We start from the raw sequence: 72089 nt of genomic DNA, 5'->3' as shown, positions 1-72089 counted from the left end.
GAAGCTTGTTGACAATGACAACGGTTGTTGATAGTGAGTGCGCGCGCAGATCTATTGTAACAGTACAAAGTACATAGTGATATTGTGAAAACATAGTGATATTGTGAAAGCCGTGGCAAGAGACAAGCACCTTCTTTATTACTATACCTGTGTGCTGTCTATTACAACTTCTGCTTAAACAGGTGGTTCCTATCATTATCGGATTAATTGCACAGTTTAACCATCATAGAGTGAAAGTTTATCATTTGCATGCCAGTTTAACAAGGGCGCGCTTGACAGGGCATATGCGAGCAGAGAGAGAGAGAGCCCCGGCCGCGCGCGCGCGCTATTAATAATAATAATAATAATAATAATAATAATAGTTATTTGATGATAATAATTGAAGATATATTTGATGTTATCACATTATAAAGTACAGTACTCGCTCCAGCCCTGCTCACTCGCTCTGTTTGGTTTCATTACAGTGTGCTCCTAGCACTGGGAGCTCCCTCTGCTGTCCATAAGGTGCCTCTGCGCACCAGCCATTTCAAACCCAGCCTCCAGTATTTGGGCCATGCCTCCTTATTTGCATACACTCCTCAATCATCAATCCTCAAATGCCCAATCCTAAATCCCCAAATTCCCAATCCTAAATCCCCAAATTCCCAATCCTAAATGGCTAAGTGATTAAATGCCCAATCCTAAATACCAAATTCCCAATCCTAAATACCAAATTCCCAATCCTAAATCCCTATATGCCCAATCCTAAATCCTAAATGGCTAAATGACCAAATGCCCAATCCTAAATACAAAATGCCCTATCCTAAATACCAAATGCCCAATCCTAAATACCAAATTCCCAATCCTAAATCCCTAAATGCCCAATCCTAAATCCCTAAATGCCCAATCCTAAATCCTAAATGGCTAAATGACCAATTGCCCAATCCTAAATACAAAATGCCCTATCCTAAATACCAAATGCCCAATCCTAAATACCAAATTCATTTTCGACTTAGACTTTTAGTTTTCGACTTAGACTTTTAGTTTTCGACTTAGACTTTTAGTTTCAAATTTAGACTTTTAGTTTTCCTTTAAGACTTTTAGTTTTAGACATTTAGTTTTAAATCTGACCCAATAATCCCTCCATACATAACTGGCCAGAGTCGCAGCCAAATACTAATCTATAGCCCTGCACTGGGACTAAATGGGTTTTAGTGTTGGTACCGATTCTTAGCCTAAGTAAACCAGAAACCTCAAAACTGAGTCACATCTGAGCCTTATCTACACTGTAAAAAACAAGCAAAAAAAAAAAAAAAACATTGAATGACTGTCAGCTACTGCTACCAAACAAAAGCCATACAATGAAAGTAAAATATCCTAATTTAACCTAATTTAAGTGCAAAAAACATTTACAGAAAAACTTCCTGAATTATTACTTACAAACACATTCATTAGCCGCGTTTCCACTGTCGGGCCAGGGCCGGGCCAGGGCTTTAAACGGGCCGTGCCGGGCTAATAGCCTCGGGCCAATAGCACCGGGCATGCGTTTCCACTGTCGGGCCAGGAGCTCCCCAGCGCTTCACTAAAACACGCCCGTAACACGCCTCTCTGGGACAACGTCACACTAACCCATCATTTCACCAACAAATGGAAGTTTTATCAGAAAACTAATCAGAAATCACTGGAAACAGCGTTGAAAACAAACACGATAAAAGCGGCCGTTTGCTAGCTTTTTTGTTTGTTTGTTTAGCAGCTACTTGAATATTTAAAACCCAAGCATCGATGTTTTACCACAGGTTTACAATAAAAAGTGATACATTGATCATAATGAATTAATTTATGTAAAAATTATGTAAAGATTGCACATTAGTCACGCAGAAATAAATTACAGTTAGGTCTATTTCACAAAAGAAAGAGGACACACTTACTTTTTCAGTCGCGTCTGTTTCTTTATCTGGTAACTTAGTTACAGGACATATTTACATCACATTTAGAAAAAAATATAATTTCTACAAATATATGCCATACGACCTGAGGAACTTTAGCACTCTCTCGACTCCCATACAGATATTTTCAGTCAGAGAAACAGAGGAAGCTCCCGAAAAAAAAAGTTACTTTATTTTTTGATAGTCTGGTTTAAAGAGACGAGACGTAGGCTATGACAGATAAAATAAAAACATGACTGTGATAGCCTTTAAGATTGGTCTGATTTCTTCAAGCGTTCGCTATGTTTTTTTTTTTACTATGCGTATCTTCAAGCGTTTACTATGTTTACTATGGTAACGGCTAGCGCGCACAGTCTTTTGTATCACAAACAGAAGGCATTCAAACATGAACGCGATTTAAATTATTTTATTTATAAGTCTTTAATGCTGACAGAATCATCCGGCGCTGCCGTCTCCCAACGGTAAACTCCTCCTCTGTTGGTAACCACTCCTCTAGCCCGAGCTGGCCCGCTTTGGCCCAAGGTATTCGACGGGCCAGAAATCCTGGCCGTTGGCCCCGAGTAAGCCCCGATCAAGCCCCGGAAGTGACAGTGGAAACGCGACTGGCCCTGGCACGCACTAGCACGGCCCGGCCCTGGCCCGACAGTGGAAACGCGGCTATTGTAAAATGCAAATCTCTTGCAGTTAACTACATGCATGGATTAATGTGACCCCCAGCTGACAGAATTTTGTTCTACTAAGGTTGAATTGCTAGTATATGAATTCTCTCAGGTTGCGGTCAATAAATAGTGTCTAACGCTAGACATTTGGGACTCCATAATAACAGCACTTCCCTCTGTCATTGTTGAATGAATGTTTGTGTGTTTTCATTAAATTACAACCCCAAATCAGAAAAAGTTGGGACACTGTACAAATTGTGAGTAAAAAAGGAATGGAATAATTTACAAAACTCATAAACTTATATTTTATTCACAATAGAATATAGATAACATATCAAATGTTGAAAGTGAGACATTTTGAAATGTCATGCCAAATATTGGCTCATTTTGGATTTCATGAGAGCTACACATTCCAAAAAAGTTGGGACAGGTAGCAATAAGAGGCCGGAAAAGTTAAATGTACATATAAGGAACAGCTGGAGGACCAATTTGCAACTTATTAGGTCAATTGGGCTCAGAAGTCAAGATGGGCAGAGGATCACCAATTCCCCCAATGCTGTGGCGAAAAATAGTGGAGCAATATCAGAAAGGAGTTCCTCAGAGAAAAATTGCAAAGAGTTTGAAGTTATCATCATCTACAGTGCATAATATCATCCAAAGATTCAGAGAATCTGGAACAATCTCTGTGCGTAAGGGTCAAGGTCGGAAAACCATACTGGATGCCCGTGGTCTTCGGGCCCTTAGACGGCACTGCATCACATACAGGAATGCTACTGTAATGGAAATCACAACATGGGCTCAGGAATACTTGCAAAGTGGAAAACTGTTCTGTGGTCAGACGAATCAAAATTTGAAGTTCTTTTTGGAAAACTGGGACACCATGTCATCCAGACTAAAGAGGACAAGGACGACCCAAGTTGTTATCAGCGCTCAGTTCAGAATCCTGCATCTCTGATGGTATGGGGTTGCATGAGTGCATGTGGCATGGGCAGCTTACACATCTGGAAAGGCACCATCAATGCTGAAAGGTATATCCAAGTTATAGAACAACATATGCTCCCATCCAGACGTCGTCTCTTTCAGGGAAGACCTTGCATTTTCCAACATGACAATGCCAGATCATATACTGCATCAATTACAATATCATGGCTGCGTAGAAGAAGCATCCAGGTACTGAAATGGCCAGCCTGCAGTCCAGATCTTTCACCCTTAGAAAACATTTGGTGCATCATAAAGAAGAAGATGCAACAAACAAGACCTACGACAGTTGAGCAACTAGAAGCCTGTATTAGACAAGAATGGGACAACAATACTATTCCTAAACTTGAGCAACTTGTCTCCTCAGTCCCCAGATGTTTGCAGACTGTTATAAAAAGAAGAGGGGGTGCCACACAGTGGTAAACATGGCCTTGTCCCAACTTTTATGAGATGTGTAGATGCCATGAAATTTAAAATCAACTTATTTTTCCCTTAAAATAATACATTTTCTCAGTTTAAACATTTGATATGTCATCTATGTTGTATTCTGAATAAAATATTGAAATGTGAAACTTCCACATCATTGCTTTCTGTTTTATTCACAATTTGTTCAGTGTCCCAACTTTTTCTGATTTGGGTTGTAGTTTGTGTGTAATGGACCCCGTTCACACCGCAAGTCTTAATGCTCAATTCGGATTTTTTGCTCAGATCCGATTTTTTTGTTTGGCTGTTCACATTACCTTTTAAAATGTGGCCTGTATCAGATTCCAGTGTGAACTGTTTGCGGTTTCGAACTGACCCGCATGCGCAAAAGAACAATAACAATGACATCAGACGCAGTACGCTGTTGCACTAAAGTTGGAGAGGTTATGGAGGAGGTAAGCATTTTCGCTTTTATTTCAAAATGTTTGTGTAATGGCAGCTGTAACATTAATGTGCAGGTGCTGAGGAGGAGAAGAATGAAGAAAAAGAGAGCAAAATTGGCTATTTTGGCCTTTTGCGGGGTTATGGCTGCAAATTCCCTACAGAGGTCTGTGTGGATGCGGAGACAAAGCCAGGAGTGATGGGAATGTGATGTGATTAGCTTCACAGACGTAAAACTTTCTGGTGTTGAGGGCAACTTTTGATTATCTCTGTCAGCACCTCTTCTCAAGACTCCTACGGCAGGACACTCAATTTAGGCGACCCATCTCCGTGTGGAAACGTGTAGGTGTTGGACTGTATTGGCTGGCAACGGGGATCAGTTACCGCACAATGGGTAACCTGTTTGGCATTGCCAGGTCCTCTGTGTGCGCGATTGTGCACAAATTTTGCAAGGCCGTGCGTCAAGTCCTCATGCCTGAGTTCATAAAACTGCCCGAAGGAGATCCCCTCCGGGAGGTCCTACAAGGCTTCCAAATGAGGTGTGGTTTTCCACAGTGTGCTGGAGCAATTGATGGGAGTCATAACCCCATCATTGCCCCAGAAGAAATTCATGTTGACTACTTCAATCACAAAGGATGGCATTCTGTCCTTCTGCAGGGAGTTGTAGATCATCAGTTCTGGTAAGCCTGCTACAATTATGAAATAATCTCTCCTGTAATTTCTTTACTAGTGCTAGCCGTCATTGAGTGAAAAGTCTGATTTAGGTTTATAAAATAGTTAAAGAATGCTGCCTTGTGATACAATTATGTGGTATGGCTTGTCGGCAGGCCTACTGATATTAAAATATGATAGCCCCTCTTGTTTGCAGTATCCATCTGTTTGTTTTGTTTTGACAATCCCCTACTGATCATTTCAAAATTAGCCTATATTTAAATGTAGCACAGTGCAGTAATAACTGATTTGTGTTTCTTATCATAATTGTTTACATGGATAAAATTATAAAATAACACATCACATGTTCCCATAACAGTTTCACCAACATCCACACAGGATGGCCTGGAAGTGTCCATGATGCCAGGGTTCTTAGGAATTCCTGTGTCTTTGCAATGGCGGAGAGAGGGGAGCTTTTTCCACCAGTAAGTTGTTCTATCACTATCATGCACACATGTACACACACACAAAAATCTTATTTGGAAACAGTACCATCTTAGTATAAAGGAGATTGAAATGTTTAGAGAAACATATTATAACATCTAATAAATTCCATCGCCAAAGAACACAGTGGAGATCAACGGTGTCCAAGTACCGATTATGTTGCTTGGTGACCCGGCGTCCCCAATGCGGATCTGGCTGCTTAAAGGGTACACTGACACAGGGAACCTGACAGGGCAGCAAAGGTACTTTAACCAGCGACACAGCAAAGCCAAGGTGACGGTGGAATGTGCATTCGGCCGATTGAAGGGGCGGTGGATATGCCTGGGGAAACGGCTGGATGTGGACACCATCATAAGTGCATGCTGCACTCTCCACAATGTGTGTGAGAAGCATGGTGAGACCTATGAGGGACCTCCTATTCTTCAGGACCACAGGATAGCAGAAGGAGGGGCACAAGATGCTGCTGAGCCAACAAGAGTCAGAGAGGCACTGACAGAGTTTTTCTTACAGCCAACACTGATTCACAAAAGAAAACTTTAATTGACCATGTTTAAACATAATATTCTCAAAGTGTGGAGTAACAAAAAAAATGTTTTCAATACTAATGATGAAATGGTCAGCTTTGTTCTGAAAAAAAAAATTAAAATGAAATGCATCCCTGTAAAATTCTCAGTTGTGCAGGTTTATGTAAACAACTAATCCATATAAAAATCGTCATCAAATTTTCACACAAGGATTTTTCTTGGCCAAAAAAAAGGAAAACCTGCTCATTTCTATGTTCTAGTTTGAATAAATACTCTGAAAATATTCATGTTCAAAATAAAAATGATTCTGCTATAGTGCAAGTCTCTGTCGGTTTAATAACACTACATAACGTTTAAACTGTAACCTGAAATCAAACTGTCAAATATAATCTGAACTGTAATTAACCTTTATAATGATGGATACACTTTGCATAGATTGACCAACAATACTGAAAGCAATTCACAATTTCGTGATCTGATTTACTTTTCCTCATCATCTGGAGGTCGGTAGAATGGTGGATGTCCTAAGGCCTGGCTGAAGGGCTGAGGCAGATCTGGAGGATGTGCAGGGGAATGGTTGAAAGGTAGAGGTCGAGCCAGATCTTGCAGAAAAGATAGAGGCTGGTTGGTTGTCTCGTTACATGGTGGAGGCTGAGGTGAACCCATGCTAAATTTAGGGGGCTGAGTAAAGTTGTAAAAGGTAGGTTTAGGGCAGTAGTCTTGAGTTGTACTGTGAGGGCTGGACTGGTGCCTGGTAGAAAGGTGGACATGGGCAGGGGCGCAACTACCCCGTGTCAGATTGGTATGCAGCAACAATTTTGGCGCCCCCTTCAAATTCAAACCTTTTTTAGTAACAGTGTCTGTCTACATTACACTACTACATAATAATAGTTATTAGTCCCATGACAGTAATAGCCATATATTGTAATACAAATGCACTGAAAAATAAAGGAAACTTTCATAATTAGTTTTGTACACAGCCCAGTGTCAATCAAGAAAAGAACCAATGGGCAACTAGCCTACATGTTTAATGAAAAATGTCAAAAAAGAAACTTTTTTGACATTTTTATTGTCTTTTATTGTCTTATTGTCATTTTTATTGTCATTTAACAGCCCACATACGAGTTTTGTGGGCTGTTTAGACAAAGACAATAAAAATAGCCTATTAGATGTATCGGCCCAAAAAGCACGTCGGCCCACTGGGAAACTCCTAGCCTACATGCGTGGACGTCACACTTTAAATCCTACCTGTTGCCTTTGACCATCCACTTATTTCGCTGCTGGCACATCAATTGACATGCCATCTCCTTTTCCCTGTTTCAATTTTTCTATTTTTAGTCCCGACAGCTTTTTTGCTGTATCCATCTTTTTCGACTAGCCCCCGCCTGCTCGCAATATTATCCCCCCCTCTCAGTCTCTATGTCAAAATTCTATGATGGAATCTTATGAAAATCCTACTCTAGCCTGTTAGTCCTCTAAAAAGTTATATAACATTGAGGAAATGCAGAAATGATTTAGAAACGCACAACAGAAGCTACGTATAGATTTAAAAAAAATAATTAATTAAAAAAAAAAATTACCATCGCTTTGGCACCGCCCTGGTGCTGCGCCCCTATGCGCTGCATATAGCGCATACCCACTTTTTGCGCCACTGGACATGGGGAATTTGACCTTGCAAGAAACTGTGTGAACATTGAGAGTATTTTAAACTGATGTTTGTGCTGTGCTGCTTGTATTTTCAATTGAAGCTCAGCAGTGAAGCTCAGAATTTGACCTTGCAAGAAACTGTGTGAACATTGAGAGTATTTTAAACTGATGTTTGTGCTGTGCTGCTTGTATTTTCAATTGAAGCTCAGCAGTGAAGCTCAGAATTTGACCTTGCAAGAAACTGTGTGAACATTGAGAGTATTTTAAACTGATGTTTGTGCTGTGCTGCTTGTATTTTCAATTGAAGCTCAGCACTGCTGATCTTTTCAGTGAAGATTTCCAGTGTTGCTTCCATCTTGGTCTTCCTTTTCCTGCTCTTGGCAGATGTAGCTGTAAGAAAGAGGAGAAAGTGTTTGGCTATTGCATCACAATTACAAAAATAAATAGTTAGGCTTGGAGGGTAGACATGAGTATAGGGAAAAACTTAGCAGTAATACAGTACAGTAATAACAGAATACAAAATCCACTAATTAATAAGTAAAAATAAGTCATTCATTTGCATTTTATTGCATGACAGAAGTATTTGATACATCAGAAAAGCAAAACTTAATATTTGGTACAGAAACCTTTGTTTGCAATTACAGAGATCATACGTTTCCTGTAGTTCTTGACCAGGTTGGCACACACTGCAGCAGGGATTCTGGTCCACTCCTCCATACAGACCTTCTCCAGATCCTTCAGGTTTCGGGGCTGTCGCTGGGTAATACGGACTTTCAGCTCCCTCCAAAGATTTTCTATTGGGTTCAGGTCTGGAGACTGGCTAGGCCACTCCAGGACCTTGAGATGCTTCTTACGGAGCCGCTCCTTAGTTGCCCTGGCTGTGTGTTTCGGGTCGTTGTCATGCTGGAAGACCCAGCCACGACCCATCTTCAATGCTCTGACTGAGGGAAGGAGGTTGTTGGCCAAGATTTTGTGATAAATGGCCCCATCCATCCTCCCCTCAATACGGTGCAGTCGTCCTGTCCCCTTTGCAGAAAAGCATCCCCAAAGAATGATGTTTCCACCTCCATGCTTCACGGTTGGGATGGCGTTCTTGGGGTTGTACTCATCCTCCTTCTTCCTCCAAACAAGGCGAGTGGAGTTTAGACCAAAAAGCTCTATTTTTGTCTCATCAGACCACATGACCTTCTCCCATTCCTCCTCTGGTTCATCCTGATGGTCTCATTGGCAAACCTTAGACGGGCCTGGACACGCTGGCTTGAGCAGGGGGACCTTGCATGCGCTGCAGGATTTTAATCCATGACGGCATAGTGTTACTAATGGTTTTCTTTGGGACTGTGGTCCCAGCTCTCTTCAGGTCATTGACCAGGTCCTGCCGTGTAGTTCTGGGCTGATCCCTCACCTTCCTCATGATCATTGATGCCCCACGAGGTGAGATCTTGCATGGTGCCCCAGACCGAGGGAGATTGACCGTCATCTTGAACTTCTTCCATTTTCTAATAATTGCGCCAACAGTTGTTGCCTTCTCACCAAGCTGCTTGTCTATTTTCCTGTAGCCCATCCCAGCCTTGTGCAGGTCTACAATTTTATCCCTGATGTCCTTACACAGCTCTCTGGTCTTGGCCATTGTGGAGAGGTTGGAGTCTGTTTGATTGAGTGTGTGGACAGGTGTCTTTTATACAGGGAATGGATGAATGAATATTTCTGGATTTTTGTTTTAGATTCCGTCTCTCACATTTGAAGAGTACCTATGATAAAAATTACAGACCTCTACATGCTTTGTAAGTAGAAAAACCTGCAAAATCGGCAGTGTATCAAATACTTGTTCTCCCCACTGTAGATGCTGCAGAAGACACAGAAGATGCAGATGGGAGTGACTCTGTTCTTGTATCATATGGTACAAGCAAACATATCATGTTATGCTATAATGTGATGTATTCAATGCAAATATTAAGAGCTGGTTCACGTTACCACTTTACATAACACCCTCAACACACACACACACACGTTACCCTGAGAAGATGAGGATCACATGAAAGGATCTTATATGTTAAGTTATAATATGGGATTTGGTTCTGCAGAGCCAGGTCACCAGTGCACTGAATCAGTACTGTGTACATTTTTGAATGACAGACACGTACAGGGTAGTCTCTGCTTCTTTGATGGGTTTCCGAGCTCTGCAAAGAAAACTGGGAGAAGCTGACTGGCTCGTTTATTCTGTTAACATAATTTTCCTCTAATAAACACGCCAACTTTCTAGTTTCCAAATGTAAAACTTCTTTATTTAATATTAAAGTGTGTTTCCACTCAAGACTTTCTATATGCGCAGGCTAAGGCTATGTATGTCAAGACTGAAAACGTACCTGTCCTGCCATCTATATCCAGGCTGTCTGCCGAACTCCTCAGAGTTTCAGGCTCCTCTTCGCCTGCTTCGTAGCTATCCAGCAGCTCCAACGGCTGACAGCTGGGTTTATCGCCCATAACACGGCTAAGCTCGTTATAAAATGGGCAGGTGATGCGACCACGACCACTTCGGTTACTGGAATCGTTCGCTTCTTTAAATTTAGCTTTAAAGGAGAACTCCGGTCAATTTTAACATTGAGCTCATTTTTTTGTTGAAAAACGCGCATAGGTTTAGTTACCTATGATCAGGCGCGTGAACTCGGCAATCGATTACTTTGGACTTCAACCGAAAACAGGATGTAAACACAGGTATTTGCGCTGGCTTAAATAACAATATTTTTATACATATCTTTCACATCTACTGCAGTCAGATTCACTCGTGTTCACTCAGAAGGAATCACTCACATTTTCTGTGCACTTGTAATGACACATCAAGGCTGTCAAAGAGGCTAAAAGCAGGTTTAGTACTTGCCCCATTGAAGTCAACAGGGTGCAAATTTAGTCAGGGGGCCAAAACTGATATTAAAACTTTGTTGGACACTTTTTGGTACAAGTATACAACCTATCCAGTATTAATATTTAACCCCTCAACATGTGTTCTAGCCAGGTTGTCAGCTTAGAAAATGTTTTTTTGTCCATTTTAACACTATATTCTTAAAAGTGGTAAAAGCGGATTTTTTTCCCAAAGTGCTTCCATTTTCTTCCATGTTACCTATTGTAATTTTGGGCAAATGTGCAATATAATCCAACTTATGTGCAAGCATGATCATTAAAAAATAATAATCAATAAATACCACAAGAGTATCACACCACAAGGGTCACTGTTGTGTCAGCACAGCTGTGATTTGGCAGCAGATCCAGAGAAGATGATCACAGCAGGTGTCAACAGTACAGTGTGAACAAAACTTTATAAAGGAGTGAATCACACAATCACACAACAGATTAACTTGATCTATTGAGCATAACTCGGTTGTAACGAGTGGTTATTTCAGTCAAAGTTGCTCTTCTATCAGCTTGAATCAGTCGGCCCATTCTCCTCTGACCTCTAGCATCAACAAGGCATTTTCGCCCACAGGACTGCCGCATACTGGATGTTTTTCCCTTTTCACACCATTCTTTGTAAACCCTAGAAATGGTTGTGTGTGAAAATCCCAGTAACTGAGCAGACTGTGAAATACTCAGACCGGCCCGTCTGGCACCAACAACCATGCCACGCTCAAAATTGCTTAAATCACCTTTCTTTCCCATTCTGACATTCAGTTTGGAGTTCAGGAGATTGTCTTGACCAGGACCACACCCCTAAATGCATTGAAGCAACTGCCATGTGATTGGTTGATTAGATAATTGCATTAATTAGAAATTGAACAGGTGTTCCTAATAATCCTTTAGGTGAGTGTATAGCTAGGCTAATTTACTTTCATAATTACTAGCTTACTTACTAATAGGTAAATTAAGTTTTGTGCAGATGTGTAATGGAAATATTATGTTTTTAATTTATTTGCTAATTTATAGCCTATTTTACAGTCTGCTATAGCTAAAAGTGTTAATAAGTTTGTTAGATAGCAAAGCCCTCAGCTTATGTCAGAGGACATTGTAGTGATTCACTCAGAAACCAATCAGACTAGTGTAGTGAAAAATGTATTTGCCTTCAGATGAGATAACATGGATCCAGAGGGAGCTGTAAGCCTAGCATCCAAAGAAAAACAAATAGGAAGAGATAATGATTGGGAAAAATGTCAAGTCAAGTCAAGTCATCTTCATTTATATAGCGCTTTTAACAATGTAGATTGTTTCAAAGCAGCTTTACAGAGATAAACGTATAATTTAAGGTAAAATTGTTTTGGCTTTATAGATGTTCTTTAATAAAGTTATTTTCCAGCTAAAGTTAGTTTTGATTGATTCGCTTCCGTCGCAACGATCATTTGTTATTAAATAAGGGGCCACCAAGACGACACCATTCTCTCTACACAGACTTTAAACGCGATCCTGTGAGAAAAGCTGATGGCATTCACATGCGCATCAAGAATTGGTTCTATAGTTATGTGCGTTTGAATATATGTGTGCAGGTTTGTAATTCCCTACAAACCAAGCCTAAACAAATTACTGGTGTTTCCTTATAGTTTTGATTAAGAATTTTATTTTATTTTATCAATTCGGGGTAGATACGCATATTGAGTTTTCCCGACGACACTTTATCTGTAGGTTGGTAAAGGGATCCTCCATAGGGAGAGACTAGTTGGCACTTCAGCACTGCGTTGTCATCGGGTCCAGGCAAAGGTCCTTCGTCAGATCTGGATACGGCCTGGATCCGGCAGGCTGCGGGAGGAAGACACTAAAATTAGCGTGGATGCCATTCTTCTCATGATGTAACAAGTACATCAGGATTTATGGGAAGTGTTCCCGGTTCCAGCTGACCTAATCTATGCAGCCTAACACTGAATTATAGAAGTCTGTAATGTATTATGTGAATGCTATGTCAAAGAGATGTGTCTTTAATCTAGCTTTGAACTGACAGAGTGTGTCTGCTTCCCGGACAATGTTAGGAAGATTGTTCCAAAGTTTTGGTGCTAAATAGGAAAAGGATCTACCGCCAGCAGTCGATTTTGATATTCTAGGTATTATAAACTGGGCGGAATTTTGAGATCGCAATAGACGTGAAGGACTATAATGCGTTAAGAGTTCGCTCAAGTACTGCGGAGCTAAACCATTTAGTGCTTTGTAATTAATCAGCAATATTTTAAAATTGATGCGATGATTAATAGGGAGCCAATGCAGTTTTGACAGAACCGGGCTAATATGCTCATACTTCCTGGTTCTGGTAAGAACTCGAGCTGCTGCGTTTTGAACCAGCTGTAGTTTGTTTATTAAGTGTGCAGGGCAACCACCCAGTAGAGCATTACAATAATCTAGCCTTGATGTCATGAACGCATGAACTAATTGTTCCGCATTTGTCAATGAGAGCATATGACGTAATTTATATATATTTTTAAGATGGAAAAATGCGGTTTTACAGATACTAGACACGTGACTTTCAAATGAAAGATTGGTATCAAAGAGCACACCCAGGTTCCTAACCGACGACGAAGACTTAACAGAGCAGCCATCAAGTGTTAGACAGTATTCTAGGTTATTACGTGAGGAAGTTTTTTTGTCCAATAATTAGAATCTCTGTTTTTTCAGAATTTAGAAGTAGGAAATTATGAGTCATCCAATTTTTTATATCAGCTATGCATTCTGTAATGTTTCATTTGTCAAGACAAATATGGAAAATACAGCCAAGATAAAGCCCTTTGATTGAAGTGATTTTTCAGGAAGTGGTGTCTTTGTGCTCTTTCTGGAGATTATTGTAGTATAATACTGTGCAATATTTTTGCAATATAATAGACACACACCATTATTTGCATTGCGCTTAGCTTGACCTTGCTTATTCAATCCATTCAGTCTCAAAGGCATGAGACTGACAACCTGAGAGCCACTGCTTTGATGGGGAAAAACATACCTTTGCCATACGACTATTACATAGTTATTACTACTAACTAGTTACTAACCCCTAACCCCTAAAGAAGTGAGAGAGCAGTTTTGTTTGGATGGAATTAATAACTATAGTGATAATTAAATATAATTTGTGTTACAACCTGGTACACTAATTAAGTCAAATAGCACCATAGACCATCATCTACAGTTCTAAATTTCCGCCTTGACATTAAAGTATTATAACTTGTGCAGCATTGCACTGTCTCTCCCTACAAGCTTTAAACTTGGCTTGACTCATTCCCATAGATATGGGTACTGATTGATAGAGGTTTTGGGATACTAGGTTATGTTTCCAAGCTGATATTCACTTTGAAAACTGGTTCTCTTTAGGCGGAGATAGTTTTTTTCATGTTCTAGTTCTGTTGTCTCTTACACTGTACAATAAATGTTCATTCTGACACTTCAGCAGACATCCCATGAGTGTTGGCTTTCATTTGATACCATTTTTATGAATATGGTCCTTGTGGTTGTGGAGATATTCAACATTTACTGTTGGCATGTCGTGTTGAGCAGGAAACCAAAAAATTGGCCTGAAATTGCTTGTACAAGTCACCAAAAAAAAAATTCAGCTTGACAACCACCCTAATATCTTACCTATGGGTGTCTTCTAACTAAAAAAATAGGGTGACAGCTTGTACCAAAACATGTCCGCAAAAGTCTTAACGGAAGCCCTTTTCAGAATTGGCCCCCTGACTAATTTTAAAAATAGAATAACTCGGTGTAGGCAACACCGATTTTTGTCGTTGTTCTCTGTATTGACAGCACTCCAAATGTACAAAAAAATGAGTTAAATGTTAAAATTGACCGGAGTTCTCCTTTAAGGCTCTTCACCTTCCTTTGGCACTGCAGCCATGATCTCCTGTGTCCCAGTTATTCCATTTCGCTTGCTATTTTTTCAAAAACGGAGCGGTTACAGTATGATCCTTCTAGTTTTGCTTGAATTGAAGTATCTCCCCATATACTAATTAGGTCTAACACCTCACTCTCCCTCCATTGACTTGCTCCATCACTGTTCTCTATTTTGTATGCCTAGTCAAGTTTTTAATTTTACTGTCTGTGTCTAGGGCTAACTCGCTGGCGCATAATTGTGACAAATGTCGATGTAGATTGACGTAAAAGTCGCATCAAATCTGCCTTGGTTGTTCACACTGCGGCCGCATTGAAAAAACTCAGACCTTGGTCTGATTCAGGACCACAAATGGAAGTGGTCTAAATCTGATTTGAAAAAATTAGATCTGGGCAAGATTTGAGTGTCCACACTACTTCTGAAGAAGTCTGACCTGGTCACTTGACACCAAAAAAAACCCCGGATTTGGGCCACTTGGGCCTGCAGTCTGAACGGGGTCTAAAAGTCCTCCTCAGTATTTTGTTCCAATCACCTGGATTTGCTAATTCAGCCAGGAGATATAACTAATTAGTGAAATAAGCTGGCTGAGTTCATGGGTGGAATAAACATATGGTAGGCCTTCTACTTTCTGACCCCTGGACTATACACCTCTGACTAGATCACATCTCAAGATTTATCACTGAATGACATGTGATAAAAAACATTTGTTAAATATTGTATTATAAAAAGTGTTTAACTATATCAAGAGATCAAACGTAGTGGTAATCAGATACTTTTAAAGGCCTTCTGAAGTGAAGCGATGTGTTAGAAAAATATCCATATTTAAAACTTTATCGACTAAAATAACTAGCTAACAGAACTAACAGAAATGGCCATTCATTTCCATTATAAAGCTTGGAAGAGCCTTTTTAACATAACTCTGATTGTATTTGTCTGAAAGAAGCATGTCATATGCACCTAGTATGGCTTGAGGGTGAGTAAATCATGGGAGAATTTTCAGTTTTGGGTGAACTATCTCTTTAACAGCAGGTGTTCATCACTAATGCACAATCATCACTTAATTATCTCATTAACATTAACTCTGTGGGCCTGTTTACACGACACTGTTTTCAACAAAAAACTGTAAAAATTAAGCGTTTTGGCCGTTCGTTTACACGACAACGGCGTTTTGGGGCCTGAACACGCAAACTTTTGAAAACAGGTTTCAAAGTGCAAGTTTCTGAAAACGGTCTCCATGTAAACAACAAAAACGTGAATCTCTGAAGACGATGACGTCATGCACATGCGTATTACAGGGCTTAAAGTAAAAAAAAAAAAATACTGAGCCTGAACTTTCTGTGGCTCAACCAGGACTTTTACCAAGCCCGTTTCAGGCATGAAAACGGGTCAGGGGTGAAAAAGGTGAGAAGGATTTTACCCCTTTAGGGGGGTCCGGGGGCATGATCCCCGGGAAGAACATTTTGAAAAATCCATATTTTAAAGCATCAATCTGATGCATTTTGAGATGCAACCTTGGGAGAGCTGGAGAAACTTAACTTCAGCCATGAGTCAAAAATATTATGGCCTCCTTACTTAGTATTATGCAAGCCATTTCATGCCAGCCTGTCACTGGGTCCAACATTTACAGTATGAGGCACAATGTGGTAAGGGCACCACAAATGGCTTAATGCAAAACCCCAACAAGATATGGTGGACATGCTGTAACTCGTCTACTCTCCCATCGTGATTGACAGCCAATACAATGTTATGTAATTCAGATTTGAAAACATTTTATTGGCAAAGATAACCTAAAACACACAATACAGTGTTCTCCAGCACAGTGGCGGAGCCAGACATTTTTTAAAGGGGTGGCAACTTGAGGCGGCAGGGGGTGAGGTTGGTTCTTGACCACTTTTAATAAGCCAAACCAAATTTTTAAATAACTGTCAACTACATGTTTTGGGCTTGGTCCACTGTTTTGGAAGCACAGCTCTATAAAATCTTATATAGTCCTGGCCTACATCTCTACACTGCAAGTCTGAAGGGAATCTAAACTGTTCATATTGATACAATAATACATAATATGACCTACTTCTCATGTAGTCTCATTAGCATATTGTAACTGTACTGGACAACAACAAATTGCAGCTACATTATCCTCTATTGACGAGGTTTGCCAAATCGGGTTACACAAAGAGCAAGTCGAAGAGCCCATATACTGTAGAAGAGCAAGTTTTTCACAGTCTATAGGACTGTCACTACAGTTCAACCCCAAACTAAGTAATATGATACTGTCACTGTTAGGGATGGGTATCGTTAAGTATTTATTGATTCTACTCCTCTTATCGATACTCCTTATCGATCCGGTACTTTAACAGTACTTTAAAAGAAAAAAACAACAACTGCGTGTCTTTCCCGTGAACACCTGTCTCACCGCGCGCACGGCTGCAGAAGGGAGGCACGTAGCGGAGCGGGGATGGTCCGAACCCGTGCTCTCGTGCGGGGTAATACCGGGGATGGACAGATCCGATGCAGCGAATGAATTCATGACAGCGACAGAGCCTTTTAGTGCTTATTTTAGCGCTGGTGATAAGCGCGGCAAAGCAGCGACCCCGTTTATATTAGCATATAAACTCGACACTCACTGTGGATCAGTCGTAGAACTTGCTGCTCTTCGCCTCTTTATCTGATGACTTGTCTGGTCGATCATTAGCGTCCATTTTGCAAAACTTCTTTTGCATAATCCACAACAACAGGCCTGTCTTCCACCTGCCCTGCGCCCATCGTCGCTTCTTTTAGATGTTTAAAGTTGTAAATAAGCCATTAACACTAGCTACAGCGTCCGCTTAGTCATTGTTTTGGTTTCTGAGAGAAGCACGTTAGAGCGAGGCTGCGTGTGAGATGCATTCAGGGACCGTAAGAAGTGCGGGAAAGGCGAGTTTTTTTTTTTTTTTTTTTTACAAATGCACGGAAAATCGGGACAAACATATAACAGTCGAGTTCTCCAGCGGGTGGCAATAGTGGTGACAGGTAGGTTGAAGGGGACCGGTGTGTTATTCAAGTCAGATTAAAGTGCCTCTGACTGTAATTTGCAGCCTAATAAATAAATTTTGCCTGCGCAGGACCTGCCCTCAAGCTGGAAATCCGGCACCCCGCCGGAATACTTTAAGCCCTGGTATTACGTGTTCAGTCCACAGTGTTTCATCGCCATCTAATGGCCTGGCAGCAGAATACAGTGTTTTTAGCCATTTTCGCAGATCCGTGTGAACGGGGATCGTTTTGACAAAGTCTGTACACGGAAAACTCAAAGGAAAAACTTCTCCATTTTAAGCATATCGTTGTCATGTAAACACCCTGATTCAGAGTTACTTTAACACTAATTTAACTGGGGATTTTGCTAAAGACAGCAGACATATGAAAAAAATTAATCCATTTGACAAGTGCGGTTTGGCAAACTTTTATTAAATATATTGTGCACCATTCATTCTGCTGTTTGTAACCAAAATAATATGGCAATAAATACATTATACAGTTTATTCAATTCTGTACAATCCAAGGCAAGTGAAGCTGTTAGTTGACGTTTCCGTCCACGTATCGTAATAATGTCCCTGATGTTGTCTGTATGCTACAAACACACACAAAACAATAATCAGTCATCAGATTATAACTCAAATCTATTGTTTTATACAGCGGTCTTACCATTCTACCAACTCTGCTCCCACTATATCATGAATGTGATACTTCATCTGGAATTTAACCTGTGAAGTTGTGCGGCGTCCCTCAAGTTCAGTCTTCAGGATTTCACCGTATCTGGATTTCTTCACCATGCCCAGAACAGTTTTCCGCCCTGTTATAAAATCGGATATAATCCAAATCCAGTAGTACTAGTTAAAGCGCTGATCGTGAGTCTTGTGGTAAACACACACACCTACCCTTAATGAAGTACTTGATGAATTTGCCAGAGTTTGGGATTGAAAGCCACCAGCTGCCCGCGTCCCTCACCGTGAGGACGCCCGACTTCACCAGCTGCCTGCGAGACAGAAACCATCTTTAGATAAAGTGCCTGAGACGATAAATGACACTTGTGTGCTATTGTTAACTAGCTTGAAAATAAGAAACTATAGCTGCGTTTCCACTGTCAGGCCTTGGGATCTCTTTCGCAATTCCAAGCTCAAAACTCACGTTTCCACTGTCACTTCCGGGGCGTGATCGGGCATCGTCAGGGCTCCTCGGGCCAACGGCCAGGGTTTTTTGGCCCGCCGAACACCTTGGTCCAAAGCGGGCCAACTCGGGCTTGAGTTTACATGAGTCTGGAGATGGCAGCGCCGGATGATTCCACATACCAGCTAACATCAGCTTTAAAGACTTTCAAAATCATTTTAGCTCAAAACTCACTTTCATGTTTGAATACCTTCTGTCTGTGATCCGAAGTGGATTCTGATCAGCGCAGAAATATTAGACAAAAGACTATGTGAAATAACCATTACCATAGTAAACATGGTAAATATGACCACGTGAAGAAATCAGACAAATCATCTAGGGCTATCACAATCGTCAATTTATTTTATCTATCGTCTCTTTACACCGGACTGTCCGATATCCATATTTAGCTCCACATATGTCATAAAATAAACAAACTCTGGTTTTTCGAGAGCTTCCTCTGTTTCTCTGATTGAAAATATAACTTTATTGGGAGAGAGAGCTAAAAGCTCCTCAGGTCGTATTTTTGGGGAATCATTTTGTAGAAATGATCATTCTTTCTAAATGTGATATAAATACACTGTCCTGTGACTAAATAAACAGAAACGACTGAATAAGAAGCTACGCGTGTCCTCTTTATTTTGTGAAATAAAGGTAAACCACTTTATTTCAATTATGTGACTTGTGTGCAGTCTTGACACAAATTAATTATGCTCAATGTATCACTTTTTATTGTAAACCTGTGTTTGGGTTTTTAAATTTTTAAAGGGGACCTATTATGCAAAATATACTTTTGCATGCTGTTTGGACATAAATGTGTGTTGGCAGTGTGTGTACACAACCACCGTATAGTGATAAAAATCCACTCACTCCTTTTTTACTAATCCCCATAAATCATCAGCAGTGTCTCCCAACGACCTGTTCTCAGAATGCGGCTTTAGTGACGTCGCTACAGCACAGGCCCCGCCCACGAGTGTTGACAGACACTGCCGTTTTAACAGACCCGCCCTGATCGAGTTCATAGCGAGTTGTACACATCCGCCATGGACTGACGAGAATGTCTCCCAAGTGTTGTTGGTGTTGTGTGGCTGGATGTATTAATCCACATAGCTCTCTCTATTTACTCCCGAAATCTGAGGCAGCCGCTGAAGACGAGGTGGAATTATTTTGTTTTTAAAGAAAATGCTCCCTCAACTCTACCGAAATTCGTTTATGTACTTACGCACTTCTTATACTGTTTACTCAGCTCTTACGGTGATTTTCTGGAGTAAAACTGACGCTTCATCTTTTATGTGATGTAAAATAAACTTTATTAAACTCATCAGTATATGTTTGATCATCATTCGGACCTGGTCTGAAACAGCAGACTTGTAGGCTATTAATACTGGATACATACAAAAAGATGACAAATACGTAATAACCGTAATTAAACTAAGCTATACCTGTTCCATCTCCATACAGCACTCGCACTCTGTAGGCATTATTGTCCGACTCCGGGTCGAAATGAACACCGTTACTGAGAGTTTCTGATATTATCATCATTCCGTGAGGTGATATTGTCCTGAGAGACTGAGCGCGAGCTCATGAAGCTCCGCCCCCTGTGCCGTGCAGCAGCAGCTAATTTGCATTTAAAGGGCACACACTAAAACAGCGCGTTTTTCTGAGCACCAAAAAGTGACAACTTTAACATGCTATATACAAATATCTGTTGGGTATTTTGATCTAAACCTTCACATACACACACATCAGAGACTAATTTTACATCTTGTGAAAAGGGGCATAATAGGTCCCCTTAAAGTAAACCAAATGCCAACAAACGTTCGCTTTTATCATGATTCATTTGCGATCTCGTTAGTTTCCAGTGATTTCTTTCTGATTAGTGTTCTGATATAACTTCCATTTGTTGCTGAAATGAAGGGTTTGTGTGTCGTTGTTCCAGAGAGGCGTGTTACGAATGGGTCTTAGTAAAGCACTGAGGAACTTCAGGCCCAACCGTGGAGACGCAGTGTGTTTTGGGATTGTTGCTCCAGGTCCGAGGCCCATTTAAAGCCCCGGCTCGCACTGGCCCAACAGTGGAAACACGGCTAATGAACAACATACCAGCATTTGTGTCCTTACGTGATCTCAGAGTCTGTGAAGTGGAACTCCTTCAGCATCTTTTCTTTGTTGAAGCTCAGATCGGAGCAGCCGGGAATTAGTTTAGCCAGGAATTTCTCCACAGTTTCCAGTGTTTCTCTTCCGGCTTCCCCCTGCAGGACTTTGGCTCTGTAATCTTCAGCGAACACCAGAGCGAAAGCCTCTGAGTCGAAGCCCAGCTGGAACATCAACAGCTCGCCGCTCGCCCTCAACTCATTCTGAGCAGGACAAGGAGAAACACAGCTAAGAGCTAGTCTGACCAGCTAGCCGTTAGCCAAGGGGTAATCAGGCTTACTTTTCAGATTCAAATAGACCTGTTTGAGTGACTTACTTAAACCCCATCCTTCCCTCGGGTCCTTTTGACCCCAAAACAAACTTTTAAAAAGTGTTCATTAGAGGACTTTTGTCGCACTTAAACCACGAATACAAAAAAAAAAAAAACACAAAAAAAACCCTGAATGGATTCGAGGAGTTTTGTGGTTGGAATGTAAAAAAGTAACACATCCTTCGATCGCGGGTCAATTTGACCCCCTTAGGAATGACTGTAATGCGAGGAATGCTTCAGTACACATAGAAAAACCTAAAAATGCTAAAAATTCTAACTAAAAATGCTAAAACGTTATTAAAAGATTATTTTATATTTTTTTCCACAAGAGGTTGGCAAAGACATCCAATGTAAGATAGTCTGAGCTGAATTAAAAGGGTTATGCATGTCATGAAATTGTGTTATTTTGAATTTAAGTCGAAAGAATGTGAGGAATGTGCTTAAATTAGTGTATTTCTACTATCAAATCTAGTAATTTAAAGTCAAATAATTTTTTTTTTTTAAATCTCCCAAAAATATTGCATTCAAAACTAGAAAAAATACTATCAAAATGAAATAAAATAAGCTTTCTGGACAAAAAAAAACATAATTTTAGGCTTCGGGTAATTTTGATCCGCGAGAGAAAGATGTGTTACAAAGTGCGAGGGAAGGATGAAGGTTGAAGGTTGACCAGTTTTTAAAGAAAAATGTGCTACTGGCCACATAACTTATGTCTGTGCTAAGGTCATTATTAAATCGTTATTAAATCATCTAGCACCGCGTCTACTTTGCGAAGATGAATACGTTAGCACGAGCGGATCTCACCAGCTGCTTGTCCACGGAGGTTCTGTCGCTGTGTAAACTGTACAGCTGGTGTTTCAGGGCCACTGGAGGGAGACTGTCGTTGAAGAGTTTGCGTGGAAACAGTGTCATGAGGTTCTGCAAGCTCGAGCGGATATCAGCTGCTCCTTCTGCTGAACAAACACCTTCATTTCATTACTTACATCAGATTCACACATTTGTGTATGACTTCATTTAACTCAGAGATAGGTTGTATAAAACGGACCCCCGGTTTCACAGACAAAGGATTAAGAAAGTCCCAGACTAAAATGAGAAGTTTTAACTGAAAGCAGTGTTTAGTCAACTGCCATTGTTTTGTCTCAAAATGCACACCAGTTATGTTTTTATTTTTCTATGGCACGTTTATAAAAGTTACTTAACCCTCTGATGGTCTTTATTTATGTCTACACTTGAGGTTTTTGGGGTCTCTAGAGACCCCAGACAATAACATTTAATTTTGTAACAAGATAATAGTGTTTTTTTTTTTACAAATGTAATTTTATTCTGTTTGTTAATGTTTTTACTCAACATTTGTGCAGTTTTTGGAGAATTTATGATATTTTTTAAATTTCTATAAATAAATAAATAAATAAATAAATATTTAAATAGCCTTTTTACAAAAAAACAGCATTTGATGTAAAATTCACTTTATAAAAGACCCAGATTTCTAACTTTCATTCATGGGGATAACATGGATCATTTTAAATGGTTTAATGTAACATTTATGCCCATTTTTTGGAAAATGCCGTTTTAAAATAAAAAATAATAATTTTAACCACTATATGGCTATAGAGCTCCAGTATATGCTATTTGCTTAGACTACCTGAAATATATCTTTTCACAAGTTGGATTCAGTTGGATTCATATCTAAATATTATAAAATCACAATTATAACAAAAATAAAATATTTTTGTCAAAGTTTAGCATTTTTTTGTACCAAAAACCCCCTAGTTTTTCAATAATGTTACATTATGATTAGAACCAAACCTGAACAAAATGTTACAAAGAGAAATGTTGGAGTCTTAAGATTTTATCATTTATTTCAATCATTTATTTTTAATCTAATTCTAGATTCTAGACACACACACAATTGTGTGTGTGTGTGTGTGTGTGTGTGTGTCTGAGAGATAAAGAGAGAGAGAGAGTGTGTGAGTACACATTGTCGATGTGCCAGTGTCACCACATCACTTTATATTTGTAGTGGTTCTGCATTTTGGATGATTTTATTTGACAAATTATAGCCTTACAAATGTTCCTGTGTGTGTGTGTGTGTGTGTGTGTGTGCGCATTTTCAATGTGTCAGTGTCACCAATTTATTTTTGTGGTGGTACTGCATTTTGGATGATTTTATTTTACAAATGATAAGAGAACAGTTTTTATAGTCTCAAAAATGTATTCCTCTATATGTGTGTGTGTGTGTGTGTGTGTGTGTGTGTACACGCGTGTTGTGAGCAATATAATTTAGCATTGTGGATGTTTTTTGCATTGGTGGAAGTGTGCCACTTTATTTGTGCCATTTCTGTCGATGTGTTCTGCGTTGTTTCTGATTTTGATGATGAATTTTGTTTATTTTGATTGCGGGGTCTCCAGAGACCCCGAAGACCACGAGTGTCACAATTTTTGTCACGCTAACATAAAAACAGATATCATTCCAATTTTTTTTTTTTTTTGTAGATCTAGAAAGTGTTGAGAGCCGTAGAAGGTTTCATACCATTTGGACAAAGGGAACATTTTTTTTTAATTTGAGTAAAAGTCATTTGGGGTCCCAAAAGACCCCATAAACCATCAGAGGGTTAAATGCCCTAATTGAACTAAAGCCTAATCCTGGCTTAATCTAAACCGTGTCTGTAAAACCTGAGCGAAGTGTAGTATTTTAAGCCTGTAATAGCATGTGTATCCTACAATATTACATACCTGTCAACCCTCCCGTTTTTCCCGGGATTCTCCCGTATTTTACCGCTATTATCCCGTTTAAATATTTTCCCGTATTTTTAATCTTTAAATTTTTAATCTTTATTGCGCGAAGAAGAACAGCAGCATCCCGAGGATGGACGAACATGAGAGAGATGGCATTGGAGACTATGTATGTAATGTATAATGAATGTAATACAGAGATTATGTATTTATTTATGTTAATATCTGCGCAATTAATGTGTAGCCTATTTAGCCTGCCTCTGCCATCCAGCACATGTGTTATAACGTTATATATTTTTGTTGCTGGTGTTTATTTTATTAATAAAATAAATATTAAAATGAATATTTTTATGGAGTAACCGTTTTATAAAAGCAATAAGCCCACTGAAGCCGTGTTTTACAGTGGATGTAGAACAGCTAAGGGGGTTTTACTCCGCGTCGTGCCTAACAACGCCCCTTAGCTGTTCTACATCCACTTTGCTTTAATTTACACACTTTAAGTTGCTTGCAAAGCCATTAAAACTACTGCTGATATAGTCATATGCGTTCATACATTATATTTAAATTTGACTTTTAGGGCGGGGCTTGATTTTTGATTGGATGGTTGTGGTTTGCTATTGGTGGATCTCATGTGAGTGACAGGTTTGCCGCGTCACACTCACATTTTCACAAAACAGTTGGAGATTAAACAACATTGGCCGAGTGATGGTGTACATAATCAGTGAAATTGATTGCATTATATTCATATTTATATCTGGAGCCTAACATAAGTAATATATTAAGGAGGACAGACGTTAACTGACACGTTACTTTATAATATCTATTTAATGTTAAGTGTTTTTGATCTGCATGAGGGTAAATGACAGATCTTACCATGACTGTCTCCGGTCACAGAGTCAGCTGCGGGTCTGCGTCTCTTCGTCAAACAGAAAGTGTCTGCGATCAGCGCTCGCTTTCTGCTCATTTCTCACTGTTTACACCTGTTTTCACTCATATAGCGGCTGTTTACTCGCTGAGAAGAGCGCCTAACCGTCTATACATGTCATATATCCCTGCTGAAGTGACTTAAATCGAAACTCAGGTTTGTTCTCAAGAATATATTGTTATATCTACTGTTGTAACTCGAGCTCGCATGTTTGTTCCACAGACAGTTCATCAAACACACACACACCAGCTGACTGAGACTCTTCTTCGATGGTTATAGGATGAATGAGCGCGTCTGCTGCCCTCTGCCGGACTGTTTTGAAACAACACGCTCACACACAGATCTGATTGTTCCAATATTAGAATATATATATATATATATATATATATTGAGAAGAAACCTGTGTTTCGAGCATAAGCTGTAAATCTCTCTCTCCAGCGACTGCGAGTTTGTTTGCGCGCCCCTTGTTTTAATTTCCCGGAAGTGATGTAGGCGATGATGCGTGATTTACGTCACTGTTGCTTTTTAATGATAAAACTGATGAAAAACAATATCTTTCAAATAGTGTACCCTAAAAAAGATGAACTGTCTTAACATTTTCTTTCGATTTATGTTTCAAAACTCTCATTATTGAGTTCTTAAATTATGATTTTGAACATCTGTTGTTCCATTGGCTGGTGGACGCTTTGTGTTGCATCACGGGAAATTGTTCGCCACAAAATAAAACGGTTTTTTTTTTTTTTTTTGCTGTTGTTGCTGCTATTAAAAGCTCGACTAACAGCGAAACTGTTACATGTAAACACGCGGAAACATGAATGTTCATCTAGATGCTCGTGTGGCGTGACTTTAGTGTCCCTCACCGTCACTGAGACTCGTGTTCGCTGAAGTCCCTCTCCCTCAGACTCTCTGAGTAACTCATACTTACCTGGCAGGGGAGACACCATGATCAAGACGGTGGTTCACCCAAGGCGAGATTCAGCCATTGCACATTAGGCTGTATTGACCTTTGCGAATTCCCCAAATGTGGGAATCTCGACTGCATAAATTATGGTAGTGGGGGACTGCGTTCGCGCTCTCCCCTGATCACGTAGTTAATATAAGACATTAATATCGTGAAATTCTAGCTATAATTATGATGTAAAGTGGTAATTATTGCGATAGTTAGAAATAATCAGTGCATCTTTTCAGGTTGAGCTGTGATAGATTTTTAAGCCATCTGATTGGCTGAGAATCAATAGTTACCATACACTCGAAATAGAGGTCTGCACTCCCGCGGGAGTCCCGCGGGACCCGCGGGTCGCGACGCAAAACAGTGCGGCGCGGGACAAATTTTGAAAGGTCATTGCGGGCGCGGGCGGGATGATCCGGTGCACTTGCGGGTGCGGGCGGGAGGGATGATACGCTGCACTCCCGCAAATTAAATATTAGTGTAAAGTAAAATATATAAATGGTTAAAGTAGCGTTCATAATTTGTACTTGTGAGAGAGATTCTGTTTGTCAGCAATAAAAACGTTTTAAGCAATCTAAACTTGTGGATGTTGTCGTTTGGGGTAGAGGGGGGCGTAATCTCGCGCACACTTGTTTAGAGACAATTCCTTCCCGCTGCTCCGTGTTCGAATACTTCATTCAAGTTCAAAATAGACATCATGGACGAGGAACAGACTCAGAGCACCTCAGATATAGCCCTAAGCGCTTACAGTGTAAATCGTCAACCGCTGAACTTTTAGTCATCCTAACAACAAACAGAGCATTGCGTAATGTAGTGCATCAGAGCAGCATCAAGAATATCAAGTGCGCAACGCTGCTCAACGCTGCAAAAAAAGCACATCGCTTTAATGCAAAATGGAAAAATATAAATAAAACTGTAATATGCACATGATTAGGTAATCACGGCTGCTGTAATCTTATTCACATTTCTTTTTCTGATTAATTGTTTTGCTCTATGAGAGACACAATTTAACAAAATTATTCGGGGCTAAAAACGTCCTAGCGCCGCCCCTGATCCTGCCTGCCGTCTTGCGGGCATTTGCGGGCGGGAGCGGGACATAATATCACAGATGCGGGCGGGAGCGGGACTAAAAATGACAAATCTTTGCGGGAGCGGGCGGGAGCGGTACTAAACACTGCGGGAGCGGGCGGGAGCGGGACTGAAAATTGTGTCCCGCGCAGGTCTCTAACTCGAAACATGAATGTTCATCGAGTTACACTTCCCTGACAGGGGCGACACCATGATCAATTGCACAAGTGTTGATAATATCAATATTATAATAATATATCTTAAAGTGATGGAATGTTCAGATCAGTTTATTGATGTTTTTGTTCGAACGTATATTTTTTAGAGTCAATTCGTGACAATCTTTATTCTGTATCAACACAATCATCCAGTTTTACTCTGAAATGTAAAATATAAAAAAATAAATAGTAAAACCAAAGTTAGCTTTTCCACCCTGCTCTCTTTGCAGGCAATAAAGGCGACTTTAGTGAGCTGGTGCTGGGGTGTCCTTGGAAGAAGTGTCTGTGTCGGGAGTTTCCGGATGCTTCAGGGCAGTACGTCGGGTTCAGACCCCGCCTCGACTGAACCGTGACACATGCCTGTCAAGCTGAGCACAGGTCCTGGGGCACTGGGATCCGCTGGAGGGCATCCACATAAGGAAGGGGGTCATGGATGATCTCCTCGAACACCAGTCGCATCAGGTCCAAGACATAGCCTGTTGTGTGTGAATCGATAACAGTTACATTTAGTGCCTAAACAATTGCACATTTTGATTTGTTGTTTGTAATAAAAAATATAAATGTTTTTAAACGTACAAATTGTTGGCTCTGTCTTCACTTGTTTGACGGTGTAACCTCCCCTTTTTGCCTTTGGGAACACGAGTCTGTGCATCCTTTTCCCCATGGCTGTCTTCCGTTGAGGGCGCTCAACGTTCTCATTGAAGTGCATGGCTGCAAGGTACAACCTAAACCAGACGAGAAATTTCGTAACGCAATAGCGAAAGTCTTCTTGTATGCACACACTCCTGTTAACTCACAGCAAAAGTATTTGCTAAACCTGGATGCTGTGTCAAAGCGGTCCTATATAAAGCGGCGTATTTTTTCAGTTGTTTTCAATGGGAGCGCCGAGTTTTCAAAACGCCATGAGCGTAACTAGGCGCTGAGCGCTCTGCGTTTTTACAGGTCGCCGAGAGTTGAAGAATGTTCAACTTTGGGTAAAACACAGCACTCATCACTAGCCGCGTTTCCATTACCCTTCAAATTGGGCAAATTGAAATTGCGAATTGAAAACACGCCCAATGGAAACACGTCAATTTCACAAAAACTCCCATTTATCGCAAAAAGGGTTTTTTTCCTGACGTAGATGACGCGGTGTGTTTGGAATACGAGACAGAGTTCTTTATTAAATTCATAAAAGACAAAATAATTACAGGAATAATGGATTCTAAACCACAGATAAATGCCACAATCAAGACCTCGAAGCAGAAATGAGGGAGAAACACCCAGAAACACCTCATATGTGCCGATCACAGTATAAGGGTCTTTCCTTGCCATTAATGCTTGAATAACACGCCTACGTTTCCTTCCATTAATAATAATAATAATGTCTAGTGCGGTACGTGGCTGTGATATATATAAACTTACCAACGTCCGTTGCCATGATTTTTGGAATGACTCATTGCGAGAGGAAAAAAATTACGTTTTAGTCGCATAACATCGGTTAATGGAAACGGCATCATTTCGCAATAGTTTTTTATCGATATAAAAATTGTAAAAAAAAAAACGAAAAAAAAAAAACGAATACGTTTTGCGCAAATCTTTAATGGAAACGCGCCTACTGTCACTTTTTACCCAACCGTCCAATCACAGTGGAGGAGGGGCGGGACTAATATCCCACCGACCAACCGCCACATTCTGCTCGTACAGACGACGACAACAAGCTTAATAACGGAACAAAATCGTTTAAAACAAGAGCCAGAGAAAATACGTTACATTGTATCGACATTTTAATATAGAATCAACACAGAAACAAAATATGTGTGAAATGAGATACTAGTAACACTTTCGCGGATATTCCGTATCATAACAAGCAAAGCGAACTCAACTGAAAAAATGAATGCGCTCGTGCGCTGCCGAAACGCTCTCAAGCGCCCATAGCTAGGCGTTTTCAGCAGAGCGCCTAGCGTTTTCAGCTTTGGCGGACACACGGCCTAAAACTGAAATGATTTGCATTTTGATGGCCAGCAATTAGGCCTGATGTCTCCAGACCGTTACTGTGTGTTCACACCAAGCGCGAATAGCACGTCAAATTCGCGTCTACCGCGTCTAGTTGGACGCTTGAACATTTTGAATCCATTCGCGCGTCCAGAGCGAAATTGACGCGCGTAAAAAGCAAAAGTTTGAAGCGAAATTGACGCGCGTCTGAGGCGAAATCCGCTTGTCTGTTTGCAAGATGGCTGATGCTGATGGCATGATTATCTGGTTCAGGTGTGTTTAATTGGGGTTGGAGCTAAACTCTGCAGGACAGTGGCCCTCCAGGACTGAGTTTGGACACCCCTGGTTTAGAGCATGTCATGAGAGGCGAATCACAACTACTTCAGAAAAGCTAGCACAATAGGAACTACCAGACAGTGACGTATGTGTACGCTGAAATAAAAAGTCTTTTTTTGGCAGCAAAACGAACGAAAAACGGACGTTCCTGTCCTGTAGGCCGTTATACTGTGTTCGTAGCGCACACTCAATTGCACGCGCAAATGCGGCGACGCGCGCTGTGTATAAAGTGCAAAGGAAACTACGAGCATGCAGCGTTGTTACGTTGTAAATTAGTAAGTCACGAAATAAAAGTAAAATACCAATAAATCACCTTACTGGTACGTCGTGTGTTAGCTGAGAAGGATTTGCATGCAGGGATGATTTTCATTCTATTCACCGGGAGCAGTTTCCATGTTTCATAGTTCTTGTTAATATTGTGTATTCACCATGGTAACTGTCGTTTCAATATAAACCCCAAAATGCCACCTTATTTTCACTTTGTGTTATTTTTTATATTTTTAAATGACTGTGGTGGCTCATAACAACATTGTAATAACAAAAGCTAGTTTGGGACTGCTGTTTCTACTAGCTTTAGCATCTATGCCTAATGTTTATTTCTTAGTAGTCTTTATTATTAGTCATATTCTTACAATTTATGTGTATGTTAAGTAAAATGGGACTGTGTGTGTGTGTGTTCACAATTTTTAAGTAAACATGTATAATAATATATATATATATATATATACATATAATTCAATGTAAATTGTGATAATCGTAATTAATAATCGCAATTACAATTTCGAGGGAATAATCGGCAATTATTATTTTTTTATTTTTTTTCATAATCGTGCAGCCCTATTACTCATGTCTCACACCTTCACTGAACAAAACAAATTTCTGCAGATAATTTGTCCCCCATTCACATTTGCCTTTATAAAAACTTCTGGACTGTGCATACCTGCATAGCATTCCAGTGAAGGGGAAAACCACATTTTTTGGAGCAAACCTCTGGATGACACCGTGGAACGACTCCACAGTTGATGTTTGGGAATGATGGCTAAGCTTTGCAACATCAGTAAGGAACCGCTTGTTGGTTAGGACCTTGTCAAGTCTGTTCAGAGCAGAAGAACCTACGAAAAAGTACATTTAAATTGTCATTTAAAACCATGAATACTGATGAACATGTGTAATGATTGCTTTAGAATACAGACCCGGGTGAAACCACTTGCTACGGTCCTTTGAGGCCTTTGGTTGATGTACACACTTGGGGAACGCCGGGTCAGAGTGACTGTGGACATCTTGAATGTGGTTCGACACGGACTTCCATTTCGCCACCTTTTCTGCCCCGGAGACGGAGCTCGTGGCACACCAGTACAGGTGGTTGACGATGCTTTTATGCCACTTTCTCACCAAAGCACAGTCCTTGTCTTTGCCGATTCGTTCCAGCTTCTTTGACAACCCTAATGAAACGAGTTTACGTGCCAAACATGGATATACAAGATATACAAGATATACAAATTGTTGAGTGAATATATAAATAAAAGGTCACATTACCTTTTGCTACATGCCAAACGTCGTAGTAGTGGGGTATTTTACGATCTCTCAGGAACTTTTTGATCTGAGGATGACGATCTGTGATAATACAGTCCAACTTCACACCACTTCCATGTAGGAGGTCCAAGCTTCTCATAAGACCCTCCTTCTCCATGCATGAGCTTCCCCCCACCTCGCTGCTCTGTGTAGAAACACACACACACACAATGGGTATCCATTAACTTTCTTCCATTCTGTAACATAACTGAGGATTATGTACACACACTAGGGTGACCAAACGTCTTCTTTTGCCCGGACATGTTCACTTTTTACGTGCTGTCCGGGGCGGTTTTATAAATTCATGAAAATGTCCGGTTTTCACTGTTTTTCATGGGACCATTAAGCGTGTACTTTAAAATGACTGCCGCTTGCCTTTGCACACAAAACATATCAAACCGGCTAATCAGCGCGTTGTTCCTTAATCCACAGAGGCCTGTGTGTGTGTGTGTGTGTGTGTGTGTGTGTGTGTGTGTGTGTGTGTGTGTGTGTGTTCATCTCAACCTCATTGTTCTGTCACTGCTCGTCAATGTCAGAATATTTGAAATGACCAATCAAATCAAAGTAGGAATTTTAGCAGCGTGACTCGACGCTTCAGTTTACGGTCGAGAAAATGTAAGTAATGTTTTCGTTTCGGTCGGGATTAGTGTCAAATAAAGGTGCTAGCGACCTAGAAGCCCACATAAGGAAAGTATACAAGAGAACATCAGGAGGATTGAAATAGTTTTTTACTGAAATAGTGTAGTAGATTTATTTATTTATGTTTTTTAACCTATGGCTCCACCTTTGTTTGTGTCCAGGCGGGGCCCTAACCTCCGCAATAGGGTAGTTAAAGCATGTATAAGATCAGCTCCTACCCAAACACTCTTAGCACCCCTTAGGGATGGTAACTATCCCTGTGGCAATTGTGCCCAATGTAATAATACACACAAGACCTATAACTTCAAACACCCCAGATCCGGTAAGAGCTTTAATGTGAAGGGCATTATTACATGTGAAACTAAGAATGTTATCTACATTTTAAGATGTCCTTGTGACATGGTGTATGTGGGAAAGACCACACGTAGTTTAAAACAGAGGATCAGTGAGCATAAAAGCTCTATCAGACGTGCCGACCCTAACTACCCTGTGACCTGTCACTTTACAGAGTGTGCTCATTTAGTCTCTTCTCTCCGCTTTCAGGGAATTGAGCAGATTAAATTACCTAGAGGTGGCAACATTGATAAAGTGTTATGCCAAAGGGAACTGTACTGGATTCATACTTTGGATGCCTTACATCCCAAAGGTTTAAATGTGGACTTCGACATGAGTGTCATGCTATAGTCACAGCTGTACTGTTTTTTATAAGTCTTGATTACTGCAGTTTATGAAGGTTTTACTGATGTCCTTGCAGTCTCCATGCACTTATGCAGCATGTATGTATGTATGTATGTATATATGTGCCTGTATTTTTGTATATTTGTTTCTTGTAGTGGGGATTTTCACTATGGGGAGTAAATGTGTAAATTACCTAGATAACTCAGTATAGTGGGTAGGTTAAAGAAAAACTACAACTCCCACCATTGGACTACAACTTTCCTACCTGGCTTTCACGGGTGTGGTAATCACTGTTGATTGTCCTGATGTGTTTGAACACAGTTAAGTTGATTGCTACATTCATTGTCTGTATGCCCTGAGAATGGTCGTTTGACCGAAAGCTTGGTGATTAAATTTGCTTAAAGGATTTAAGTGTGCAGACAGTTTATTTTTTTCGATTTTCAGTCTTGTTTGTCTGGCACCTTTGTGATCGTGAGTGCGGTGTAACTCCTTCATAACCTATGGCCATGAAAAGAAATAGTGTCATTTAAAAAAAAAAAAAACATATAAAAGCTAAACTACTATAAATTTTTATTATTCTATTGTTGCGGGCCAAACGTTGAATGGAAAGGATGTATTACTTTATGTATTAAAGTACAATAACTTAGTTGCAAGGTTGTGAATGCATTTGTCAAGTATTTTTTTATGCATTCACCACCAAACCACACCCCCACCCATTAACCACATCCCAAACCACGCCCTACCCAATTAACCACGCCCCACCCATTAACCACATCCCAAACCACGCCCTACCCAATTAACCACGCCCCACCCATTAACCACATCCCAAACCACGCCCTACCCATTAACCACGCCCCACCCATTAACCACACCCCCAAACCACACCCCCACCCATTAACCACATCCCCAAACCACACCCCCACCCATTGACCACATCCCAAACCACGCCCCCACCCATTAACCACACTCCCCAAACCACACCCCCACCCATTAACCACATCCCTAACCACATCCCAAACCACGCCCCACCCATTAACCACACCCCAAAGCACACCCCCACCCATTAACCACAGCCCAAACCACACCCCACCCATTAACCACACCCCCAAACCACATCCCACCCATTAACCACACCCAAACCATGCCCCCACCATTAACCACACCCCAAACCACACCCATTAACCACACCCCCACCCATTAACCATTGTACCAAATTGAAAACCAAATTGTACTTTGCATATTATAGGCCTACTGTAAAAAACACATAATTAGTTGATTTTAGTTGATCATAGTTGATCATAACTAGAGATGAAATGGCATGAACATTTCATTTAATTATTATAGTGCCAAAAATTATCACTGTTATCACAGAATCCTGTTCAAAAAGTACTAATACTACACAATGATATCAATTCACCAAGTTTTATGTCGAAAAACAGCAAATAACAAATAAAATTAGCATCAATACACACTAACATAAACATTAAAATAATACGATTAAAATGATAGCCAGATTTTAAAAGTGTCTTGCAACATGTTATATACTAACATGTACAAGTTCAAATAAAGTTGACAAAAAAAGGTTTTTATAAAAAGATAAACCTCACATATTTAAGACTTTAATTTATCTTTTTTGACTCATTCTTTTTATAAAAAATGATTTAATGACATTTACAATACACTTTAGCTTATCTTTTATTATTAATAGTAAAATTCGGTCCGATTTTCCCGTGGCGTCTGTCGTTGCTATGCAACCATGCACTGCGCTCTCCACAATGACAAAAAAGTTTTAGTGGCTAATGGATTTCCACCGCCGAAAAACACTTGCTGTAGCTCTGTTACAAGATTTATTTACGGAGAAGAGAAAAACACCCGTAGTGTTTGGGTGCACCCGCATCCTTCATGTCTTTTTTCATGTCGCTGCGCCTGGAAAAAAACGAGCGCGTCGCTTCAATTATAAGCACGCTTACCGCGCGCCTACATTTGAATGAACTTGAGCGCGAAAAAGACGCGATATGTGAACTGCCTCTTGGCGAGCGACTTCGATACTTTTTTGCTACTTTGTAATAACTTTATGCGGCCAGCGTTTCTGGAAATGAACGAGGGTAAAATCTTTTTTAAGACCTGACTAAATGAAATTTAAGACCGCGGATGAAAATCTGGCTGTTTTTAAGACGTTTTAAGGCCTTAAATTTAAAGTTCAGAATTTAAGACATTTTAAGACTTTTTAAGACCCCGCGGGAACCCTGTACACCCCCACCCATCAACCACGCCCACCATCCTCTTTTCTGAAAACTAAAATATGGTCACCCTAACACACACACACACTTTTCTAACCATTTTGCCCACATATGTATAACATTGATAAGACGGATAAATCTACTGACAGGGTTTCCAATGACACTATTGTCAGTACTACTTGTGTATACGCATGTGATGTATTGCGTTAGTCCTAATGATTTCAAATACCTGCACCAGTTGTATGTCTACGATTTCGTTGGCCTGCACATCCATCATTGTGTAGCTCCCATACTTCGCAGAATATCCTACAATGTAAATGATTTTACAATAAACATACTCACTGTAGGGCAACACATCACATGCAATTGTTGGTATAATGCATACACATTCAAACGGAAAGAAGACTGAGTACCTGGTGAGTCTGCCCGCATATCACCCCCGAGAATGACGTTTTTAGCCTTGCTCAGCATTTGAAGCTTTTTTGATTGCCATTCAGTCCAGCTGTGGATTACAGCCGGCTCCAGAAACGTCCTGGCATGTCTTCTGAAGGCATCATGAGTATGTGTTCTCAGTCGCATTGCCTCAAACATCTATAAAATAATTAAAAGGACATCATTTGTGAAGGTTAGACAAACACATTACGCGAGGGGACAATGATCACGGTACCTTTTTCATCTTCGGAAATGAAGCTCCACAAAAATAGATGGCAGCAGACAACTGGAGCGTGCCCGCAGGGATACTCCCAATCACAGGCTGGCTCTTCCACTGTCTGAAGAAGTGGCAGTGAGGGCACAGCTGGTCAACGGCTAAGAATGACCCTCTTCTGTGTGGACGTACATCACAGACCCTTGCGCACACAGGGCAGGTCTTGAACAGGATGAGGAGGCATTGCTCAAAAACAATGTATTTGGCATCGCCATAAGATGACACTGGTGGTTCACTACTAGAGATAATGAAGAGAGAACAACATTGTTCATCTCAGTCAAAAATCTGATAACAGTCACAATTTACAGGATATCGTGCAAATGTTCATGTATTTCAGTAATTCAAATTAAAAGGTGAAACTAATATATTTAGTATGTCTAACTATATACATATGCATGATTATACTTTTCAGAGGGCCGACATTTCTGTATTTATTATCCTTTTTTTAAATATTGATTTCATGTAATAATCAAATTTTCTGAGATTTTAGGGTTTTCATGAGCTGTAAGCCATAATCATCAAAATTAAAACTTTTGCACGATATTCTAATTTGTCGAGTTTCACCTGTGTGTAAACAACACTGCTGCGTTGTGAGAGTTGTAACTTTGCTTACAAAAGCAGAGATGATTCTGTCTCCTTGTAACTCACTGTGTTGAATCTTGAGGGTCAGTGCCTACATTGGAAACATCCTCCCACACCTCCTCCTCCTCCTCCTCCTCCTCCTCAAATTCAAGGCGTGGTCTCTTTGCTGGCCTTGAAACCTTCAAAGGAGTTGAAGATAATGGTACATAGTCTGAAGGAGCATCTGTTCCTACTGCCACACTTTGGCATAGTACTGTCGTCTGTATGCCTACAGAGGGGGAGGGAGGGGAGGGAGGGGTGGGAAAGAGACAATTATGACGCTTTTCCACTGCGTGGTTCGGTTCAGCACGGCAGGGTTCAGCTTGCTTCGCTTTTCCACTGCGTGCTACAACTCGGCTCGACTCGGATCGCTTTAGCTCGGTTTCCACTGCAGTTAGTACCGCTTCAAAGTGGGTGGGATTATAGACTGATCGTTATAGTTGCGGCAACCAACTATAACCAACGTCTGCACTTCGTCCACAGACCACCATTCAGCCATTTATTTTGTGACTTTTTTTTTACTTTTTCTTCAAGCAAGTCAAGCAAGTAGTTTAAAAACAGGTGCTACAGCGGTGGCTGTTAGCTATTTAAATCTAGCGGGTTTGGTGTCTCGTGTCGCAAATACAATGACGACGGTAGAGACGATTCTGTCTGACCAATCAGTGACCTGCAGTGTTCTCACGTCACATGTTAGTATCGGTACGGTACGCTTGGAACCTCAACAAAGGTGGTACCATTTAAAGCGATCCGTACCGTGCCATGCAGTGGAAAAGCGCCACAAAGTGAGCCGTACCGTACTGGGATCATGGGACGATTACCGGTTTCACTATAAACCACGATAAAATGTACTGACGGTTATTATCGTTTAAAATTTTATTATCATTAAAACCGTGTTTGATTATCGTGATTTTAATAACTCAGTGTAAATCATGTCCAGCCAGCAACAGGCTGACGCAGCGCAATGTTGTTGTTGTTTTTAATCGAGAAGGAATGGCGTAAGGCAGATTAATGTTTTAAATCGTACATGATCACAAAAATATGATCAAACTCAGTAAACAATAAATCAACTCTGATTTCATTTTCAATACAATCAAAAACGGAGACGCAAGACGGCAAGTTGTATTTGAATGAAACGAGAGAGCGCGTCCGTTGTGATACATGTGCGCCGTGTTATAATGCATTGTTATTGACGACGGTCATTATAAGGAAGGAAATGCCACAGAATATAATCTTGCTTAAATAAGTGCATAGAGCTGCTTGGTTTATTTGTTGTTTGTTGATTTTCAAATATAAAACTTGTTGAAATGTTTTCAGTGTGAGCATCAGTTATTTTTTAACACTTTCATCTCGTTTTAACAAAACCGTGATAATATTGATAATCACGGTAATTTTGGTCACTATTATCGTGATATGAAATTTTCATACCGTCCCATACAGTGGAAAAGAGTGGTGTGTCTGATGGACTGCTCAGTGCCTAAATACAATTTACTGAAGTGATACAATAGCATAATATATTGAAAAGGCATCTTCAACACACAATTTTCTACTCAGACATATTTTTGGTAAACCCATTCCTATCTTTTGACCAAATAATTTGCACCAGCCTCTCCCGCAAAAGATAATTAATTTGATTGAGACTAGACCAAGCAGTGATATGACAAACTGCAATCAGAGATTATACACTTAAGTGAAGATGGACTATGAATAGTTCGCTAATTTGTTGTGAATGACTCACGGAATTGCTAAATGTACCCAGTCATCATAGTAAACATGCTTGGAAACACTCCCTTGCTAACACATGAAACACACACACACACACACACACACACACACACACACACACACACCTACACTTCTTGTAACTCTAAACATAATAATGATTAGAGAGGACACCTTTGCTTCGTAGGTGAGGTCTCAGTGTTGTTGCAGACAGCTGTGTTCCTCGCGATGCCAGGCTGGGAGGATCTGTTTGGCAGCAAGCGTCTTTCGTGCGTTGTGATGTAACGTTACTCTGAAATAAAAACGTGCGAATAAATCCAGTGCATCTAAACAACTAATGAATAAATATTTCAATTAAACATTTACATTTATTCATTTAGCAGACGCTTTTAACCAAAGCCACTTACAAATGAGAACAATAGCAGTTAAACTAACAGTAGGACAACAATATGCAAGTGCTATGACCCTTCTCAGTTTAATCTAACGCAGGAATTTTTTTTTTTTTTTTTTTATAGAATAGAAAGTGTTCCAAACCGTCACACTAACTGAACTGTCCTGCTGCTAGATAACTATAGCATTGTTAATAACTACTGCTTACAGTTTGCGGTAGTGATGTCAACATGGTCGGTACAGCCCCTCTCTTCAGAAGCAGCCGTGCAGAAAAGCCTTCTTGAAACTGTCCCAGGTTCTCGAAACAGTCTGGGGTGAAGTGGTTCGAGCATACTGATAATTTCACGTTGAAGCTCACAGGGATCTTGTTGTATAAAAACATCAACCATGCCCGTTGAATGTTTGGTTCCTTGGGAAGACAATGAAAAGTGCCAACAGCATTCCCTGTACAGCCGGGAACGCTGCAGTAACGACCGTGACTCATTTGGAAGATCCTTTAAAAAACGTCCAAACTTTCTTATTTGTAATTCCAGAAGCAGTAAACATAGCGCGCCGGCTAATACTATTGGACTGCACGAGACCACCATTGATAGAACTTCCTGGACCCAGAAAGTGGGCGGTGTGTATGCAAATTTAGGGGCGTGACAAAGGTACAGACCAGATCCAAATAAGGAAATCCCCCAAGTGTGACGTCACATCTTAGCTGATTAGAGATCTGACCCAGAGCTGTTGAAAAACATCATATTTAAAGGGATACTCCACTTTTTTCGGAAATATGCTCATTTTACATCTCCCCCAGAGTTAAACAGTTGAGTTTTACCGTTTTAGAATCCATTCAGCCGAACTCCGGGTCTGACAGTACCACTTTTAGCATAGCTTAGCACAGATCATTGATTCTGATGAGTCCAGTAGCATTTCTTTCAAAATGACCAAAGAGTTTCAATATTTTTCCTATTTAAAACTTGACTCTTCTGTAGTTAAACCGTGTACTAAGATCGACGGAAAATGAAAAGTTGCGATTTTCTAAGCCTATATGACTAGGAACTACTCTCATTCCAGCGTAATAATCAAGGAACTGTGCGGCTGTACCATGAGTGCAGCAGGCGTAATGATATGACGCAGCGCCTACTAGTAAGAAATCAATTCTTGAGATCAACAATTGATTTTGGATGGCAGCCTATGGTGACATTTCACTAGTGAAAATATAATTACAGATATCAACAATTAAATTGTTGATATCAAGAATTAAATTTTTTATATCAAGAATTACATTTTTGATATACTATATATCAAAATATTTTTGATATATAAATTTTTAAAGCATCAAAAATGTAATTCTTGATATCAACAATTCATATCCTGGAAATGAATAAAAGTTAAAACGGCTTGCCATACATTTCAGCTGGTGACAATTGAATTATTGATATCAGTAATTCACATTTTTACAAGTAACAATATAATTATTGATATAAAAAATTCTATTTCTACTAGTAAGAAATCAATTTTTGATATCAACAATTGATTTTGAATGGCAGCCTATGGTGACATTTCACTAGTGAAAATATAATTACAGATATCAACAATTAAATTGTTGATATCAAGAATTACATTTTTGATATCAAAAATGTAATTCTTGATATCAACAATTCATATCCTGGAAATGAATAAAAGTTAAAACGGATGCCATACTGATCCGACCTTTTACAGCTGCAGTTTAAAGTTTTGAGATTTTCATATTAAGGAGGTGACAGAGGGTTTTGTGTATGGCCATTTTACACACAGAGCTGCTGTTATTCAACTATGCCAAGGTAAACATGGTTTTGCATTCTATCACCCCTTTAAAGTGGCTTTAAATGTTATACTTTTAACAGGCAGATTCCCCCGAACACATCTTGATCATATGCTGAATTAAGAAATCATTATAATGCAGTCAAAAACAATTTGCAGTGAATATAAAAAATTACTTTACCTTCCGAGTCTTTCGTTCATTTGTCACGTGACAGACGCAATGGACAATGGATCGTTTATCAATGACCCATCACTACTGTTTTGATGATGCTTATTTTTTTATGGGATTTTGTTCTATCATTATTATGATTGTATGATTCTTTTGCGAAAATTAATGTGCTATTTGTTCCCCAACAACATATCAGCTCTGAACTGTAAACAGCTAGTTTTCTTAGATGCTTGAAATGCTCTTTCAGTCTGTTATGGTCCTGAAATAAATATTATTGTAGTGACTTTAATTTGTTACAGCTGGTTACTGTGTTCACATAACACTTTTTTAATGTTTTACATTTTTCTATGTATTGTTCAGTGTTTTTAAAGCATCGTTGCATAGATTAATAAAGGACCAATTTATCTTTATTATGTAGTTCATTATGTAAAATACATTAGCCTATTGTACATTGTAGACAATGCATGGCCTAATATGGGTGAGTGTAACATCATTTATGAATTATGAAAGTCTTGACAGCATGCAGACTTCAGTTATAAAAATTATGTGCTGTTCATATACACAATATAACTAATAACTTTATAACACTAACAAACATACTGCTTTAAAACAGATCACCATCAACAATTTATGAAAGCCATGAATAGTTGTGTTATGATGGTGCAAGGAGATGAACCCAAATGCAGACTGTATGCAAGTGAACTACATTTATTACAGAAAAACAGGGAAAACAAAACCCACGAGGGGGCAAAACAAGACAGGATTGACTGTATAAGACTAACAAGACTTGACTAATACACAGACATATAAATACACAATAAACTAACACACTGTAAAAAAATCTGTTGTTGACTTAACTCATTATTTTTTGTTATCTTTTTGCATGGATTTTTTTGAGTTTTACTAACTTATTTATAAAAGTGTACCTGACAAATTTGGGTAAGTTTACCTGACAAGTTATAAAGTACAATGAACTGATTTAATTTAGTTAAGTAAACTTCGAATTTAAGTTCAGTCAAGTAAAGCTAAGTTTTCTAAACTACATCCAATAAGTTCAGCAAACTAAAGATTAGTTTTCTAAACTACACCCAATTAGTTCAGTCAACTAAAGTTAAGTCTTCTAAACTACACCCAATAAGTTCAGCAAACTAAAGATTAGTTTTCTAAACTACACCCAATAAGTTCAGCCAACTAAAGTGGTGTTTTAAAAACTGCAGCAGTACCAAATAATGAATTACTACTAGAACATTAATTTGGAAAATACATTTGATTTAAAAAAATATGTAAAATTGACGATCACTGATACAATTTACAATAAGTTAATTAGTTAAGTCACCTTTATTTATATAGCACTTTTTACAATACAGATTGTATCAAAGCAGCACAGTGATAACATGAAAATAATACAACAAAGTTTGTTTCTAGGAGAAAATTGCGTCATCTTTCACCTTAAGTAAGGCAGATCAATAATATTGTTGAATATTAAATGTCCCTAACTAAGCAAGCCAAAAGCCAAGGCAACAGTGGCAAGGAACCAAAACTCCATCAGGTGACAGAATGGAGAAAAAAAACCTTGGGAGAACCCAGGCTCAGTCACTCAGTTCACCTCTGGGCAAAGAACGAACAGTGTATGATTATGATTCAGGCAGCATTACAGGTCAGAAGTCAGATTGGATCAGAACATTCAGAATATTATCCAGTTTCATCTGACTGGAAGTCGGAGTCACGCCGGTATGGAGACGAGTTTGTTGAGGATCAGTGCTGATGGCTGTAGTGTCGATGAGGCCTTCACAGGGCTGATGAGGCTGGCACTTCAGGGATGCGTTGTGGACGTGTCCAGGCGCAGGTCCACCACCTGATCTGGATACGGCCCGGATCCGGCTGACTTCAGTAAACCTTGGAATAAACAAAAAGACTAACATTAGCGTAGATGCCATTCTTCTTATGATGTAACAAGAACATCAGGTGTTATATACAATTCAATTTTTTTTGCAATGAACTGCAATGAAATTGCAGAAAACAACCTTGTGAAAAGGTGTTTTACACCTGTCTCAATGCATGTCTTGTGGATTAATCTGTTACATTAAACAAGATCAACCCACAGCATTCAATATAGAAACATCCTTTGTTCCATAAGATACCGTTTAAACATTGTTTAACACATTAAAGACCTATGAATTGGCTTAAATGCCATTTTAATATCAACTAAGTTACCAATTATTTATGCTCTCAAGCTTCAACAAATTCATCAATTAAACTAAACACTCTAAAATGCCACTCCCACAACATACCAACACATGAAACATCCTGTTCACAACATTCCTTTCAAAAAGAAACTATGAAAAGCATTAAAGGTGTTGTTCCAACCCTGTAAGACTTTCGTTCATCTTCGGAACACAAATTAAGATATTTTTGATGAAATCTGAGAGCTGGCTCACTCCTTCATAGACTGCTGGGTAATCGATATTTGCCAGCCCAGAAAAAATTGTAAAAACATTGTTACAATAGTCCAAGTGACTACAGTGGCTCAACCTTAAGTTTATCAAGCAACGAGAATACTTCGTAAAAAAAAGAAAAGAAAAAATACTTTTTTCAACTATTCTTTTTCTTCTGTGTGGGCCTCAAAATTAGTTCACGAGAGCGCCACAACCATTTCCAATATCAATAAAAACAGTAACATTTAAAAGTACAGATATAATAAGTTACTTATTTTACACACATCAATTCAAATTGATAGTTAATTTTAATGATTGCCAAAGATTGCAGTGAAAACTCACCTGTATCTGGTGCTCTGCAACTTATGTAGTGACTGAGGTAATAAATCCGGTTGGTGAACAAGCTTTTAGTCAACTTGACGGAACCTGTGAGTCAACACGAGGAAATACAATGAGCGAATCTTCTATGTGCAAAACACTGATTTGAAATACACTCAATCTTAAATTTGTGACAATATCATGACTAATTCACCCTATTATCAAGATTTCTTAAAACATGAACATAAGCGTGATGACATGGCGCAAGATCCAAACTACGAATAGAAATAATGAAAACATTCAAACCACAGACGTATTAATTGTACGTATCACCCATATCGATTCAATATGACATTTACTTTTGTAATTCAAAGATTGTGGTCAAAACTTACGTATATCTGGCGCTCTGCAACTGAGTTGAATTGAAATGACTGAGGTAAAAAAGAAAGAAAAAAAGACTCATATTAGCTTGTGCAAAAATGGCATTATATGACCCCTTTAAATTTGTGACAACATTGTGAATAATTCACCCTATTATCAAGATTTCTTAAAACATGAACAAAAGCGCATTGAAATGGCGCGAGGCAAAATCCAAACACTGAATAGTAATAATGAAAACCGTGACATTTAAAACCACAGACGTATTACTTGCTATTTATTAGGGGTGGGCGATATAGCCTCAAAATTATATCACGATATTTCAAGAATATTTGCGATAATGATATTTATGACGATATAGAAAAAAAAAAAAGTTGACAATTTTTTTTATTACATTTATCTCACCTAAATGTTTGCTCACTCATTGTGTTTTTACAATTGTTTTACAAAAAAGTAGCAAAAAATATATACAAAATAATAAAGATACAAATAAAGAGAAAAGTTTTTGGGTAGGTCTAACACTAGTATTCAGAAATGCTACAGAAACTGTATAAGGTAATCAAATGTAAAATAACACTGATAGTCCTGACTAAATTAAATGCATAGGATATTAATTCTGATTCCTTACAATGAAAGCTATCTTTTGTTGTTTTGACGACAATGACAGACACATATGGCTGCTGTGCTGTCACTTTTAGAGCTAGTGCCCGGATCCATTACTGTTTTCATGATGCTGCTGACTGTCACATTGTCACACGCGTTTTATGCTAATTCCAGACATAACCGACTGTTTATGAATATACTAACCACGACCGGCATTTTTACACAATTTTGCGTGTTCACGATATAATCCGTGAAAAGGAACTTTTGTTACTCGCGAGCTATTCGTGAGACGGCTTTACTGTATACATGTATGCATGCACGCAGAGTAAACAGAGCGCGCGAGAGTAGGCTACTGAATAGTTTAAAATCGCAAATGTTTAAACTGATAAGACTTAAAAAAAAGTGAAAATGATAAACTTTAGTTACGATGCAAGTGACCGTCATGTCCTGACTGCTAAACACGAGTGTGGTATCGACGCTTGACTTGTGCAACCCATTTTGAGAGCGAGAGAGAGAAGACGCGGCACTGGTTGATAATATTGCATCTTGGAGAAACTCACACGGTTGGTAATACTGCGTCTTGGAGAACGTTTAAAAATTATTGATTTGATCGTCATTGGAGGCTGACTTGCTGCTCTCACGCTCAGACAGGTGTTGTTGTTGTGCGTGCTAGGGAACGTAATGTGCCATACGTCATTGCGTCGCTATATCAGTGATATCGCGATATGACGCTTTTTTATCATGTAAAAATTTATACTGGTATTATCGTGGACGGTATGATATGGCACAGCCCTACTATTTATATCACCCATAACGATTCAATTTGACAGTAACTTTTTTTTTAATTCAAAGATTGTGGTGAAGACTTACCTATATCTGGTAGAGCTCTGCAACTGAGATGAAACTGAGGTAAAAGAAAAAATCCTGTTTGGTCCGGTTGGTGAACAAGCAGCTTTTAATCGACTTGACTGAAGCTTGAACACAAGGAAGTAAAAAAATCAGTGAATCGTCTATGTGCTCAAATCCATCCATGATGGATTAAATCTGACCATGAATAAAAACTGCTAGACAATTTTTTAGTGTAATTTAATTAATCTGTGCTCATAATTGTAAATAACAGGTTAGAGTGATATAATAATAAAAATGTAACAATACAAAGCAATTTTGTTAGTTGGACAGCAACAAGAATGGAAATAAAGCAAGTCAAAGTGCTTTCTTGCCGTTTCATTAACTAAATAAAATACAAGATAACTTGGGAAACTAAATGGTACTCAAACAAAAACTATTTTTGTGTGTGTTACCTGATGAATGACTCTGTTCTTTGAAGAGCAGCAGTATTTGAGAAGAATGGCAGCATTTACCAACTGGCCTGAAAACAATCATATATATAACTTGCACAGTACATTACATCATAATAAAACTAAGTACATGGTAGATTTCTACACTTACTAGAACATTAAAACAAACAAATGGAGTGATACACTGCACTTTAACAAATATGATATATTTTTAAGTACATAGCTAAAACCTTTTCGGCCTTGTCTGCCTCACATCAATCAAAAGTCAGCTTCCTTCAGTGTTGTTTCTGAAGCCTCTGAGGACAGTTGAGAAGAAAGTGTCTACTAATTTGTCAAAGGAGAATACGTTAACAACTCAAGCACACTAGCTAATTAATTAACAGTTAATTCATTAATAAACGTGAATATTTAACTAATGACTAACTTAGAAATGTGTGTAGTTACAGTTGCAGATGCTAAGTTAAGTAACATCAGTTAGCAGTTAACGTACCTAACTAAGTTAGACTAAGATAGCTAGACTTATTTTACAACATAAACACACTCAATTTAAATCAACACCAAATCTTATGTTTTGGTAAATACTCTATTTAAAAAGGTTTCATGAATTTGCACTTACCCTCGTCTGATATAGGCTAAACGTCTGAAAACACTGGACGATGTCAGCGTACGCAGTAACGAAGGCAGTGGGCTATAAAATACGGTTCAGATAAAATATGGCATTGAAAAACTTTGCCGTTGTTTTATGGTAAACATGTTATTTACAATGATTTTATGAATTCAAACTTACCTTCGTCTGATGTAAATCTCACAGAAAATACCGGACGTTATCAGCGCGCAAGATTTGAATGGAGCAGGAGCGGGAATTAACGGCTCGAAAACAATGTCGGTCTAGAAAATACAGTAAAAAATAAAAACGTTAGAACATTGAACAAATGTTGATGTTATGTTCTGGCAAACATGTTATTTAAAATAGTTTTATGAATTCACACTTTACCATACGTTTTCTCAGAAAATACCGGACGCTCTCTGCGGCTGCGCGCGCAAGAACTGCAGTGAGTGAGTCAGCGGGGGAGGGGGAGAAGAGGCTCGAGTCGGTTCAAAAAAAGATTCCATTTACAGCCTGCGTCAGTCTTGTGTTTATATACTGTCTATGGTCTTGTGTGATTCAGTTCCATAATGCGAAGCCTGAAATGTCCGTCGGCTACGTGATGGACGGGCCGGCTCCGTTTTAACCCCGAAATTACTGTTTTTATGCAGTGTCAGTGCCTCTGGCCTGCTGCCTGCATCAGCAAATTCACGATTAACAAAAAAACTACTGCCTTGTGCATCGACCAATCAGCGTGTTGTCAAGGCAGAATTTCAGGCACAATCATATTAAACAGACACATAGGGAATCATTTAAATTACTTGACATTTTGAGTGCATAACACTTAAAATCTTAATCTGAAAGATTTTTGCTGCCAGATGAGTTCATTAAAATCCAATGTTTAATTTTTGATGCAAAAACTTGTAAGTAATGTTAAGTTATGACAACTTGATTTCTTTATTAACGACAACATTGGGGTTTACAGTGTAATGTTTTTAATGTACACACTAATAAAATTGAAGTTTAGGTTTTTATGCAGTCTACCAGACAGCAAGATATATAGATAAATTAAGTTTAGTTTACTAAGTTTAGTTTACAAATTTACTTCTAATAAAGCATTAGAGTATAATTGAAGTAAAACCAGCAGAAAATTTAGTGCAGTTGTTTCAACTTACATTTATAAGTTAAAATAACAATTATACTTGTTAATTCAACAGAAAATCTAGTGCAGTTGTTTAAACATACATTTTTTGAGTTAAAATAACAATTTAAGTCATTCATTCAACTTTCAGTCTAGTTGAGGACAAGAAAACTTACAATTTTTTGTTGTCTGGACAATCTAGTTATCTCTACTCACAAAAATAAGTTGAAATAACTAAATTGCAAAAATATTTTTTACAGTGCAGCTAAGACAGGATCAAGACTTTGGTTACTCACAGTAGGTATCACATTGATTGAATGACAATGAACCAGCACAGGACATCTTCTTCTTTTTAGGTTTAACTGGCGGTTGGCAGACCAACTTAAGGTGCATTTACCGCCATCTACCGGATATGAGTGTGGTCGTCGAGAATAGTCAGAGGGAATTATTCACCTATGCGCATACCTATGATATAAATATGTACATATTAAATTCGGTAGAACAACCCCGTATTTTTGAGAAACCTCATAACTTGATTTTTAACATTTTTAGATACATCTCCTAATAGATTAACTAAAGTAAGCGCTTTCCCTTCTTTATATAGGACTGATGTTAAATAACTTCGCTCTTCCATGTAATTATTACACTCTATTAGGACATGATCAACTGTCTCTGGCTGTCCGCAATAATCACAAACTCCTGTCTGATGTTTCCCTATACGGAACAAAGATCTATTGAGACCCGAATGGCCAATCCTTAAACGTGTCAACACTGCCTCTTCCCTCCGATTTCCATCCCTAGATCTACCCCCTCCCACATTTCTTTGCACACAGTAAAGATGTCTGCCAGTATCATTACTATCCCACTGCTCTTGCCACATCCTAATCACTTTTTCCTGAATAATAGATTTCCCTTCAGCTTTGCACATTGGGACATTGATGTTAACCACATCCAATTTCAAGGCCTGTTTAGCTAGAATATCCACCTCTTCATTTCCATCAACCCCTACATGGGCAGGGACCCAAACAAACTGAACACAAACATTCTTACTATGCAGCTGAAACAATATATAGTAAATTTTGTTTAATAGATCTAGTCTGCATGACTTTCCGGTTTTTATACTCAATAATGCAGCTTGACTGTCTGAGGCAACTACAGCTCTGTTTATGCCCCCAAAACATTTCATAAGCAACCAATTAAGAGCTAAAACAATGGCAGTAAGTTCCACAGTATACACTGAAAGATAATCAGATGTTCTTCTTTTAATTTTGATGTTATACCGTGGAATACTCACTGCCGCTCCTGTTCTGCCATTGTTGGGATCTTTAGACCCATCAGTATACAGTACAAGGTGTTCTTTAAACTGCTCAAAATAATTTTGAACAACAAGCCATTCTGGGGTACCGCTACTTTCCTTTTTCAATGCCAGTTGTAGCTGCAAGTCCACTACTGGCATAATAAACATCCATGGAGGTATAAATGAACATGGTACAGTCGAACTGAACTTAAATTGCGTCAGGCCTACATTCTGGGCTTTAATATCTCCAATCCACCCAAAGCTATAGTAGTTAGACTTCTGATGTTCCCAACAATCCTGCAACACAGCTTTTGCTGGGTGAACACAACTATGGCCCTGGAGATTGACCCAGTACGCATACATTAGCTTGACTCTCCTTAACCGCATCGGAAGTTCTCCAGATTCAACCTGCAAAGCAGCAACAGGAGACGATCTAAAAGCTCCACAACAAATACGTAACCCTTGTGATTGTTCTCTGTCCAACCTAATCAAGTGACTTTCGGCTGCTCCCATATATGATAAACAGCCATAATCAAGTGAAGACCTCATGAGAGACTGATAAATCCTCAACAATGCTCCTCTTGCAGCTCCCCAGTTCTGACCAGACAAACACCTCAACAAATTATTAACTTTTTTACACTTAATTTGAACATACTCTATATGCTGCTTCCAGGTAAGTTTCTCATCAAATATAACTCCCAAAAATCTCACAACACTCACCTGTTCCAACTTTTGTTCATAAAGTTTTAATGTAATGTCTTTATGTCGTCTTGAAAAACAAATAACTTGAGTTTTAGCAACAGACATTCTGAAGCCCCACTTATTAGCCCATTCCTCCACCACCACAATTGCATCCTGCATCTTCTTTTCCAGGTACTTTAGATTACGTCCCCGCACCCAAAGTGCTCCGTCATCTGCATATAAAGACTTGCCTATACTTCCGTCAATTTTATCGAAAATGTCATTTATCATTATGTTAAAAAGTACTGGACTGCAGACGCTCCCTTGCGGTGTACCATTCTCTACAGCATATGTACTAGAATAGGCCGTGCCAACCCTCACCTCAATTTCTCTTCCAAATAAAAAATCCAGTACCCAATTATAAAGCTTACCTCCAATACCAAGTTTCTCAAACTTCATCAGCAATCCCTCCTTCCACAACATATCGTAAGCTTTCTCTATATCAAAAAGGACAGCAACCACTATTTCTTTGTTTGTCTGGGCTTTTCTCACTTCTGACTCCAAACATAGAATTGCATCCATCGTATTTCTTCCCTTATGAAAACCACTTTGAAAAGGACAGAACAAGTTTTTACTTTCCATATAATATGTCAGCCTATCTGTTACTATTCTCTCCATCGTTTTCCCTAACTGTGAGGTAAGCGCAATGGGCCTGTAATTAGAAGGGTCAGTTGCACACTTACCAGGCTTCAGCACTGGCACTATGACTGCCTGTTTCCACACACTAGGAATCCTTCCTGTTTCCCAAATCAGATTGAAAAGCTTCAGGACAACATTAAGAGATCTGTCAGTTAAATGTCCAAGCATAGAGTAGCAAATACCATCTTTGCCAGGTGTAGATTGTTTCACATTATAGACAGCCTTCTTCAATTCAAAAATTGAAAAATGCATATCAAGATCCCGACTTGTAATTCTTTTCCGAACAGTAACTCCTGGATTTTCAGCTAAAGCCTCCTCTCTACAGCACTTCTGCACAAGTGCAATTCAGCACAATCTGACAATTTCTCAGAACTGTGTACTTTAACTAAAGTCTCCACCAACAGCTCTGCTTTTTCTTTATTACTAACAGCATTCTGCCCATTACAGGCATAGAATAATTCCTTTTAACACCATTCATTTTCCTAATAACTCCCCATACATCTGACAACTTAGTTTCTCTCCCAATAGTATTACAATATTCCCTCCAGAAAGCCTTTTTTGCAGCTCTAACAGTCCTTCTAACAATAGCCTGTGCTCTCTTATACTGGACTAAATCCTTAAGTGTATGATTCTTTCTTACCTGCTTAAATGCCTTACTTCTCTGTTTAATTGCAACACTACACTGCTCATTCCACCATGGTACAGATTTTTTAACTCCCCTTCCACCAGTCTTTGGGATTGAGACCTCAGCCACCTGAAGAATATTAGACACAAATTCAGAGTTAAGTAATTCCACATCATTCAAACACCTTTCATCTAATTCACCACATTTCCTCTCAGCTAAAACTTGAAACAATTCCCAGTTGGCTTTATCTAACCTCCATCTCGGTACCCGCATTTCGTCATCTTTAATTACATCAATTCCAATTGTTACAATTATGGGGAAGTGATCACTACCCATAGGTAATTCACTTAACACCTCCCATGATGTAAACCAGCACAGGACAGCAAACACAAGGGGATTAAATAGGGAGAAACTAATGAGGGAAACAGGTGACACAGGTGAAGCAATAATGACAAAACGAGGATAACAAGGGGGCGGGGCAAGAGAACGAGACAACACAAGCACATGGCCCAGCAAAAGGCCATGTGCTTGCACATAAAACACGGGTCTGTCATGATTCTGCCTCAAGACTAAAGAAAATCAAGGACACGAGTGCAGAATCATGACAAGTTGATTGAAAGTTATTTCATATCATCATATTTAACTTTTGATAAATATGCATTATATGTTTTTGTTAATACGTTAAGGGATATGCTATTGTTTAATGTAGTATGTCATGTTAAATGCATGAATTAAGTTTTAATTAGGGGTACAATGTCATTTATATATAGTAGTATGAATCAAATATAATATATTAGGCTATACAAAATGTCCAGCATCAAATGCCAGTATAGGCTATATACTGTACGGACTGTAACTTTCTGCAGAGATCAATTCAACAAGGTAAGCTAGGCTAATCGAGCTAATTAAGTGTCATTCGGTGGGGTACAATCATAATAGATATTGATCTACCTCGGAATCACTCGTTTTTTGTGTTTTATGCAGATCATGTGACGTCCGATACAAAACTTTGCCTTCGCTATCGACGTGTGACGTGTCTGAAGAAAGTTGTAGTTTGTGTTCTTATTACTGTTTCGAAAGATGATTGAAAGAATGTTTCAGGAACATCACACTAACCTTTAAATAACATTCTAGTAACATTCAGGAAACAGGACATTTTTATGTTCTTGGAATGATACAAATCAACGTTCCTAGAATATTGAATTTTAAATCAAAATTAAGTTGAAAGAACGTTTGAGGAACATTATACCTTTTAAAAAAACGTTCCTCTAACTGGAAAACTGGACATTTTTATGTTCCCAGAACCAGCACTGGATATTTGGAGAATGTTCTTATAACAAAAGTCTGTTAGCTGGGCTGTTATTTCAGATAGATATGAAAAATTATATTGAGTTACTTGGGTTGAAAAATAGTAAAGCAAACCGCACTAGGTCTCTATGTGGAGCTTTCATTGTGAAAACAATATGATATAGCTGCGTTGGCCTTAAGGACAATGAAATGTGAGGCTATTCTTTTAAAAATCTAGTTGTCTCCCTCTATGCCATCAAACGTAATTAAAGCCCATATTGTTTGCTAATGTGCAGTGATTGTCCTCATGGTCTTGTCCTGTGCCTTTGTGAAGCACTTTAGATCGGCCTCCTGTTTGACTTTGCGACGGGTCAAAGCCCTGCAAGTAATTACTGCTCTGTTGTGATGTTTAACAATGAAATGAATGCTGAGATCTTTAAAAAATCTCATTATCTATAGTCCTACAACAAGACAAGCTTACACAAAATATAGGATCAAATTTAATTAACATTTCAGGTTTGCTTTACGTAACAACATTGCATGTCATATTCAAAGAGCTGTGGCCCTTTAAAAGAGCCAAATGTCCTCGTTTCCCTCAGAAACTCTAAAATGTCACGGGTGAAGTTTGTCGGAATCTGATCCAAGTTTCCTAATTTTTCAGCATTTGCTACCAAAAGGTAAATGTTATCAGTTTTACATTCTTTTAAAAATGGATTCAGCTAAAAGAAAGTGTAATTGCTTATTTTTGTTGTTGTTTGGAGGAGCTGAAATGGTTCTTCAGCGCAGGATCTCTTTGCTGCTCCTCCTCTGTTCATCTCCACTTGGTAAACTCTCCATTTAAAACACTTAAATGTTTTACTCTCCATTTAAAACAAATCATTTTGTGATTTAAATGTGCTTATATTTATTACTCAAGTGATAAATAAGCCTTCTCAAAAGGATGAGCTTGATTTTAATAGATGAATACAGAGTTTTTTCAGTACAAATGTTTTTATCAGCATAAGTAATAATTTAAATAATTTAAAATTTAACTGGAAGAAAAATGTCTTAGAATTTTTTAAGTCCAAGTTCCCTTTCAGTCGGGCACGTTCAACGTAGTCGACATGTCGACTGATTGGGATCACGCTAGGGAGCCTGTCATCTTCGAGTATTGTAAAAACGAGCCAAAGCGCATTGGCGTGCGAGATTTGCATCTCACGCTCCGCCCCGCAGCGCGGGTATAAATACGGAAGCGGATGCACGTACCACTTGTCTTTCGCTTCGGAGCTGATTGCTGAATGTCGATGTCTCTGAATAGTGTGTTGTATTACAACGAGCGAGTGTGTCCGTGCTTCTTCAGGAAGTCTTTTCCGGTGCTGGTGTTTACAGCGCGTGACAGCGGTGATCGCGAGCTTTCTAAGCTCTCAACTGCTGTTTTAACAGCAAAGCAAATCTCTGTTTGTGTTTGTTTGTCTGACGGCCGGTTGAGGGCGAAGAGAGTGAGTGCTTCACTGGTACAGGTTGCACCATCCCTGTCAGTGTTGCCGCGATCATTGCCCTGTGTGCTCCGGCACTGGTGAGAGCGTTTATGTCCTGAAAGAGCAACACGGGTGCGTTTTGTCTTTTTCAAGATGTCATTCATCTTCATCTGTGTGTTTCTTGATGCGGTCGTTCCCTGTCCCCCTGTGACGGTCACAATTGTTGCATCACGTGTTAGGGGTCACAGCACACTGAAGCAGCTTTTGTGGATAGTTTGTGTTCTCATTGTGGTCTCGTTGTTGAGATCTAGACTCGCCTTCGTCTGCGAAGATGGAGTCCCCATTTCTACACCCCACCCTCGGGTGCCGTGTAATTTGGGTGATCGTAGGATAGTGATGAAGGTTCTGCCCGGTAACCATTCCCTGTGGACTCCTCACGATTCCATCACACCGATACCAATGGATTCCTTTGTTGAGCGCGCTGGCCTGTCTGTAATGGACTGGCCAGAGGTTCCCCAGGAGGATAGGATGCCGATTGCAATATCAGAGGGTGAGCTGGGCTCTGGAGATGATGACGCAGCTGCGTTGTACAACGTTGCCTGAGTCGGATGTACAGTTATCAGCTATGCTGAAACGGGCTGCCGCAGCTGTCGGGCTCGAGTGGAACCCTCTGCGTGTCCCGCTCAGTCGCAGTTTGATGATTGGTTTCCGTGCTGGTTCTCAGCCCGCCGCCCCAGTGCCTTTCTTTCCCGAGGTGCATGGAGAGCTGACTAGATCATGGATGGCACCTTTTACTGCTGGAAACGATCTGGATAGTTTCTCCCCCCTCACTACACTTGAAGGAGGAGCAGTGAGAGGTTACATGGCTGTTCCTCCAATGGAGCGGTCTGTCGCGCCACACCTGCTGCATCTGGCTCGGAGGAGCCTCGTTTCCCCTCTATGGCCTGTGAGTTTTCGTCTGTTCTTACAGACGGAGTTTATAGAGCTTGCGGGCAAGCTGCTTCCTCTCTGCATGCCATGGCGTTGTTACAGGTCTACCAGGCCAAAACACTCATGGATATGCACGAGGGTAGGGTCTTTCGCCATGCCTCGGGGCTTGCCTGCCAAACAGTCCCTTCAGACGAAAAGGTGATTCTCATTTGTGCAAGGCGTCCTTATATACTTCCAGGTGGTACGTTAATGATGTCAGCAGCTGTCGCCGGTCAGTGTGATTGCTGTGATTTGATTGTGATTTCAGACACCTGTGGCGCCTGAGGCGTTCCCCAAAGCGTCAATCGACACAGTGTCTCGTTCCCTGTTCTCAGGGAACAGAGGTTACAGTCGTAACCTAGACGTTTTCCACTTAACCTGCACTTCTCAACAACACAACCATGTTTCTACAATAACTTTCAGCATGGTTACTACGCTGACATGTTTATGTTTTACGTGGCGTGAAGAAGTGACACATAGGCAAAAGAGGTATGTGAAATTATAAGAGCAGTGAGACAGTAACGGATTTCCAGAAATGTGATTTAAATAGGATTTCAAACCACATGTGATTTTTTTTTTTTGCCATTCACACTTGCTAATTCCAATCGGATATGCATTAAATCGGATTTGGCCAGACAGTCTGAACAAACAAGGATTTCAAACCACATATGGATGTAGCTTGAAACGGATTTCATCGTATTTCGATTGTGTTTCATGTTTTGTTTTGTTTTTTGTTGTTGTTGCTGTTAACACTAGCTATATAGGATCGGATTCCAATCGGAAATGTGCAAAAATGGATTTGGATTGACAGTCTGAACAAGGCTTTTAGTAACAGGCTCATTGTCACAAATTTTCTTATCTGATTACAGGGACAGAAATAGTGCAGAATCCTACAATTTCTTTTTGTTCTCTTTTTGCATGTCTAAATGAGTGAACTCCCTCATTTTCCTGTGGCTGATAACATGTTTGTCTGGTCCTATAGTGTTCGCTGCTGGTAACTCCACAGTGGCCGCCTGTGACCGACGCTGTCTGGCGAACGATCGGGTTGATAAAGAACTGTTCAGCGCGCCACAGAACGATAACTGTACCATCGTAGTAAACATCACTTCCATACAATATCAGATGTTGTCTTTCGTGAGTTTCACGTTTGTCCTGTTGATCTCCTATGTTTGAAAAGCACAAATATACTTGCATAACAACTGTATCTCATAATTCTGTCACCATTTCTTAGGATACAAAGGGCATGGAAATGACCAGCCGTATCAAGATAAATATGGTGAGTAGTTCTTGTAGCATTAGTAGTTCATTTCAAGATCTTAGTGTGCTGGTCTGAAAACGAGGTGTGTTCTGGCACATTGTTGGCGCGTTGCTATGCTGAGGTAATAGAAAAAGACTGCGCCATTGACCAACTGAAACCTGGTCTGAAAATCTGTCTGTTATAACTGAATTACAGCAGCCAAACTAAACCTAAAGTTAAAAATGTAAGGGTCAAGAGCCCAACAAAAGCAGACACTGATCTCCATAATGGTGACTTACAATTTGTGATTTTCTCCTTCAGTGATTCTGCTTGTTAACATCAGGGCCCAGTTTTTCAAAAGTAATCCAGTGGGATTTTGGATCACGGATTGGATCAAATCTTGGAAATGGGTTTTTCAAAAGCAAAAGAGGGATTCTGAACTAAGATCAGATCATGTAATCCGATCTTAAATTTGATCTGGATCAAACCTGCCCTTTGGGTTTTTCAGAACTTTGAACTCGGATTAGGATCTATTTGTTCCAAAAAAACAGGATTATCCTGATCCCATCAGAAGGGTGGATTCAGTTGTGATTTTTCGAAACAAATAAAACCAGAGAGGTTTTTTTTTTTAAGTGAATGATCACAAAATCAATGTTTACTGATGATATATACATTTCTTCATATTTTAAGCATATATGAAGCATGTCACATCTAATGAGATATGGTAGAACAACAAAATCTACAATTTAACATTATAACAAAATAAGGAAAGTAAAATGTTTCTGTTTATTACAGTGTTTCTGTTTCTTAAAATTAAAATAAACAACGGTTATTTGTGGCCACCGGTATTTTGCCAACTGCTGTTCTTTGCTAAGCCAGTAGGCTACACTGTTGGTTCCATTTAAGGCTCTAGTAAACAGGATTTGGTGATCCTGAAAAGTTCCTATCCGGATCAGATTGATCCAATCCGATGTTGCTTTGAAAAACTGGCTCAAAAGTAAGCTGGATTACGTGATCACGGATCGCAAAAAAAAGGATTACTAAATCCGGATCAATTTTATCCGGATTAAACCTTTTGAAAAACCGGGCCCAGGTGTCTTCAATACTGCTCAATCATCACTCAGTTAATCACTTAATTATCTCATTAACTTAACTTATAACACTCTGAGAGTGTGGATTATATAAACACTGAGTAGTGTTAATTTAATGCTGGGGATTTTGCTATGAAGTCTGTCATATCGGCTACATTAAATTATAATGAGAACGTTATAATTGTATGTTCGGGACATGGCTGTTAATGGTGAGACTTTTGTTTTGTAATCAGGCTCTCAAAAATGATATGTTAATTTGGATTTAGAATTATCAGCCAATATATCGGTTATCGGTTTTCAAATATAAAGAATTATAGGTATCGGCCAAAAAAATGTTGTATCCCCGTACTAATTGAGTATCCCCATTGTTATGCAGCTACTTGCAAAGTAAATAAATAATTTAAGAAATATGTACTGTAGCATGCTGTAATTGACCAATCAGAATCAAGCATTTCAAAGAGCTGTGTTATATTGTAAAACAAAATGAGAGGCTGTTTATTTCACTAAAACTTTTGGACAAATTTTCTGCCCAACAGGAATGGATGGACCCTGATCTTGGATGGATGCAGGAGAGATATAGATTTCCAACAATTATTTTACCTGTTGATAAAATATGGATTCCTGGGATAGTTTTGGACAATGCGTGAGTTGAACTCAAGACTTATGGCACATATTCTAATAAATGACATGTTATAATGATAAGGTTGGAGAGAACACATTCAGTGATTGATTCAGTACTGACTTCAGTTCTGGCATGGTTGAGATAAAATGTCCGAAATTTACTTTATTATTAAGAGGCATGAAATACATTTTCAGTCTGAACAACTATGGCTGATAGCTATGAAATCATACCAGTTTTGGGTTAAGAGACACTGAGCTCCACATTCATCAACATGGCCTGGAATATAGTATTTGGAAATATATCAAGTGTTAGATGGCAGATATCTTTTGCCACCATATTTAGAAACAATATTCTGTGGCGTTATCCCACAGAGCAAAATTGTTTCGCCCATATTATCCGGCCCACATCTGGCACATGTGGAATGATGATCTGGCCCACATGCAGCGTCAAATGATGGCACTTGGGTGGACCACTCCTGTTTGCCAGATCTGGGCCATAAGCAGGCCATAGCAATGCCACATGTCAGCCAAGAGCAAAGAAATAAACCAGACCTGGACCTTATCTGAGCCACAGAATCTGTGCATATTAAATATGGAGTCATCTCAGCCTTAATAAGCAGTTAACAAGCAGAATCACTGAAGGAAAGAAGAGAACAGAAAAAGAGACGAGCAGAAACACAAGAACTACAACTGACTTCAGAAACAGCCTTAGATTAAAACAACTGAAGAGAAAAGAAGACATTAAATCTGTGAAGATCTCAGCAGAGGAGGATTAAACAACTCCACAAACAGCATTACCAGCTTCACTTATTACTAACCAGACTGACTTTATTTCTGTCAGACGTCTACAGAAGTTAATTAACAGGGGTTTAACTATAATGTGTTTAATTTAACGTCACCATAATGGTGATCAGTGTTTCCATTAGTTGGGCTCTTAACTCTTTTTTATCTTTTATACTTTTTTTTACTGTTGTGACAATGTGTTTATTAAACACATTTGCAACATCAAAGAAAGCTAAAGTGAAGTGAGATCAGATGATGATGGTTACCTCTTGAGGGTTTTAAAATCTTAAATGTGAGATAAGCCCTGGTTGATTTCTGTCGCAGTTAAGATGCCATAATCTCTCTCTCTCCCTACGCTCTCAGAGTCGATGCGACCGTGGAGCCGTACACTAAGGACGTGCAGGTGAGGAGGGATGGGATGGTGACCCATGCGGTGGTTTTGTTCGCGACGGTGAGCTGTGAAATCAACCTGTTCAGCTACCCCTTTGTGACTGGAGAGTGTCCTGTGGCCATCAATGGATGGAGCCAGAAATGTAAGAAAATAATTGTTGGGAAGTGTATTATGTGCCTGCCTTTCCATGATTTGCCCCAAGCACATAGAGTTATGTAAATATGGTCTATAGTAGCCTAGTTTACTTAGAAAGGAGACATGTTTGCATTGATAAGAATGACAGTGACTTAATTTAAATATCTCATGGGCTGATTAAGGTGTATCTGCAGCTCTTTAGTCAATGGCCCCGGTGGGAGTTACAGTGGGTACGGAGAGTATTCAGACCCCCTTAAATTTTTCACTCTTTGTTATATTGCAGCCATTTGCTAAAATCATTTAAGTGTTTTTTTTTTTTTTTTCATTATTGTACACACAGCACCCCATATTGACAGAAAAACACAGAATTGTTGACATTTTTGCACATTTATTAAAAAAGAAAAACTGAAATATCACATGGTCCTAAGTATTCAGACCCTTTGCTCAGTATTTAGTAGAAGCACCCTTTTGATCTAATACAGCCATAAGTCTTTTTTGGAAAGATGCAACAAGTTTTTCACAACTGGGTTTGGGTATCCTCTGCCATTCCTCCTTGCAGATCCTCTCCAGTTCTGTCAGGTTGGATGGTAAACGTTGGTGGACAGCCATTTTCAGATCTCTCCAGAGATGCTCAATTGGGTTAAAGTCAGGGCTCTGGCTGGGCCATACAAGAACAGTCACGGAGTTGTTGTGAAGCCACTCCTTCGTTATTTTAGCTGTGTGCTTAGGGTCATTGTCTTGTTGGAAGGTGAACCTTTGGCCCAGTCTGAGGTCCAGAGCACTCTGGAGAAGGTTTTCGTCCAGGATATCCCTGTACTTGGCCGCATTCATCTGTCGCTCGATTGCAACCAGTCGTCCTGTCCCTGCAGCTGAAAAACACCCCCACAGCATGATGCTGCCACCACCATGCTTCACTGTTGAGACTGTATTGGACAGGTGATGAGCAGTGCCTGGTTTTCTCCACACATACCGCTTAGAATTAAGGCCAAAAAGTTCTTGGTCTCATCAGACCAGAGAATCTTATTTATCACCATCTTGGAGTCCTTCAGGTGTGCTTTCATGTGTCTTGCACTGAGGAGAGGCTTCCGTCGGGCCACTCTGCCATAAAGCCCCGACTGGTGGATGGCTGTAGTGATGGTTGACTTACTACAACTTTCTCCCATCTCCCGACTGCATCTCTGGAGCTCAGCCACAGTGATCTTTGGGTTCTTCTTTACCTCTCTCACCAAGGCTCTTCTCCCCCGATAGCTCAGTTTGGCCGGACGGCCAGCTCTAGGAAGGGTTCTGGTCGTCCCAAACGTCTTCCATTTAAGGATTATGGAGGCCACTGTTCTCTTAGGAACCTTAAGTGCAGCAGAATTTTTTTGTAACCTTGGCCAGATCTGTGCCTTGCCACAATTCTGTCTCTGAGCTCTTCAGGCAGTTCCTTTTGACCTCATGATTCTCATTTGCTCTGACATGCACTGTGAGCTGTAAGGTCTTATATAGACAGGTGTGTGGCTTTCCTAATCAAGTCCAATCAGTATAATCAAACACAGCTGGACTCAAATGAAGGTGTAGAACCATCTCAAGGATGATCAGAAGAAATGGACAGCACCTGAGTTAAATATATGAGTGTCACAGCAAAGGGTCTGAATACTTAGGACTATGTGATATTTCAGTTTTTCTTTTTTAACCCTCTGGGGTCCTTCGGGTCCAAATGGACCCGAAGCGTTTAAATAAAAAAATGTTAAAAATCATAGCTTCATTGGAATGGTCCGAGATTTGGTGACTTTGTTGGTACTTGGTATATGAACACCCAAAAAAATTGGGGACAGGATTTGAATAGTCTAAGTGGTTGTAAAAAAAATAGTCACACTCAGGACCTTCAGGTCCAAATGGACCCGCCATAGGAAATGAATGGGAAATTGGCAAAAATGTGAAAATGCAGAGTTTTTTTGTGCGTACAATCTACAAATCAGCCACGATCCAGAAAAAAAGCACACAACAGTGAAGGGGTTAATCTATAAAACATCAAGAGTGCAAAACAGACACATCCACACACACACACACACACACACACACACAAACACACTTTTATACACATACACACTAATCAATTCAGATTACAAAAATCTGTTTTGAATTTTTAAAAATCACAGCTTCATCGGAATTTTCCGAAACTTGGTGACTTTTATGGTATTAGGTATGTGAACACCAAAAAAATATTGGGGTCATGATCCAAGCACGTCACACTTCTGCTCTTTGGTCAAAAATTAGCCCCATAGGAAATGAATGGGAAATTGTCAAAAATATGAAAACACAGAATTTTTTTGTGCATACAATCTACAAATCAGCCAGGATGCAGAAAAAAAGGATTTAACAGTGAAGGGGTGAATCTCTAAAACATCAAGAGTACAAAAAAAAACCACACACACACACACACATTTTTTTTTAATAAAAAATAAATAAAAATAAAAATATATAAAAAATGTCTATTATATTCAATGGGAAAAAATGGGTCATAATTATTGAATAAATATTAATTAAAATCATAAAATTATCTCAAAACACCAAAAAAGAAAAGAAAAAATATTATAAAAAACAAGTAAAAAAAAAAAAAAAGATTTTTTATATATATATATTAATCCCGCCCTCCGGGTCCATTTGGACCCGAAGGTCCTGAGTGTGACTGTTAAACGAAGGACCCCAGAGGGTTAATAAATGTGCAAAAATGTCAACAATTCTGTGTTTTTCTGTCAATATGGGGTGCTGTGTGTACAATAATGAGGGGAAAAAAAAGAACTTAAATGATTTTATCAAATGGCTGCAATATAACAAAGAGTGAAACATTTAAGGGGGTCTGAATACTTTCCGTACCCACTGTATATTTATAATGAATATGTCCTCTTGTTTGTTTGATCTAGCTTGTGAGCTCAAACTCCAGATTTCTGATGATGTGTCTTTGGTTCCCAGTTCGGGAGGAGAATGGCAGGCTTTGAACGTCACCAAAATTGTGGATCCATCAGAGCGAGTTTATCTCGAAGTAAATTAATTATTCAATTCTAACCCTCGTATCAAGAGTATTGAGTTTAGAGAGTTTGTCAGTGTTACCTTGGACCCTCAAAGCAAATGTTATCCTTAGGGGTCACTCAGCGAGCTTTAATGAATTATTAAAATTAATATAGTATTATATTATTAATATGATTATTAATAGTAATCTACATAATTTAAAATGCTAATAAAAACATAGAATCATGTAAACTGATATCATATATCAACCCCTCAACAAACACGCTGCAAAAAACTTTTGTTACCTTTATTTTTTATTTTTAAAGTTACACTTAAAAATCAGCTATTGGGATGCCAAGAAACAGATAGTAATGGTTTAGCTTGTGAAGTGAAGAAATTAACCTATAATTGTTTGTTAATGAATGTCTTTTGGTCTTTGAACAGGTCGAATTGTCTATTAACTCCTTTAGTGCTATTGTGACCCTGATCCTACCCAGCGCATTAGTAATGCTGGCTGACCTGGTGAGCTTTGCTCTGCCATTTGAAGGAGGAGAACGCAACTCTTTTAAGGTCACCTTGGTCCTGAGCTTCACCATGTTCCTCCTCATACTCAACGAACACCTGCCCAACGGGGGCAACTGCAGCCCTCTCCTCCGTAAGTGAAACAACAGAGAGAAAGAGAGAGAAAATCTGCTCCATTTTAAACAAAACACAGTTTTTTGGTGGTATTATGGATTAAAATTAATGCTAAATGTAATTGAAATAAAAAAGCGTGTTGAATTGCAATAACTGAAAAAAAGAATGAAAAAAAAAGAGAAATGCATTGCATTAAAGGATTAGTTCACCTCAAAATGAATATTTTCCTGATAATTTACTCACCCCATTGCCATCCAAGATGTCCATGTCTTTCTTTCTTCAGTGGAAAAGAAATAAAAAATTTTGAGGAAAACATTTCATGATTTTTCTCCACACAATGGACTTCAATGGCAACCAGAATGTTGAAGTTCAAATCAATGCAGTTTCAAAGGGCTCTGAAGAGCTTCAAAGGGCTCTGCACGATCCCAGCTGAGGAATGGGGTCTTATCTAGAAACGATCTGTCATTTAATAAAAAAAAAAAAAGTGTATACTTTTTAACCACAATTGTTTGTCTTGTGCTGGTCTGCGACGCATTGCATCATCACGTTGGAAAGGTCACGCGTCATGTCATCTTTCTAAGTTATTTGTCTGTGTACTCCGGTTCAAAAAGGTAGGGAAAGGCGAAAAATTCCATCTCATTTTCTCTGCCAAATTCAAAATCGTTAAAAAAATCTTTCAAAATCTTTCTTTTAATTTATTATTATTATTATTTTACCTAATTTCTTTTCCACTGAAGAAAGAAAGACATGAACATCTTGGATGGCATTGAGGCGAGTAAATTATCAGGAAATTTTCATTTTGAGGTGAACTAATCCTTTAACCCTGCTTGCATCTTCATGCATTGTCTATGCATTATTTCATGCATATGTCTATGCATTGTCTATCGCCTTGCATTGGCGATTATGAATACACTGTAAAAAATTTGTAACACTCCCCAATCAAAAATTTCAATTGACCGATAACATCTAAATTTTTCAATTGGCCCAAGTGAAAATCTGTACATTTAATTTTAGAATTAACATAATTTTACTTGGGCCAATTGAAAAATTTAGATGTTATCGGTCAATTGAAATTTTTGATTTGGGAGTGTTTTTACAGTGTAGGTAATCTACTGCTATTCCTGTAGTTCCCGGATGTGAAATGGTGAATTTTCGGTCGAATTCTGAACCACTGAATTTGTGGAAGCTAATTTGTAAAGCGAAATGAAATGGACCGAAAATTGCCTGTCGAATATTATAAGGTTGTATTTTTAAACAGAATGAATATTTTGGAAGTGAAATCTGAAAGGTGAATATGGATTATTGAATTTTTTTAATAATGAAAATGTGTGTCAAATATTTTTAATTGAAATATTCACAGCTTAAATATACAACCATGTTGAATTTCAGCCCATAAAAACCCAAGCCCATAATACAATGCATTGAAATGCAAGCAGGGTTTAATGTAGTGCAATTCAACAAGCTTTTTTGTTTCAAAGACATTTGCCATTATTTTACTTCTATGGTATATGTTTGTAAAGTTATACTGTAGTGATGTAAAGTGATACTGTTTAGTCCTAATGTTAGATCCTAATGAAAAGCATTGATCAAGTCAAGTCTCCTTTATTTATATAGCGCTTTCTTTATTAAATACAGATTGTTTCAAAGCAACTTTACAGAGATAACAGTAAAATGATAGTCAAACCAATATGTATTCAGACACCTTCAACATTTCTCACATTATCAGAGTTTATTCGCTGTAGTTTAGAAAATGGTACTAAAATATGACTCAGAATCAGTTGATATTTCACTGGTTTTGTCCGTCCTTCTGTTAGACTGTCTCACAGATGAATTATGTTGAATATCTGTCAGCTGTTAAATTTAACTACACAATTAGATAATACCAGTTTAGATCAACCAGTTACCAAGCAATGCTTCATTTTGTTCAGTCTGTGTGTAAAAAGAGCATTAGCAATTAAAGAAAAAACACTTCAGCAAAACATGATCAGGTCAAAGTGTCCGAATAACTTTTGGTCCCAATTTTGTATAAATGTTACTAGTATGAAGAGTTTTTGGGTATAATATTTCACAGTTTACTTTATTTTGCTCTCCTCACTTACATAAATGAACTATAGTGTCCTACACACACTAGTAAAAATATATATATATCTGGTGTCGGAATAATTTTTGGTTTGACTGTACATTATGAAGATCTGACCTTTTTTCCACCCTGCATTTATGAGAAATTTACATAAAGCATTACAGCATACTTAAAGGCATAAAGGCATTCTTTTGATAGACTAGTATTAGATGATGATGTGAATGGCATGTTCTCTGTTTCCTCCTCTGAAGACTATCACTTCAGCTTCTGTCTGGTGTGTCTGGTTGCGAGTATGCTGGTGTCTATAGTGTTGACGCGTCTGTCTGTAGAGGACAGCTTCCTTCTGTGTAGACGACGCTCCGCCAAGAACAGCAAAACACAACATGACAGCCTGGATCAGGAGAAAGGTAAGGGATGACCGGAAACACAAAGGCTCATGAAAGCTTCATAAAAAAAAAATCATAAAGTCAGTTTATGCAAAATTAACTGCAAAAAGCAAAAATGCTAAATCAGTATAAAGCACATTCACTTGCTTCATTCATCAATGAATCGGCTGGTTTGAACAAATCGGTTGAATTAATGATTCTATGATTCACTTATTACCACTTGCTGCCGCATACTGGCGGTTTTAGTTTCATACAGTATCATTTCATTTTTTTTTCCTGCATTTCATATTTCTATATTTACATTATATAGGCAACTGTAACTGCAGTGTAAATGGATCAATGGATACTGCTGTCATTTAACTGGTATAACAGCCCTATAGTGTTAAATAGTGTAATTAATTAAAAGATGTTCAACAATATGCAACTTTACTTTTTTTTTTTTATATAAATAATTATTAGAGGGATACCCCAACAAAATGTCTGTGCACGGCCCTGATTGTTTATTATAAATACTGCAATATTCCATAAAAAAACAAAACAAGAATTGTCAGTTTTTTCTTGTTAACTGGCTCGAGGGCGGGGCAACCTGTCACTCATATGACATCACTGCAATAGCAAACCACACCCATCAAACTATCCAATCAATTACACATGGACAAAATCAAGCCCCGCCCTGCATTTGTTCTCATTTGAGAAGCCGTTTCACTCAGATATACGTCACAATAGGGAAGAAAAGACTCTCGCAACTTCTGTTTCATGCCGACTTTCTCCTATCCTGGCTTGAAGTCAACATTTGCAACCCATTTTGCTCTTGTAATTTGTCCTGTTTCTGGGCAAAACGGGATATTCAGCATTAAAAATGAATTCATCTAACAGCAATGCATATCGATCCACCTTTTATATGCTAATAAAGCTTTTATCTATTAAAATGGAGAAATTGACCGAAATCTGCATAATTGGTTGACACTATTATTTTTCAGTATCAGGATTCAAATCTAACAGCAATCATGAATTGTGCTTATTCTGCTCAAATCACACAAAAATAACATGCGACTAGCTCTTTAAGGCAACTTTAAGACAGGACTTTATCAAACCAAACTGTGTTTACTGCAAAAGTGCCGCAAATGTTTAGTGAATAATTTTTTCAACTCCTTTTGATGACAGAAATGAAACGCAACATCTTTAACTGAAGCTCTATTAGGTTAACATTGCAATAACATGAATAATGTGGTATGCATTTACAGATACAGGTGTGATTACACCAAAGTCTGGTGATCTGGCAGAGGGGGCTTCACTCCAGAGAATAGTGAACCTTTTGGAGAACTTGGATAAAGGAGAAGAGGAGAAAAGTAGTAAAGTGGCCTTTGCTTACCGCCTAGACCGATTCTGCTTTGGCTTTTTTCTAAGCATCTACATACTTTATGTCATAATCCTTATTAGCATCACCCGGACAGATATTTGTAAGGTTAATAATCTAAACTTCTGGGATAATTCTAACCAAGGAGATGACAACTTTGACTACTCGGACACAGACACGACCTCCACCACTTCGCCGTAGTTTGAACAGAACTTCTCAGATCTGCTCTGTTTGCTGCACGTCATCTGTAGAAAACTGGCAATGATCGTAATAAGTTCATATATTACGCATTTAAAAAGCTCGGGGATGAATGAATACAAGGCAAACCACACAAGATAGCATAACTTGTAATTCTATAAGTAAACTTAGTGCATGCTATATGAGATGAGATGCCGTTTTAATTGTATTAAACCACTATATTCAAAGATAGAAGCATGAATTGTAAACAAATAATACAAATATATTATTTTGATGATCTCTTAAAACTATTATTAATGTGTCTTAATCTAAACTGGCATGAGGAAATATTGTGATATGTGACTACACAATGTACTAATGATGTAATTAAAATCTAAATTGTATGTTGTGGATGATTTATCAGTGCATGTTATTCCAAATAAATGACAGAATTGCTAAAAGAAGACTGGTAACTAGCAGGGTAATTGTTGGTGTCTTTAATTATATAAAGCGGTCTCTCTTAAAATCTTGTGTGCTGTTATGACCCTGGTTTCTGGTGGGCTTGTTGGAAGTAATTGTCTTGATGTCTAATTAGACTAGTTGTGGAAGTAGAAAGCTTTTTTGTTTGATTTTGTTTCCACTCTCTCCATGAACTCCTTTCAAAAACTCCTTTCCTATCCCAACCACAGCCTGGCTAGTACACAGTCCATGTATATATAGTAGTAAATTATAGTAAATTATTATAGTATAGTAAATTTTATATATATATATATATATATATATATATATATATATATATATATATATATATATATATACATATATATATATATATATACACACACATTTTAGTAGTAAATTATAGTATTATAGTAAATTATAGTATTATAGTAAATTTGACTATATTATAGTTAATTATAGTATTATAGTCATTTTATATATAGCCTATATATATATATATATATATATATATATATATATATATATATATATATATATATATATATATATATATATATGAAGAGTTCAGATGCAAAAGCCTCTAAGTGCCATCTGAAATTTTCTTCTAGAAGGATCATTTTTATAAAGCTTGTATATTTAAGTTCAGTAATTTCACTTAAATGACAATTAATAGGTAATTTGCATTGCCATTTAAGTGAAATTATTGAACTTAAAGGGATACTCCACTTTTTTCGGAAATATGCTCATTTTACAACTCCCCCAGAGTTAAACAGTTGAGTTTTACCGTTTTAGAATCCATTCAGCCGAACTCCGGGTCTGACGGTACCACTTTTAGCATAGCTTAGCACAGATCATTGATTCTGATGAGTCCAGTAGCATTTCTTTCAAAATGACCAAAGAGTTTAAATATTTTTAAATATTAAATATTTAAAACTTGACTCTTCTGTAGTTAAACCGTGTACCAAGATCGTCGGAAAATGAAAAGTTGCGATTTTCTAAGCCTATATGGCTAGGAACTACTCTCATTCCGGCGTAATAATCAAGGAACTGTGTGGCTGTACCATGGGTGCAGCAGGCGTAATGATATGACGCAGCGCCTGAAAATAGTCCCCAGCTCGGTAACTTCTTCCAACGTGACCGGGACTAAGTTTGTCTAACCTATTAGACCTATTTTCAGGCGCTGCGTCATATCATTACGCCTGCTGCACCCATGGTACAGCCGCACAGTTCCTTGATTATTACGCTGGAATGAGAGTAGTTCCTAGTCATATAGGCTTAGAAAATCGCAAATTTTCATTTTCCGTCGATCTTAGTACACGGTTTAACTACAGAAGAGTCAAGTTTTAAATAGGAAAAATATTGAAACTCTTTGGTCATTTTGAAAGAAATGCTACTGGACTCATCAGAATCAATGATCTGTGCTAAGCTATGCTAAAAGTGGTACCGTCAGACCCGGAGTTCGGCTGAATGGATTCTAAAACGGTAAAACTCAACTGTTTACCTCTGGGGGAGTTGTAAAATGAGCATATTTCCGAAAAAAGTGGAGTATCCCTTTAAATATACAAGCTTTATAAAAATGATCATTCTAGAAGAAAATTTCAGATGGCACTTAGAGGCTTTTGCATCTGAACTCTTCATATATATATATTTGTATGTTTTCTTACAGAGAAAAGCATGTGTAATCTGAGAAGACTGACTGTTGTTGACAGCTATCATAACACGATTAAATGCACTATTGTTCCCTTCATTATCATCATACACAGCAAAAGCACTCACTGACATAAAGAGTTAGCAAATATCAATCACCTGTTCTGATCTTTCCTTTGAATCGGCTCTGTTTGTCAAATGAGCCATTATTGGCATTTGCAGTGAAAGCATGATTCACCCTTGAGTCGGTCCAAACTTGAGACTTTCTTTTGGGTACACAAACAGAATTTTTCAAAGAATCACCTAGTGTTTTTCCCCCCCTTGCAGTTATAATTAATAGGGACATATTTTCTCCTTTTGCATTCAGAGGAGGCATACATGTTTGTTTGTTTTTTAGGTGAAATATTCCTTTAACAGAGACCTGACACTACTATAAAACAGTGTAGTATAAATTAAGATTAAGAATGTGCATAGCAAAATCCCCAGACTCTGCTCACAGTACATTTGGTCCCACTCTACAAAATATTGAAGTAACACTGAATCAGAGTTAAAGTTAATGAGATAACTAAGTGATTAATTAAGTGATGATTGAGCATTAGTGATTAACACCTGCTGTTAACAAGCAGAATCACTGAAGGAAAGAGAACTACAGCTGACTTCAGACACAGCCTTAGATGAAATCAACTGAAGATAAAAGACAAAATCTGTGAAGATCTCAGCAGAGGAGGATTAAACAACTCCACAAACAGCATTACCAGCTTCACTTATTACTAACCAGACTGACTTTATTTCTTTCAGACGTCTACAGAAGCTCTTATTGAGCATTAACCGAGGTTTAGATGTTCATATTTTATCGAAAATGTTTGGTTACCATTATGGTGATCAGTGTCTGCTTTAGTTGGTCAGTTTGACTCTTCTATTTTAATGTGAGTTTGTGGTCTTTATAATAGTGTTTATCAAAGCACATAATTTTGTACAAAGAGAACCAGGAACAAAGATGGCCCGGTGACAATAGTTTTCAGATTCATAAAGAAGAATAAATCACTAATCTTATCCCTGAACAAAAGTGGTTATTTCTTTGTAATAGCTTAAATTTAACAATAATACTTTCTTGCAACAGATGAGACATTCTGAATTTGATTTTTGGGAAGAAAATCTTTAGACACACAGACATCAAGAATCAGCATATAAATCCATAGACAGTATAAGAAGTGGACAGAGCCATCTCATTGGAACTCAATTGAGACAAGTGAAGCCCATTTTTAGCGATTTTTTAGCACTTCCGTTCCTGACACGCAGACTCAAACTAAGCTTGATGACGTGAGCAACACGTATGTCTTCTAGTAGCTGTGCCAAGATAAATCTGAATCATTCCCTTCCGAAACTTGCAGAGATGGAGAGTGTGAGTAGGAGGTGTTCATGAGCTTGGAGCAGGAGAAACTTTTAGTAGGTATTCTGATTAATTACTTTGTCATTTTGCCTCCACGTCCCCCCGATTGCCCACAAGCTTCTCCTCCCGTCCATACGGTAATCTCTCTACTGTGCGACAGAGAGTCGCGTGGTTATGACGCAATCGTTAGCCTATTTTTACAAAAACTGCTTCTACGGGGCCATAACGTAAGATACAAGGTAATGGAGCCTTTTATTCATTTTCGTGTTTCTTTAGAAATAAATAATGGACAAATGGATCTTTAAACGCCTCAGATGTAAAGTTATTCGCTGTCAAAGTGACGCCAAAATGAATGGGAGTCAATGGAATGCTAACAGCAGGTGAAGTTCTGCTACAAGATGGCGGCACGTGGCCAGCTTCAACTTCCGGTCGATAGATTACCCGCTTGTATAAATCTAATCAATGGTGACATGTTTCATGCTGCAATGCATGCTGGGAGCCACCATAGTATAAAACTCTTGGCTCCCAGCATGCATTGCAGCATGAAGCATGTCACCATTGTTGAGATTCATTTGTTGATTCTTGATGTCTATGTGTGTTAAAAAAATTTGCCAATATCTATTTAAAAATCTAAATTTAGAGTGTCTGGTCTGTTGCAAGAAAGTATTGTTGGTGAATATAGTCTATTAATAACAAATAACCACTTTTGGTCAGGGACAAGATTTGATTTATTCTACTTGATAAAAGCTACAGCACCTGATCATCTATGTTTCTGGTTTCCTTTGCAACAAATTATGTATTTTGTTAAACACCGGTTTACAAAAACCACAAACTCACATAAAAAGCCAAGAGTCAAACTGCCCAACTAAAATAAACACTGATCACCATAATGGTGAACAGTTGATTTAATAAATCAACAACTAAAACTCTGTTAATTCTCTATAAGAACAAGCAGATGAATGGCAGAAATAAAGCCAAAATGGTTATTAATAAGTAAAGCTGGTAATGCTGTGGAGTTGTTTAATACTCTGCTGAGATCTTCAGAGATTTAGGGTAAGTTTACACGACAATGATATGCTTAATTTTTCCTTTGAGCTTTCCACGTATGCAGACGACACCATTGTCAAAACGATCCCCATTCACACGGATATGCAAAAATGGCTAAAAACGCTGTATTCTGCTGCCAGGCCAGTAGATGGCAATGAAACACTATAGACTGAACATGTAATACGCATGTGCATGACGTCATCGTCTTCAGAGATTCGCTTTTTTGCTGTTTACACGGAGACTGTTTTCAAAAACTTGCGCTTTGAAACCGTTTTCAAAAGTTTGTGTGTTCAGTCACCAGTCGTGTAAACGAACGGCCAAAACGCATAAAAAGTTTTTAGTTGAAAACGGTGTCGTGTAAACAGCCCCTTAATGTCTTCTTTTATCTCATGGGGCCAGTTGTTCAAAGGTAAGATGATCGGATTTTGGTTATCGGATTGGATCAAATCTTGAAAATGGGTTGTTCAAAAGGGAAAGAAGGAATCTGAAATCAGATTAGATCACGCAATCCAATCCTAGTTTTAATCTGGATCAAACCTTTAGTTTGTGTTGTTCAAAACTTGTCAGTAGGGTTTGGTTAACTTTGATCCAAAAAAACAGGATTATCCTGATCCCAACAGGGGGTAGGATTTCAAGGTGGATTCCAGGAAGAAAATGTAGTAAAACTTTAAAATTGGTCAAAAATACAACATTTGTATCATGTAATATACACACACACATATTTTTATTTTGCTTTTGATTATCTTAACTGTTAATGTAATACATTAGGCTACATATTAAGCCTTTCGGTAGCTTACTGTAAAGTAAAAAAAGATATCTTGGCGCCATTAAATAATCCCCAAACAGCTGTAAAAATCAAACAAAAATATTATATTTAATTCAAAGTGTTTTATCACTGTTTCTAAACTACATTGGCACAATCATAAGAGGTGAACCAGTCAAAAGATCTTTGCAAGCGAACACAATTTTTTGTTTGGTGAACGCTATACAAAACTTTTCTGAGAGAGCGCAAAAGCATTGAAATATTTTTTTTTCCCCATCTCATATTTTTTACATGACTATGTCCCTTTTGGGGTTACGTAGAGCACCAGTAATCCAGATTTGGTAATCAGAAAAAGTTTACATCCAGATCAGGGTGATCCAATCCAATTTTGCTTTGAAAAACCAGCACAAAAGTAAGATGGATTACCTGATCCTGGATAGCAAAACATGGGATTTCCAGATCATTCTGATCCAGATTAAACTTTCTGAACAACTGGCCCCAGTTGATTTCATCTAAGGCTGAAGTCAGTTGTAGTTCTTGTGTTTCTCTTTTTTTTTTTCTTGTTGTTCCTCTTTCCTTCAGTGATTCTCCTTGTTAACAGCAGGTGTTCATCACTAATGCTCATCACTTAATTTTCTCATTAACTTTAACTCTGATTCAGAGTTACTTTAACACTCGTGGGGACATTTGTACTCCGCACCATTGCTAATTTGCAAAAGGTTATTTATTTTAAATGTATCCTGCATGCATAAACCTAAAGTTTGCAAAGTTGATCATACTTCACATGGATATAGATAAGCTTTGTGCAGAACGTTTAAACTCGTTTGCATGAATAATGTTTCATTATTTCATACATGTGGCTCTTATAAATGTAAAAACAATGATTTCATATAAATTAAAGGCAGTTATTGCTTTGTCATTATGGCGTGTAGATTGATGTCAAAGAAACATGAATATTAACGCATGTAATCATACGTGTTATGGTTTAGAAGGAGAGAACCCAATCGCAGACCATTTGCAGACATCAAGGGTTTATTACAGAAAAACAGGGAAAACAAAACCCACGAGGGGGCAAAACAAGACAGGATTGACTAACAAGACTAGACTAAGACTGACAGAAAACTGAACAATAAACTAACAGCTAAGACAGGATCAAACACTTCACAAGACTTCTCAACAGGTTACTCACGAATGAATCTTCACATAAAGATTGGCAATGAACC

At 38.7% G+C, this 72089-nt stretch overlaps 4 protein-coding genes and 1 long non-coding RNA gene across 14 annotated transcripts; 2 read left to right on the top strand and 3 right to left on the bottom strand.

The window, feature by feature from the left end:
• Positions 1–4816: 4816 nt before the first annotated feature.
• Positions 4817–6121, top strand: LOC311305052 (uncharacterized protein; the record flags this gene model as incomplete). The annotated part of the gene is made up of 3 exons (XM_084432508.1): positions 4817–5106; positions 5457–5562; positions 5702–6121. The coding sequence occupies 3 exons, from the start codon at positions 4817–4819 to the stop codon at positions 6119–6121; spliced, it is 816 nt and encodes a 271-aa protein (XP_084288634.1).
• Positions 6122–17226: 11105 nt separating this feature from the next.
• LOC311296038 (inactive serine/threonine-protein kinase 19) lies at positions 17227–25130 on the bottom strand. Of its 8 annotated transcripts, none has more exons than XM_084417684.1 (6): positions 24783–25130; positions 21981–22129; positions 20834–21114; positions 18448–18545; positions 18274–18362; positions 17227–18140 (listed from the first exon to the last, which is right to left on the bottom strand). In XM_084417684.1, the coding sequence occupies exons 1-6, from the start codon at positions 24871–24873 to the stop codon at positions 17997–17999; spliced, it is 852 nt and encodes a 283-aa protein (XP_084273810.1). In that variant the 5' UTR covers positions 24874–25130; the 3' UTR covers positions 17227–17996. The 8 variants fall into 8 exon arrangements, with proteins under 8 accessions (XP_084273810.1, XP_084273811.1, XP_084273814.1 ...); XM_084417685.1 differs by having other exon boundaries at positions 17228–18140; positions 21981–22126; positions 24783–25129; XM_084417688.1 differs by having other exon boundaries at positions 17235–18140; positions 20834–21069; positions 24783–25127.
• A 1992-nt stretch (positions 25131–27122) lies between these two features.
• Positions 27123–38559, bottom strand: LOC311305388 (uncharacterized protein). Of its 3 annotated transcripts, XR_014630007.1 has the most exons (12): positions 38150–38559; positions 37726–37843; positions 35860–36061; positions 35173–35449; positions 34919–35096; positions 34735–34811; positions 30913–31093; positions 30570–30818; positions 30317–30488; positions 27643–27791; positions 27327–27542; positions 27123–27281 (listed from the first exon to the last, which is right to left on the bottom strand). XR_014630007.1 is itself a non-coding variant. In XM_084433073.1 (11 exons), exons 1-11 carry the CDS (start codon positions 38423–38425, stop codon positions 27430–27432), a joined length of 1992 nt encoding a protein of 663 aa, XP_084289199.1. In that variant the 5' UTR covers positions 38426–38544; the 3' UTR covers positions 27123–27429. The 3 variants fall into 3 exon arrangements, 2 of the variants coding, with proteins under 2 accessions (XP_084289199.1, XP_084289200.1); XM_084433073.1 differs by having other exon boundaries at positions 27123–27542; positions 38150–38544; XM_084433074.1 differs by having other exon boundaries at positions 27123–27542; positions 35173–35446; positions 38150–38544.
• Positions 38560–44508: 5949 nt separating this feature from the next.
• On the bottom strand, positions 44509–45836 carry LOC311299246. The gene is made up of 5 exons (XR_014629088.1): positions 45718–45836; positions 45547–45618; positions 45161–45226; positions 44934–45001; positions 44509–44606 (listed from the first exon to the last, which is right to left on the bottom strand). It is a non-coding gene; the product is annotated as an uncharacterized lncRNA (long non-coding RNA).
• A 7492-nt stretch (positions 45837–53328) lies between these two features.
• LOC311305043 (ligand-gated cation channel ZACN-like) lies at positions 53329–65658 on the top strand (the record flags this gene model as incomplete). Its single annotated transcript, XM_084432499.1, has 9 exons — positions 53329–53695; positions 54655–54806; positions 54904–54948; positions 56537–56643; positions 57768–57937; positions 60837–60955; positions 61366–61576; positions 63889–64044; positions 65268–65658. The coding sequence occupies 9 exons, from the start codon at positions 53329–53331 to the stop codon at positions 65579–65581; spliced, it is 1641 nt and encodes a 546-aa protein (XP_084288625.1). The 3' UTR covers positions 65582–65658.
• Positions 65659–72089: the final 6431 nt, after the last annotated feature.

Source organism: Rutilus rutilus (genome assembly GCF_951802725.1).
Source record: "Rutilus rutilus genome assembly, chromosome: 1".
Classification (NCBI taxonomy): Eukaryota; Metazoa; Chordata; class Actinopteri; order Cypriniformes; family Leuciscidae; genus Rutilus; species Rutilus rutilus.
Note: the sequence above shows the minus strand (reverse complement) of the source record. Positions and strands in the feature narration are given on the sequence as shown.

Bases quoted from the DNA above. Each gene is read 5' to 3' on its own strand.
- LOC311296038 (XM_084417684.1), bottom strand. From the start codon at position 24,873: ATGAGCAGAAAGCGAGCGCTGATCGCAGACACTTTCTGTTTGACGAAG. The intron at 22,130-24,782 runs GTAAGATCTGTC...GTGTTTGTTCAG, and splicing joins TGTGACCGGAGACAGTCATG to CAGAAGGAGCAGCTGATATC. The intron at 18,546-20,833 runs GTAAGGACACAA...TCTGTCTCGCAG, and splicing joins TTCACAGACTCTGAGATCAC to GCAGCTGGTGAAGTCGGGCG.
- LOC311305388 (XM_084433073.1), bottom strand. From the start codon at position 38,425: ATGAGTCACGGTCGTTACTGCAGCGTTCCCGGCTGTACAGGGAATGCT. The intron at 36,062-37,725 runs GTGTCCTCTCTA...CCCCCTCTGTAG, and splicing joins ACCTCACCTACGAAGCAAAG to GCATACAGACGACAGTACTA. The intron at 30,489-30,569 runs GTCTGTATTCTA...ACTTTTTCGTAG, and splicing joins TAGCAAGTGGTTTCACCCGG to GTTCTTCTGCTCTGAACAGA.